General features: G+C 38.7%; 1 protein-coding gene across 3 annotated transcripts; it reads left to right on the forward strand.

Annotated features, from left to right (window-relative positions):
* Positions 1 to 48,430: 48,430 nt before the first annotated feature.
* On the forward strand, positions 48,431 to 51,905 carry LOC136220983 (uncharacterized). Of its 3 annotated transcripts, none has more exons than XR_010684781.1 (4): positions 48,431 to 48,689; positions 48,789 to 49,159; positions 49,358 to 50,409; positions 50,487 to 51,905. XR_010684781.1 is itself a non-coding variant. In XM_066008858.1 (4 exons), exons 3-4 carry the CDS (start codon positions 50,474 to 50,476, stop codon positions 51,018 to 51,020), a joined length of 357 nt encoding a protein of 118 aa, XP_065864930.1. In that variant the 5' UTR covers positions 48,431 to 48,689; positions 48,789 to 49,159; positions 49,358 to 50,473; the 3' UTR covers positions 51,021 to 51,905. The 3 variants fall into 3 exon arrangements, 2 of the variants coding, with proteins under 2 accessions (XP_065864930.1, XP_065864929.1); XM_066008858.1 differs by having other exon boundaries at positions 49,358 to 50,816; positions 51,007 to 51,905; XM_066008857.1 differs by having other exon boundaries at positions 49,358 to 51,905.
* The last annotated feature ends 9,043 nt before the right edge of the window (positions 51,906 to 60,948 follow it).

Genomic DNA, 60,948 nt, shown 5'->3' on the forward strand with positions numbered 1-60,948 from the left:
AAGCACTAACTCAGCGTGAAGAAGGATCGAGAAGCCTTCTATCAATTGCTTCAAGATGAAGCTGCTGAGTTGAACGACAAGAAGTACAAGTCAGCGGGAGAACAGAACCAACTTGTAGACAAAGTATTTCTACTTTGGGTAAAGCTCAGAAGACGCAGTAAGCTGTCTGGAGGACTTTACTATAAATGGCGAAACATTCTGTTCATCTGACGAAAAGCTGCTGAGCACTGCTGTAGACAGAAGATACAAGAATCTCATTGGCCAACGACACTGAGCACGTCCAGAGTGAAAGCGACAGGAAGCCGTTTGACTCCAACGGTTATTTCGAAATTCGAAATCACCGGTGCTTGAAGTGTCACTATAAATAGGCCTTTCAAATGCTTCATTCGATGCAGATCTTCAATCAAGTCGAAACGCTGACCAAATTCATACTTGAAGGTCTGTGAGAAAAGCAAAGCAAACCTTACACCAATTCCAATCTTTGTGTAAAAGTCTAGAGTGAATTCATTCATCTAAAGTGTCTTAGCAATTGTTGTTTAGGACAAACACTTATCATTTCTAGAAGAATAGAAAGGAGAAGCTGAGTACTCGGTTATAGTACTCAACGGTAGTTATAGGAGTGAGTAGAGGAATAGAGAAAGGTACTCTTGTATACTCAGCTTATGTTGTAAAGGGTTTCGTGCTCTACCTTTAAAGAGCTCAGTAGAGGATTCAAAAAGCTCGGAACGAGTTCTGGGGACTGGACGTAGGTGGAGAGGCCGAACCAGGATATGTCTGCTGAGTAACATATTTCTAACCTTTAAACTCCTTTATATATTGCTTGCTATTAAAACTGACTAAGTAACGAACTCACGCTGAGTTGAGTGCACTAAGAAGCTGAGTTCAGGAATAGACTTGAGTGCTATCTCCTGACTCAAGGAAATAAGCAGACTTAGTCACCAGTTGACTAAGCTTGTGTCTTAAATATACTTAGCGCCGCTGTGTAAACCTTTTCTCAAAGAAAAGAAGTCAGCCTTAATGGATAAAATTTTAAATAGTTCCTATCCCCCCCATTGGAACTAACCTTGTCACGTTATACGGGACCAACAAGTGGTATCAGAGCTTAAAAGCTCACTGAGCAAGATATAACTATCTTGAGCTGATCCCCACAATGGCTGAGAACAGCACTCGTTTCCTTCCAAGAAATCAGACAACTCAGATTCTTCCTAAGGGACTGTCCATTACTCGGCCTCCTCTGTTCTTCGGGTCTAACTATACCTTTTGGAAGAACAGAATGAAAAATTTCATTCAGGCAACAAATATGAGTGCATGGCTTTCTATAGTCCAAGGCCCATTTGTTCCTGTTGAAACTATTGACGGCCAAACGGTTGTTAAAGCTGAGACTAAGTGGACAGAAGATGATCTCAAGAAGCTACAAAATCATGCTTCACTGTGCGTTAGATGCTGCAGAGTACAACAAAATTTCAGGTTGTGAGTCAGCGCAGGAGATCTGGAAGAAACTGGAAGTCACCTACGAAGGAACCAACAAAGTTAAGGAGTCCAAGGTGAACCAACACATGAGGCTGTACGAGCTGTTTGAAATGAATGATGATGAAGGAATCTCTGAAATGAACTCAAGATTCACAAACATTATCAACGAGCTCAAAAGACTTGGCAAGATCTTTACTGAGGAAGAGCAAGTCAAGAAGATACTGAGGAGCCTTCCCAAAAGCTGGCAAGCCAAGAAAACTGCTGTTGAGGAAGCTCAAGACTTGACCACCTACAAGTATGATGAACTCATTGGATCTCTGCTAACCCATGAGATCTCAATGAAGAATTTTGAGGTGAAGGAGAAGTCTGAGGACAAGAAGCAAAAGTCTCTTGTCATGAAAGCTGACTCCACTGATGGGAGCTCAACAGACGATGAAGAGATGGCCATGTTCACTAGAAAAATGAAAAGGCTGTTCAGAAAGAATGATAAATATTCCAAGAAGCCTTATAAGAAGTTTGACAAGTACAAAGCTGAGTCTAGCGACAACAAGTACAAGAAGGACAGCTCAAAGCCCATCACATGCTTTGAATGTCATCAAACTGACCATATCAAATCAAGCTGTCCTACCTTGAGGAAGGAAAAGAAGAATAGCAAGAAGGCAATGGTGGCAACCTGGAGTGATAGTGACGAGTCATCATCATCAGGAGCCGATGCCACTGAGTCAGCAAAGATCTGCTTCATGGCCGATGAGCTTGCTGAGCCTTGTGTTTCTGAGCATGCTGACCCCTCCGTTGCATCTGACGATGAGGCACACTCAACTGAGGTAATATCACTACCCCTGCTCAGAAATGAAATGATAAATGCCCTGAGTGACCTCTACACACTTATCAAAAAGTGTAATAAGAAGGTTAGAGCACTCGGCATGCGATGTGACGAGATTGAAGAGGTCAAACTGAGTGACCTTCGATATCTTCTCCAAGACAACTCAACTTTGCATTACAACTTAGAATCTATGCACAAGTTTGTCTCTGAGGTCCAATCAGATTCTAAGAAACTGAGAAAGGATGTCACATCTATTCAGAATCAACTCAAGGTTTCGAATAAAAGAAATATTCCTCTGAACACTCAGTACCGAAGTACTAGTCAGCAGAGATGGAATTCTCAGCGGAATGTCCAGTGTGACTTCTGTGGGAAGAAGGGACACACCACAAAGGTGTGCTGGCATGCTCAGCACTGGGGTGCTGACCAGTCAGTGAGATATCCTAAACGGAAGGTCAGCTGTGACTTCTGTGGGAAAAATGGACACACTGTTCAAGTGTGTCGTCATAAGATTAAATATGATGCTTTACCTGCTGAGCCTAACAAACAAGGACCCAAAAAGACTTGGGTACCTAAAGATAACTAGTTATATTGCAGGTAAGCCTGAGGTGTGCTGAGAAGTAAAAAATGTGGTACATTGACAGCGCATGCTCGAGGCATATGACGGGTGATGAAACTCAGTTCATCACACTTGTGCGTAAACGAGGTGGAAGCGTAAGTTTCGGAGACAACAAAAAGGGTAAGATAGTAGGGTCAGGAACCGTTGGTGGTAATCCTACTATTGAGTCAGTCTCCCTAGTCAGTGGACTTAAATATAACTTACTCAGCGTAGCTCAGCTATGCGATAACGGGAGAAAAGTTATATTTGATAACACTGGATGTAAAATACTCGAGGGGAAAACAAACGAATTGATTTTAACTGCCCCTCGTATTGACAATGTTGTTGTCCTCAGATGTGACTCTAGCAAGTGCACTAGATACAAGTAATAAAGTGATAAGTCAAGTATCGTCTCCATAGGGATTGAGATCCAAAATTATATTAGAAAACGCTGCTGAACAGTGTGCGTGTGTAAAGATATCTTCTTAGGAGGAATGGTTGTTTGAGTTTGGTGTTAAGACAAAAGAGTGCTAAATTCTATGAAAGATATGACAAATAGTTGACAGTTTAAAAAGGGTAGAACAGGCTAAGCACTGCCGAACAGGTAGTGCAAGGTCGTATAACAATACAATGAATAAGTGATAATACCAATGAAGTCAAAGTATCATCTTTCAGGTCTACTTAAGTCAACTTTCGTGTGTTCTTAAGTTTCTAAGATTTACTAGAGCCAATAGCGTCCTAAAGGAACTTTCTTTCTTGCATTAAGATCAAAGCTGCATTTCTGTTAAGAAAACTTTTGACACAACCATCTAACATGTCTGCTTCGAGGTTGCGATATTAATAGAGATATCAGTGAAGATGCAAGCAGTGTCCTAACATTCATCTATCACATGCATAAATGCCGAAGCATAGAAATATAAACCCCCATCAACACATCATTGGTAAAATACTACACATTCATTGAAAAAGTTATAAGACTTACATCACCGGCCCGGACTGGCCGTGCCTGTTCAAAATGGTTTACTCACTCATATCAAGCAGTGAGTAAACATAAGTTCTTGCTACATTCAGAAACTCCATTGGAGCTCTTCTCTAATGCCTAGAAAGTGACTTTTCTATTCTAAACAATAAAATATCCGATGGTGAACATGTCCCATCTTTCCTTTGCTACATCTATTTAAAGAAGGAAAGACCGGGGCCAAAATAGGTATCCGAAAGTACCCTTTCAAAAGTATTACAGAAAATAAGTCAACTCCAACTAAAAACTAAATAAATCAGAAAATGATTATGGATCCTTTTTGACCCTTGAACACTCAAGGGTCGAAACTTCTTATCATCATGCTACTTTAGGTAACGCCTACTGAAACACCTTTCCACCTGCTGCCTCTGCCACGCCCACTTCTGTTCTGTCGCTGTCCGTCATCAGGTTATCCGGCATTTGACCGCTGGATCATAAAAGGCTCCATTCCTCTTGGCAGTTGCGAAACAAGCTGTTTCCAGCGTTGTTCAGCTTAATTTTTACTTATCTGCAAAAAAACATTAATCAGCCCTTTATTCTTGCGATATAACAGAAAACACCCCAATTCTTGTATGAATATTATGTTAAACTTAGTCAATTTCATGCCTAACAAATACCCCCAAATTGAATCTTTGCTTGTCCTCAAGCAACCAAATGTAAGAAAAAGAATTCAAGAGAAGAAGAGTTAGGAATGAAATAATACAGAGAAAGATGTGGAGAAAAGAAATTGTTTTGTTCAGCGGGGTGGTTGACAGATGCAAGCTATGATCTCATTGAAAAGTTAAAGCCTATTTTAAACTGTGTGCCTTTAATCGAGAAATTCCTTAAAGCTTAAAATTAGACTTCTACTTTCACAAGGAGCAACTAACTCGCCAGACATGCCTTACTAGGGACTAGAATATTTCACTCACTCTCGTATGGCATTTATTTACCACAGGGAAAAGAATGCAATTTCACTCCTTAGCTCAGTCACCACACCCTTAGGGTGTGAGTTTGCCTTTTGGTCCTGAATCTATGGGTCAAAATTCTTCCAAACATAGTCCAAAGGACTTGACAAAGGTTGAAATGTTAGGCTCAGGTTCTGGTTTGACAGTGAGAGGCTATTGAAGTGTATAAATTCTGTCTTTATGCAAATTATTTAACCTACTCAGCTTTCAACATCTTATCATTTCTTTCCTTACCCGACCCACACAGCCTGATTCTCATAACAACTACCCTTTCTATTCATATTAATCATTAAAGATCTTTCCAACCAAACACATAATTCTCAGGTTCCTTTCTATCTTATCTTTAGCATTATCTGCTCAATTGCCTTTGTTTTCCTGATTTGTGTGTCTTTAAAAACACATGATTTCAAATTAAGCAGTTGGTTTTGAAGCACAAGACAGAATTCAGGTTATTTAGGAATATCAGTGAAAGGAAGGGGTTTCTTTGTGTAGTTTTCAAAAAGAACAGGTTATGGCTCAAGTTGGTTATCCTAAAATGTGAGTGCAAAGCACATGTGGCTCTTTGTGTGGTGGAAAGGGAATCGAATTGCCTTTTTCCTCCTATGATTGTCAAAAAGAATCTCCATTTCAATAGGGTAAACCAAAGCAAATTCTCCCTAAAGATAGTGAGTGCTGGCCCACTCAGAAAAAATAATGCATAATTTAGATGCATTTGCAGGCTCGAGTTCTCACTATTTTTGGGGAAATGCAATTAGGCAAGGGTTACTAATTGTGAAAGAAGATTTAAAAATTTCAAAATTTTCGGAACTTCCAGACTCGGGGAGACAAAATTCAAACAACTAAAACTAGACAAATCCATCATAAAACGCACAGTCTGTACAGTGATTCCCGTGAACACAAATCAATCGAATAGAGAATGAATAAACAAGGAAATGAGAAAGCGAAGAAAAGATTTAATAAACAAGGAGACTAGACAGCACAAAAAGGTTACATAAGATATTTTCATCAAAGATTCTCAAGGGGATATTTGCTATACACCAAATCAATTAAATTAACAACTTGAATAAACATTTATCATGTTATGCCTGCATATATTGTGATGTGTAACTCCCCACCCCCAAATTAAAACGGAACATTGTCCTCAATGTTATCAGGATGGCAGCAAATGATAGACAATAATAGCAGAATAACATAGGCAGAGTGCATAATTTGAAAGAGTCAGGGTGTTAGATGTTACCAAATGCTAGGACAGCGACAAAGGTGACGAATCAGACGGGCTGGGAAAGAGAGGAGTTAACCTCTCTATCCGCAGTGGCAGGAATGCCCTCCCCTTTCGAGGAAGCATCATCATTAGCATTAGCATTAGCAGGTGTTTCAGGCATTTTTCTTACCGGACTCTTGACAGAAAAACCAGATGGACTCTCCTTGCCATGCTCCTCAATACAGATGGTTTTGAGCATGTCTATCAATCCATGTTGTGACTCATACTTTTGCTCAAGTGCAAATATCATTTCTCGATTGGCTTGGTTTTGAGCAAACAGGGAGTTGAACTTGTCAAGGATGTCCTCACTCGAAAGCTTTGCACATTTCTTATAGAAATCCAGATCCTTTGGCAGCCCGACCTGTTCAGAATCTGATGAGACCGACACAGTTGGTTCACTTTTCCTCTTCCAGCTTTCGACTTTCCTTGATGTGACAAAGTCCAACATCCAAACCCACTTTCCATTCACCATTTTACCAAACAACATTTTCTGCAGACTCCGGAGATCAATCTGGTCCGGGTGGTTCACAATAGTGAGCCGAGAGTGGTCCTCAGGCTTAAAAACTCCGATAGATTCAGCAATTCTGGTGACAATGCTCCCGCAGCAGATGAGCGATGAGTTCTTCTTACAAAAAGCACTGATGTACTCCCCAAACTAGTAACCTAAATTCATTCTTGGCCCAATCGCCATACTCCACAAAGATGTAAGGTCTACATGCGGCATAGTGGCTTGATTTTCTCGAGCAAAGATTGTGCCGGATACCAGCTTGTGCAAGTAACGAACAACATAGTCATCAATATTTGACGCCTTGGAAACGCTCCCGTCATAATGTTGCTGACCTGTAAGAGAATTCCAGAAGGCAGTAGGGCCAAAGACATCAGGGGTCTTAGTGAATGCTTCCTTGTAGCTCTCGGACTCTAGGTCATCATCATCCGCAGCGCCTAACATTTGGTTAAACAAGTTGAGCGAAGGCCTCTGAGTGTGACCCATAAGCCTGAAACTGAACTTCCCTTCTTCTTTAGGATCAGTGATCTCAGTATCATGCTTGAAAGTAGCCAGGAATTCTAGCGCCAGTTCTTTGTATGCCGGCTCCTTCATCTCAAAGAAGCAGCCAAAATGGCCTGCCTCCATGAGTGTGCGCACGCGTTCGTCAAGCCTTAGCCGCTTCAGGGTGTCCCAACAAACTGTTCGTATGGGCCTGAATTCAAGTTTAGCCAGATCCTCGTAGTACTTTTGCACCTCAGCATCTTTGAACTGAGAGAGCTTTTTCACTAGCTTTTCATCCAGAATGAAAGCGACCGTGCTTGGTTCCGTCATCTTTCCTGTTGCTTTCTCCTTCTTGGTCGAGCCCTCGACTTTTACGTGTTTTCCCGAACCTCTAGTTCTCATCTGGAAATCAAACTAAATAGGTGCCTCCGCAACCGTGTATGAGAGAAACAAAAATCTTAGTAAAGGTGAGAGATAATAGTGTGTAAAAACGAAGTAGGGTACCCAGCAGTCTGCGTCCTTTAAGTAGAAAAAAGGAGACAGATCTCTTGAGCTACCGCCCTAAAGACCGTCTCCTAATCTACCACCTGGACTAAGTGATAGGGGTCAAAAACCCCTATCTTTGGGTACGGTTTTAGGACGGGTTTTAGAGTTATTTGGTTAATAAGCGAGCAATTCTCGCATTTAAATGCTTTTGTGTGAGTTAGTTAGGAATTGGAAACGTTCTATTTACTTTTCGTCGTTTAGGCTCGTTTTGTGATCAATTTAGGCAAATACGGCCGAAATAGCATGCATATTAGAATTCCGTTATCTTTTGAAGCTAATTGGTCCGTCAAAAGTTGCACCAAATGAAGCGTTTGCTCAAAATAAGCGATTGACGGATCAATTTGGCTTTTGGACTAATGTTTTCCGGAGTTTTTATGCGTGTGCAGGTGTAAGTTCGGACGAAAAAGGGCATAGAACTCATCAAGCTTGAATCGAGCACGCTTTGGGCGAAAACGCTCGGCGAGCAGGGCCCCACGGGCCATTTCTGCTCGCCGAGCAGGCCGCCAGAGGCCTGCTCGGTGAGCAGGCCACCAGGCGCCTGCTCGACGAGCAGGGGACTGCTCGGCGCGAGCAGCCCTGCTCGCCGAGCAGCCTTCCCTGCTCGACGAGCAGCCCTGCGAGAATTGGTCAAAAAGACCAATTCCGCCCCCATGAAGCCACGTTCGGCCCCACGTCTTCCTACACCAACTAGGACACGAAAATAGGTAAAAACGAGGCCCGAGACGCGTCTATAAATAGGATTTTTCCATTGTAATTAGATATCTTTCGTTTTTGTAAATTATTTTAGCTTTCCCCTTATAATTCCTCTCCATCTTCTCCATCTTCCTCAACCTCCATTGAAGGTCCTTCAAAGCTTTTTCTCGAGGAATTATCAAGGTCCGTCCTTAAGATCAAGTCGCCGGCTGCAGAGTAAACATGTTCCCTGAAAGGGATTTTTGTATCTCCTTTTATCTTTCCATGTTTGTACTCTTTGATACAGTTGCCGAACTTGACTTATTGTATCTTGTGACAATTATCTTCGCCTTTAATAATAATTTAGCTCTTGTTTTGTTCTATGATTATTTGTCTAATCTCTGTCTTACGCTTTATTCAATTGGTTTAACTCATTCAAAAACCCCAAAATCTAGTAGGCACATATTGCGAGCTGAATCTGACCTAGTCAGAGCCTAGGAGATTGACGACCTCTTAGTTGATTAAGCGCCAATTTACTGAGCCTTAGACCTAGTTTCGGCCTTAGGGAATCACGCGCTAGGAACCTCAGGAGGGTAAGTAGGGTTAATCGCCTTGAATACAAGTGACTCAGATTAGGTTTTTATTCAATAGACTTGATAATCTATCTTTATTATTATCGTTCATACCATGTTCCTTCGAATAGTTTCATTAATGAAAGATCAATTAGGGGTAGAGTAACTTAGTTAGGCGTAGAATAACTTAGTTAGAATTAGATAACTTAGTTAGAATTAGATAACTTAGCTAGGATTAGTATAATTCAACCTAGGAGTAGATTAGTTTAAACAAACCAACTCAAAACCCCCTAAGCCTAGATAACATCCGAGATCGAGTAGCTCGGTACTTGCAGAAATAAATCCTGTGGACGATAACCTGGACTTAAACCAGAAATTTATTACTTGATAACGACGGGGTACACTTATCCCTTAGTGAGTTCTCATCTCGAGTTAGGTGAGGGCGCATCAAGTTTTTGGCGCCGTTGCCGGGGATTTATTTCTTCTGCAATATCGAACCAAAGGTTGATTTGTTAGTTTAGGCATTCATTGTGAATATCTTTGTTTATATCGTTTATACTTGTTGATATATGATTTCTTTATACTTTTCTATACTTGTTCATATCTGTATACTGTTACTTATCAACTTTTGTGCTAGAACTTCACTTTTTCTCAGCATTCTCTGATCAATGAATTGGCAAGAAAAAGTCGAGTGGCAAGCTCAAAAGTTTACTATCCCATCAAGACAATACATTCATACCCTGGAGAATGAGGCTCCCAATCCCTCCATGGCCGACTTAAATGAGAAAATGGATATCTTGATGGCAAATCTGAGCCTCAACACCAATGAAAGTGTAAGTTTTGTGGGTAATCACCAAAGGTATAATTCTAACCCCAATTCTTACAGCTTTTATGGTAGTGATTGGAGGAGACCTCAACACTCAAATCTGTCCTATGGGAACCCTAACATGTTGAGGCCTCCAAATAGGTTTGTTAATGAGCACAGGGAAACGAATTGGGAATGTTCCCTTACGAACAAGCAAGCCAAGTTCCTCCACAACCCTCTAGCCCACGAGATGAGGTGTTGTCCCTTTTGAAAGGAATATCAGCCCGACTTACAATCAACGAGGAGGTTTGCAAGGACTTGAGCAACCAACTGGCTTAAATAAACCAAGAGATGCAAAAGCAATCCCGAGATGCAAAAGTAATCCCGAGATGCTCTCCCATGCATAAAGGAAAACATAGAAATCCCACAAAGGGAATCAGCTCAAGCCATCTCTTTGAGGAATGACAAAAAGGTAGAACCAAGTCCACTATCACATGCATCACTCGAGGTAAGTGAAGAACTGGAAGCGGTAAGCAACCCCGGTTCAAAATCTGAAATTCTAAATCATGTGATAGAAATAAACGATCAAATCGAAGCTTGTGTATATCAACTACCTTTTCCTCAAAAGTTCGAAAAGTTTGGATTTACTCCTTGTTCAAAAGTTTTCATTCTCTTCGACCTACCAAGAGAATTCAAAAGGGAGCAAACCAAACTTTTTCATAATATGTTTAAATTCGGCCTCCCACTTTCATTAAACTTATTTGAGGCTCTTAATCCGTTTTGTAGGTACGGGTTATTTGTTAAGGAGTTCGAGTTCCTAACGCGAGTGGAAGCATACACCTAGGCGGGAATTCTATGTCGAGCTCACCGACTATAACGTAGCGCTTCTTGGGAGGCAACCCAAGTTTTAATAAAACTTTTCAGGTTTGTTTTATTTAGATTATACATTGATCTTTTAGTTTAGTCTTTTTAGTTTTCTTTTACGTTTTTTTTTAAAAGTGTTGTTTAAAAAAAATAATAATAATAAAAAAAATAATAAATAAATAAATAAATAAATAAATATTTTTTTAGTTGTTTAGTTTTCTTTTATTTTCTTTTATTTTATTTTATTTTTTTTAAGTTTTCAGGTTTAAAATAAAATTAAAAAAAAATATATTTTTTTTGGCCCAGGAGGCCCAGCTCGCCGAGCTGGGCACTGCCGCCCAGCTCGGCGAGCAGGGCCCTGCTCACCGCGAGCTGGGCGCTGGCACCCAACCCGCCGCTGGGCACTGCGCCCAGCACGCCGCTGGGCGCTGGCGCCCAGCACGCCGCTGGGCCGAGATAAGCAGCGGTTCGAGATTTTTTCCCGAACGAAGCTGAAATAAATAAATAAATAATAATAATAATAATAAAAAAATTTTTTTGCCACCGCAAATCGTCAAGCTTTTGGCGATTGCGTTAAAATCAGTAATTTGTCTTCTCCACCCTAACTTTTTGCACTTGTACTCTATGATTTGTGATGCAATATTGGAACTTATTGCATGTTTTAGTGTGAGGAGGAGGGGTAGACAAACTTACAAAAATTGTATAAATTTTAAATTTTTGTTGCGTCGTGTCTAGTTTAGTTTAGCATTTTTAGGTTTTGTTTATGTTTTTGCATGTTTAGGACCTAAAACCGTGAACCTCCTTCGAATCTAAACTTCGTTATTTGTCTTTGAGGGCTGAGAACCGAATCTAAAATTGCATGACAACTAGTTTAGGCGTAGGACACAACTCTTGTATCTGTAAAAGCATGAGCTACAGTTTGCATTTAGACCCTACTTTTGAAGAAATGCTAAAATCATTACTTAGGTAGATAACTTAAGAATTGAAGGCATGTGATATTAAACTTGAGTTTGGGGAAAACTAGTAAACACAAAATTGAAACCCAAAGAATTGTGAGCTGAATTAGAGCCTAAGAGCGAACATCAAAAAACTCTTTTTCTTGACATTTTTGTGTGAATGCTTTGACTTGTGGAAGATTACAGATTTTGCACCTAATACTGTGTTGAACCTACATGCAATGATTTGAGATGATAAACGATGAATCAGTCTCATTAGAATTAATCATTTTCTTTACCTTATTTTTTCTTTTTCATCCACTCTAGGAAGCCCCTTTGAGCCGACATTTTTGTAGTTTGTAGATTTTTCTTTCGTTCCAACCCGTTTTTGCAAACCACAACTTGGTTCGCTATTTAACCTTTGTTTTTGCAAAGCTCGAAATTGAGCCTTTGCTTTCTTCTAGCGCTTTACCTTTGTTTATGGCATTTCAGTAGCAAGCCAAAAGGCTAAGAAGTGAATGAGCATCACTATCCCAAAAAGAAAAAGAGAAAAACAGAAACAGAAAAAGAAAAGAGACGAACAAAAGGGGAAAAACTTCATCCCCCAGTTCCTAAAAATAATAATAAAAAAAACGTCTCAAGAAAACATCCCAAAAGAAAAACAAAAAAAATAAGGGATGAATAAAAAGCTCAGCCACTTCATATTTGCTAAAGCCATTTTAACTTTGTTTTTGTAGCGCTAGAACATTTAACCTTTGTTGTACCTTTAACCCTCTAACCACATTACAACCCCAATTAGAGGCTGTTTTTGATATCATCGGAGTCATGTAGCATAGTAGAGGAACTCGGATGAACGTGCAAAATCAGCGTAATCCTAAGCAAGAACATAAGCCGAGAGTAAACACTTTAGCCACCAAAATTGTGTGAATGCGTGAACTACCTATGGTGAGGTGTTTTACTTAGCGATCCCCTTAAACTCGTTTAATTGAACATGTGTCCATTTGCTTAAAACTATGACCCATGATAATTGAAATGCGGCTTTTGGATATCGTGTCTCTACTTTGTATTTCCGAATGCATGTAATTACAGATGCTCGAAGTTGTGTCAAGCACCTAGTCAAACCAGGAGGTTTTCTAGCTTGCTTGTGATGGCGGGTTTAGTTTTTTAGTTTACTTGGGGACAAGTAAAGTTTTAAGTGCGAGGAGGTTTGATAGGGGTCAAAAACCCCTATCTTTGGGTACGGTTTTAGGACGGGTTTTAGAGTTATTTGGTTAATAAGCGAGCAATTCTCGCATTTAAATGCTTTTGTGTGAGTTAGTTAGGAATTGGAAACGTTCTATTTACTTTTTGTCGTTTAGGCTCGTTTTGTGATCAATTTAGGCAAATACGACCGAAATAGCATGCATATTAGAATTTCGTTATCTTTTGAAGCTAATTGGTCCATCAAAAGTCGCACCAAACGAAGCGTTTGCTCAAAATAAGCGATTGACGGATCAATTTGGCTTTTGGACTAATGTTTTCCGGAGTTTTTATGCGTGTGCAGGTGTAAGTTTGGACGAAAAAGGGCATAGAACTCATCAAGCTTGAATCGAGCACGCTTCGGGCGAAAACGCTCGGCGAGCAGGGCCCCACGGGCCATTTCTGCTCGCCGAGCAGGCCCCTGGTGGCCTGCTCGCCGAGCTGGGCGCCAGGCGCCTGCTCGGCGAGCAGGGGGCTGCTCGGCGCGAGCAGCCATGCTCACCGAGCAGCCTTCCCTGCTCGGGGAGCAGCCCTGCGGGAATTGGTCAAAAAGACCAATTCCGCCCCCACGAAGCCACGTTCGGCCCCACTATTTCCTACACCAACTAGGACACGAAAATAGGTAAAAACGAGGCCCGAGACGCGTCTATAAATAGGATTTTTCCATTGTAATTAGATATCTTTCGTTTTTGTAAATTATTTTAGCTTTCACCTTGTAATTCCTCTCCATCTTCTCCATCTTCCTCAACCTCCATTGAAGGTCCTTCAAAGCTTTTTCTCGAGGAATTATCAAGGTCCGTCCTTAAGATCAAGTCGCCGGCTGCAGAGTAAACAGGTTCCCTGAAAGAGATTTTTGTATCTCCTTTTATCTTTCCATGTTTGTACTCTTTGATACAGTTGCCGAACTTGACTTATTGTATCTTGTGACAATTATCTTCGCCTTTAATAATAATTTAGCTCTTGTTTTGTTCTATGATTATTTGTCTAATCTCTGTCTTACGCTTTATTCAATTGGTTTAACTCATTCAAAAACCCCAAAATCTAGTAGGCACATATTGCGAGCTGAATCTGACCTAGTCAGAGCCTAGGAGATTGACGACCTCTTAGTTGATTAAGCGCCAATTTACTGAGCCTTAGACCTAGTTTCGGCCTTAGGGAATCACGCGCTAGGAACCTCAGGAGGGTAAGTAGGGTTAATCGCCTTGAATACAAGTGACTCAGATTAGGTTTTTATTCAATAGACTTGATAATCTATCTTTATTATTATCGTTCATACCATGTTCCTTCGAATAGTTTCATTAATGAAAGATCAATTAGGGGTAGAGTAACTTAGTTAGGCGTAGAATAACTTAGTTAGAATTAGATAACTTAGTTAGAATTAGATAACTTAGCTAGGATTAGTATAATTCAACCTAGGAGTAGATTAGTTTAAACAAACCAACTCAAAACCCCCTAAGCCTAGATAACATCCGAGATCGAGTAGCTCGGTACTTGCAGAAATAAATCCTGTGGACGATAACCTGGACTTAAACCAGAAATTTATTACTTGATAACGACGGGGTACACTTATCCCTTAGTGAGTTCTTATCTCGAGTTAGGTGAGGGTGCATCACTAAGTCATATTGATTGATGATTACTCCAGGCGAAAAGACGTAAGGGTACTATAAATCTTGCATTTACGGCACACTGCCTACTTTGTATTTTACCGAGGGGATGAATAGGCTGAAATTACCGCCTAATGACAGTGGATTTGATGTGTCCCTTATCCTTCTAAAAAAAATTTATTTTGAATTTATTCCCCCCAAAAACTCTTACGACTAGCTCCATATCCCTCCAAAGATTACACAAGCAAAACTTAAAACTTCACTCTTATTGACAAGGGTAGAAGTTTTATACCTTTCCTTGTGAGTATATCGCTTTGACTTGAATGCATGGTTAAAGAAAAAATGAGACAATGTAACTGTTATCAGGTAAATGACTTAACACATGATGAGGGATCATAAAATAAAAAGGAATTGTCGGAGGGGTACTTCCCTGCTGCAATTGGTGTTTGCAGCGAACACCCTATGTTTCTGATTAATGGTGTGGAGGGTCCTGGAAGTGAACAGTGTCAATCTTCCTCTTGTGGTCATTCTCAATGTACGGTTTGAGATGCTGCCCGTTCACTTTGAAAGGAGCATCACCATTTTTGAAAATCTCCACAGCTCCATGCTCGAACACCCTGTTTACTGTGAATGGTCCTGACCATCGTGACTTTAACTTTCCTAGAAAAAGTCTCAGCCTTGAATTGTACAAAAGGACATTTTGTCTTTCGTGAAAGACTTTTTCCTGGATCTTTTTGTCATGCCACTGTTTGGTCTTCTCTTTGTAGTTTACTGCATTCTCGTATGAGAACAGTCTGAACTCTTCCATTTCACAGAGTTGAAGTTTTCGTTGATCTCCAACAGCCTGTTGCTCAAAATTTAAAAATGTTAATGCCCAAAAAGCTCTGTGTTCCATTTCAACCGGCAGGTGACAAGATTTTCCGTATAACAATCTAAACGGAGACATTCCGATTGGTGTTTTATAGGCCGTCCTATATGCCCAAAGAGCATCGTCAAGCTTGTTTGCCCAGTCTCTCCTAGAACTGCCAACAGTTTTTTCTAAAATTCTTTTGATTTCACGATTGGAAATCTCCACCTGTCCACTTGTTTGTGGATGGTAAGGTGTGGCAATTCTGTGAGAGACTCCAAGCTTGCCCATCAACTTTTCAAATTTGGCATTGCAAAAGTGGGTTCCTTGATAACTAATGATCGCTCGTGGGACACCGAATCTGGCGAACAGCCTGATGACAAGTAGAGAAATTTTGATCCACTTCCAGGGGGAAGCTCCGATGCCAAAGTCAGTAAGGAAGAACAAAAGGGCAAACTGAATTGACAAAGGGTAAGGGAATGTGTGTACCTGGATAGCCTGAGACGTAGGCTATATATAGCTAGAAAGTTGTAACCTTCAGTAACTAGAAAGTCTCCATTAATGTTCCATTAATGGCGGTTACAAGTTATCCTTAAGCTGGCGGTTAGCTAATTGATAGCTCATTAATGGTCTTTATGGCTAGGTCGGCTCAGCCGTTATAATGGCGAATGAGTGTTCAAGGAGATTCGCCTCATAGGTTCGCCAACGGGTCTCCTTTGATGGGTCCTTGGAGATCCGGTGATCCGCCAGTCGGATCTCGTCAATACGCGGCGTTTCCTTAGGTGAATATCCCTCTTAGTCCTCGGGATAATATCTCAATGTTATCAGAAGCCCCCCTAAGTTCCCTTAAAGTCCTTTAGGGCTTTTGAGCTTCTACGCGCCGTCATGACTACCTGCATTAATAAGCACTTTGTTCGATGCCAATCGCAGAGTGACACGTGTAACAAGCGCCCTGTCCAAGGAAAGAGAAGACGCCTTCTTCTTCTTTCTCTTTCTTCCCTATTTCGTTTTCATTTGCCTTTTCATTGCTTCGAAGCTTTTCTTGGGAGTTTCAGAGTTCCTTCAAAGCTTTTTTACATGTAAGTTCATCTTTTCTCATTCTATTTTCTCTGAATGTTTAGGAGTTCTTCGTCCTCTTCTAGATCAACCTCTGAGCTTTTTAATTTGACCCCTCCTCCCGAAAATCTGGTTAGTTTTAGTTGGACTACATCGTCATCGAAAAGTTCATCTTCCTTCGAGGACACAGCTTGTTCCGATTTAGCTGAGTTACGTAACTCGGCGTGTAATCGCTACCAAACTCGTTCCACTAGGAGTCAAATTCTTTCTACTTCGGCCACCGGTGCCGCGCCGGCCGCAGATTTTAGGCATTTTTTAGGAACAATGGCCTCTTCCTCTTCCCAACCTAGGAAAAAGAATCCCCGAGCGGAGTCCACTTCGTCTCGCATGAGTGCCGCGGATCTGGCGGATCTAGCGATTCGCTTCCCTTAGATCAATAACTATGAGACTCAATTAGCGGCGGCTCATCAACGTCCCTCCTATCCGCCAAGTGGCTTTTTAACTGTGTATTGTAGTCACGTGGAGAGAGGGTTCCGACTTCCTCTTCCCAAGATGATGGCGGACATCCTTTCTTATTTTGATATCACCGCCAGCCAACTACACCCCAATGGCTGGTTGGATATTGCTTTAGATTGCTATCTAGCTTCAAACTTAGGGGTAGTAGACACTGGGCGGATCTTTAGAGCTTTTCACAAACCGTCAAAGCGAAAGTCAGAGTCGTTCCTTACTTTTGCAAAATTTGGATTTTATTCGCCATTCGGTGGCAAAATGTCCAATGTCCACTGTTGGGATGAGAAATTCTTCTACGTGAAGATAAACGAGGGCGAATCACTGGGTTTTCCAACATTCTGGAATCCCAAACCTCTGCATATGGCGAGTGATATGCGAATACTGACGGCGAGTGATGAGGTAGTGGCGGACCTCATGAAGAGTGTCAAGGCGGATGCCTGGACATATGCGGATGCTTTAGCCTTCATGATGAGCGATATTCCCCTGATTCACAAAGATGGGGACAAGTTCATTTACTCGAAGATTACCCAGTTTGATCAAGGTAACTTTGTTTTCTTCTTGAACCTTGATTACTTTATTGTTTTCTTTGGCAGGGGTTTATCTAAGGCCAATCACGCTCTTGCAGAGAAGCGTAGGAAGTTGTTGGAGGACGAGGCCCGCAAGAAAGCTCAGGTGGCGAATCCTCAAAAGGACACGGGGAAACGTCTGGCGGATGCAATGGTTGATCCGCCTCTGAAAAGGAGGAAGCCTGCAGCTTCTGGTGGTCCCAAGTTTATGGCGGACGCCATGCGATCCGCCATGCCTGCAGGAGAGATGGAACAAGTAGGTCGCCCCTATCCTTTGCCCGTTCATTATGTTTAGAATTTAAGTTTTGATCCTTACTTCTCCGTGCAGACGGCGAAGCCTGACCTAGGCAAATACTGGTCCGCTAAGTATGGGGCCGAGGGATCCTTAGAGAATGAGTCTGTTATCAATGACTTGGATGAGGCTCTGGGCCAGTTGGGCGAAGTGCAGAGAAATCAGAATCAGATTCCCGGATCGATTCATGCGCAAAAGGGGAAGACTGAGCTTCTTACGGTAGGTCCCCTTATTAGAAAGGAACTTTGTCAGAAAAAGCTATACCTTTGTTCTTTCATTCTTGACGAAAGGGTTTGCCTTTGACAGATGTACACTCGCATTCATGCTATAGAGGCGGAGCTCCTTCAAGGTGTGGCGGATAAGGCTACCATAGATAGGCTGGAGAAGGAAATAGCCGATGCCAGGGCGAATATAGCATCCTCCACGACTGCCATGGCCCTTAAGGATACCGAGATAAAGAAGCTGAAGGAGAAGATTGAGGCTGATGCCAAGGAGCTCGATAATGCCGTAGGAGAAGCTGAGTACATGAGAGAGAAAATTCGACACCCCTAGTTCGAGGACGAGATTTCTCTACGGATTCGTTTGATCAATTGATTTCATCTATTTCTTTTATCCTTGATCTTGTGTTGATTAATTAGAGGCAATCTACTTTGGTTGCTATTCAACGGTTGATACTAAATTAATCTTCCCGTGTTTTATTTCGTGTTTGGGAACTCGAAGAAGAAAAACAAACAAAATGGAGAAATTCGTTTTACTACTCCTACATCAGGTCAGTTCACGATTTCGCGGATTCCCGGAGATTGAACCGTCGGATCGTCGCGAGTTTTGGACAGGAGCTTCTAGACATATTCTTCCACGTTTCCACCGAAGGGATTGTCGTTCGAAGGTCTGGAAGGTCTATTTCGGATAGGGGCAGATTGGTAGACAGTTTCTATCTCTTTTGAAGTTGTGGGCACTTCGTTTGCAACGGTAGATAGAACTTCTAAAAGGTATTTCTTCTTATCCTTCTTTATATGAAATAACGGTTAACGGATCTTGTGGTTAAATGGAAATAGGTTAAAATTTTTATATTTCCGCTGCTATACCTTAGCCTAATTTCCAACAGAAGGTAGTTTAATTATTTTGGGGAGAGACAAAAATAGTAAAGATAATTATTTTGGGTATTTTCGCGAAACACCTAAGTGCTACTATTTTGGTTTTATCTCATTGTAAATCTAGAAAGTTTCTAGAGAACACCCTCTTGTACACCTCATAAATTCAATAAAATTGAGATTTATTGCTTCCGCTGAGTTGTCGCAATCCAGAAAATTTCCAACACCTAGTTCATTAATCCACTACCTTGTCATTTTCAATGCTCTATTATTGACAGATACATGTTTTCGCATATTTAGTTTGCTTGTCATTTTGTATTTTCAATTTGGATGTATTTTTTGTTTGCTTTTCATTTTGCATCTTCAATTTGGATGTATTTTTTTTTTTGCTTGTCATTTTACATCTTCAATTTGGATTGATTTAATTTAAAATGCTGAGATTTTGATATGTTTTATATTTTAAATTCCTCTATTTTATAGGATGTTGTGAAGTCTCAATTAATGAGGGACTATTTTTATAATTTGTAGTAATGAATGATTGTTTTTGTAAGTTGTAAAAAAAAATTGAAAAAGAAAAATGGTGTGAAAGTGACCACCAAATTTCAATGGTCTAAATTAGACCACCGAAATTTGGTGGTCAAAGTAAACATTGCCAACATTATTATTGCTGGCAATGTTCCCTCCTTGGACTTTAAAAGCCAAGGAGGAGATGGAGCATAAAAAAATCACAATTTTGCAAAAATGTGAGCCAAGATTTTCCATTGTAAGTTTGAGAGAGTTAAGTGATTTGAGGGTCGTCTGATTTTGGGGAATAAAAGAGAGAAAGGAGAGTTAATAGAGTGGAAGAAAAATGTAGTTTGAGCTGAGGCACAATTGTATCCTGTGAATTTTTGAGAGTTTATTTTAGATGGTAGTTTAATTATTTTGGGGAGAGACAAAAATAGTAAAGATAATTATTTCGAGTATTTTCGGGAAACAGCCGAGTGCTACTATTTTGGTTTTATCTCATTGTAACTCTAGAAAGTTTATAGAGAACACCATCTTGTACACCTTATCAATTCAATAAAATTGAGATTTATTGCTTCCGCTGAATTGTCGCAATCCAGAAAATGCCCAACACCTAGTTCATTAATCCACTACCTTGTCATTTTTAATGCTCTATTATTGACAGATACATGTTTTCGCATATTTAGTTTGCTTGTCATTTTGTATTTTCAATTTGGATGTATTTTTTGTTTGCTTTTCATTTTGCATCTTCAATTTTGGATGTATTTTTTGTTTGCTTATCATTTTGCATCTTCAATTTGGATTGATTTAATTTAAAATGCTGAGATTTTGATCTATTTTATATTTTAAATTCCTGTATTACTGGTGCAGCTCCATGTTGGAAGTATCTTTTTCTTTGATATAATTAAGCTTGTGTAAAAGCAGAATAATAAGAAATGTGATATGATATGTAGAAAGCAAGCAGGTCTTATTTAGATGCGGTGGAAGTGGTGGCAAGTCGCTGACAAGATGGACACATGGTTAGAGTTGTGGGTGGAAGTTGCATAATGTTTGTCACGACCCAACCCAGGCCATGATCGGCGCATAAATTAAATTAACTTTAATCTATGCTAGCCTTAATTCTGACTAATAGAAATTCCAAAATTTACTAACAGAATATCAAACTCGTCTCAATTACATCAATAAACTTCAACAGAATCAAAAGTGTCTAAACCTCAATAATCAAAATTCTCTAACAGATTAAATAAAGCTAAATCCTTAAGCAGTCTCCTTCAACAACAATCCAAGGGTTACCTCACGAACAGGGACCTTAATCTGAAAAAGAAGTATTCAACGTGGTATGAGATTTTCGTCTATACGAGCGAAAACCTCAGTGAGCAGTAGCTATAGCACACAGCAGAAAAGGAACAGGCAGACAGGCTGATACTTTTAAATCGTGACAAATATAAGTCAAAATATAGTGTTTCAAGATCAGTCAATATAAGATAATCAATTCAAAATGCTGACAATCACTTGTCAAACATAATACTAAAACCTTTCAAAACATCAAAATTAGAATAATCAGAAAATAAGGCAAAAGCTTTTAAAACACATGGTACAGTGTAACAGAGTGGTGATACTGCACACCACCAGGGCCAGATAAATGGTAAGCGCTACCAATAACAGATACAGATAATCGCCTTCACCGATCTTATACATGATTCTAATGTTGACACAACTGACGACTAAACTGACAACTGACATCAAGACTCGAAGACAAATGCAAAGTCCTAATGTTATGAAGATCGGTGAGAGGCCAGATAACAGATACAGATATACTGAGCACTTGTACCAGTTTGAAAACATATAGTATATATATATATATATATATATATATAAATCAGAAAATCATAACTGATTGAACAAATTATCAAATTTCTAAAATAAAAGTAATAACTGCGATGAATCGCATATCGGAAGGTACAGATCATATCAAATCAAATTTAAATAACTTCTTTGAAATTGATAATAAAACAAATCAACTATAAAGGCCTGTTCCCAGAATATACGCTCTAATACTAAGGATATTTAGTAAACATAAGGTTTAAGCTATACGTTTTTTTTGGAACGAAAATATACAGTCAAACGCAAATTTTTGATAAACAGTTTTTCAGTTCGGTATTTCAAATCAATAGAGTCGTGTACTATAATTACCACTCACCTGGAACTTAAACAGGAGCAAGGACCGAAAAGCTCGTCTCTCAATCAACCGAAGGAATATCAGAATTTCTTGTATATTGAAAAGGATGGAGTCCAATCACAAGTGCTTGGATGAAATAGGATCTTCAAGAAGGAAAGCGGATGAAATTGATACAGTAGAAATATAGGAAAGACAGGGGCGGCGGGTTTTCTCTTTTCTTTTTCTTATAAACTATATATATGGGTAGGTTTTAGGAGTGGTAGAGGTAGAATATAAATTTGAATTTTAAAAGAATAAAGATATTGTTCAAACTATCTTTTTTTTTTAAAATAACCTTTAACTCAAATAATATATATATTTATATTTATATATATGCAATATGTATTTTAATTGAGTGCCAAATAATACATAAATATAATTTAAGTTAGGGTCATTACACTTTTCCCCCCTAAAAGGAATTCGGTCCCCAAATTTAAATTATAAGAACACTAACCTGTAATGTCAAATAAATGAGGGTATCTAGTTCGCATCTCTGATTCGGTCTCCCAAGTGGCTTCACTACTTGAGTGGTTTTGCCAAAGAATTTTGACTAAAGGAACTTCTTTAGATCGCAGCTTGCGGACTTGGCTGTCTAAGATCTTTATTGGTTGCTCGTCATATGACAAATCATCTCTAACTTGTATAGTTTGAGGTTGCAAAACATGAGAAGTATCTGGAATATATTTCCTAAGCATCGATATGTGGAATACCGGATGAACTTTAGAGAAATCAGGTGGAAGAGCTAACCGATATGCAACTGCCCCAATCCTTTCAAGAATCTCAAACGGGCCTACATAACGCGGACTCAATTTTCCTTTCTTTCCAAAACGCATGATTCCTTTCATCGGAGAGACCTTCAGAAACACATGATCACCGATCTGAAATTCTACATTCTTGCACCTCGGGTCAACATAACTCTTTTGCCTACTCTGAGCTGTTAATATTCTATCACGAATAACACGAACTTTGTCTGAAGTCAACTGTATCAACTCAGGTCTAGTGAGTCTCCTTTCTCCAACCTCATCCCAACAAATCGGCGACCGACACTTACGACCATACAAAGCTTCATAAGGTGCCATCTCAATGCTAGTTTGATAGCTGTTGTTATAAGCAAATTCTACCAAAGGCAAATGATGATCCCAATTTTGGGCAAAATCAAAAATACAAGCTCGAAGCATATCCTCTAAAGTCTGAATAGTCCTCTCTGACTGTCCGTCCGTTTGAGGATGAAAAGCGGTGCTAAACTGAAGTTTTGTACCAAGTGCTTCTTGAAATTTCTTCCAGAACCGAGAAGTGAATTGAGGACCACGATCTGACACAATAGAGACTGGAACTCCATGAAGTCTAACAATCTCATCAATGTATAACTGAGCAAGCTTAGAGAAATCATAAGTTATCTTCAGATGAAGAAAATGAGCAGACTTAGTTAAACGATCGACTATCACCCAAATAGAATCATACCCTCCCCTAGTACGAGGCAATCCCACCACGAAGTCCATAGCAATGTTCTCCCACTTCCACTCAGGAATAGGTAATGGTTGGAGCAACCCAGACGGTCTCTGATGTTCTGCCTTTACTTGTTGACAAGTAAGGCATTTAGCAACAAAGTCTGCAACATCTCTCTTTATTCCACTCCACCAGTATAATTCCCTTAAATCTCTATACATCTTAGTGGAACCAGGATGAACTGTATAAGCTGAACAGTGTGCTTCCTCAAAAATTTCCCTTTTTAAATCATCAACATCAGGAACACACAGTCTAGTCCCATAACGAAGAACTCCATCGTCACCAATCACGAAGTCTTGAACCTTACCCTGAGAAACACCATCCCGAACTTTACACAAATGAGGATCTTCTTGTTGGGATGCCTTGATTCTATCTAATAGAATAGGTCTAACACGAAAATGAGCTACTAACGCTTCAGATGTTGCCTTAAATTCTACTCCTTGGTCAATCAATTCATGAATATCACCAATCAAAGGTCTCCTCACTACGGAAAGATGAGCTAAGCTACCTAGAGATTTCCTACTTAAAGCATCTGCTACAACGTTTGCTTTCCCTGGATGGTATTGAATTGTGCAGTCATAATCCTTGAGAAACTCCACCCATCTTCTCTGCCTCAAATTCAAATCACGCTGATCAAAGATGTATTTGAGACTTTTATGGTCAATGAAAATCTCACATGTCTCCCCATACAAGTAATGTCTCCATATCTTTAGGGCAAAGATCACTGCTGCCATTTCCAAATCATGAGTTGGATAATTCTTTTCGTGTTGCTTTAATTGGCGAGAGGCATACGCAATCACATGACCATGTTGCATTAATACACAACCCAGACCAACCCTTGAAGCATCACAAAATACTGTGTAGCCCCCCGATCCAGATGGAAGGGCTAACACTGGTGCTGAAGTCAAGCGAACTTTCAATTCTTCAAAACTCTTCTCACACGCTTCTGACCACTGAAACTTCACATTCTTCTGGGTTAACTTGGTTAAAGGAGAAGCTATTCGAGAAAAGTCTTGCACAAAACGTCGATAGTAACCCGCTAACCCAAGAAAACTTCGAATCTCCGACGCTGAACTAGGCCTTGGCCAATGAAGAACAGCATCAACCTTCTTCTGATCAACACTCACCCCATCTTTGGATACTACGTGCCCTAAGAATGCGACACTATCCAACCAGAATTCACATTTTGAGAACTTGGCATACAACTGGTTCTCTCTTAGGTTCTGAAGAACAAGCCTCAGATGTTGCTCATGTTCTTCTTTACTTTTAGAATACACCAGAATGTCATCTATGAACACTATCACAAAACGATCAAGGAAGGGCTTAAACACCCTATTCATTAGATCCATAAAAGCTGCAGGAGCATTAGTGAGACCAAAAGGCATCACTAGAAATTCATAATGACCATACCTAGTCCTGAAAGCTGTCTTAGGTATGTCAACATTTTTAACCCTCAACTGATGATAACCGGACCTCAGATCGATCTTAGAAAAGTACTTTGCACCCTGGACCTGATCAAATAGATCATCAATTCGAGGAAGGGGGTATTTGTTACGTATTGTGACCTTGTTCAATTGTCGATAATCAATGCACAATCTCATTGATCCATCCTTCTTCTTCACAAACAACACAGGAGCACCCCAAGGAGAGACACTAGGGCGGATGAACCCTTTGTCAAGTAAGTCTTGCAGTTGTTCCTTCAACTCCTTTAGTTCAGCAGGAGCCATTCGGTAAGGAGGCATAGATATGGGTCTTGTTTCGGGTGCCAAGTCAACACAGAAATCGATTACTCTTTCAGGTGGCAAACCTGCCAAATCTTCAGGAAAAACATCAGCAAACTCATTCACCACATCAACATTCTCCAACTCGACACCCTTTGCTTGAGTATCCTTAACATAAGCTAGAAACCCTGTTAAGCCCAAAATATACCTAAAATATCATTAATATTTACATCATTTTTATTACGAATTTGTGTTATTTATATCTGTTTAGATTACTTTTACTCTCAAATATCTTTCTTTCTTGCAAGGTACCTAAATATTTGGTAAAATCCAAATAGGAACGAAAAAGGATCTAAAACAGAAGAAAAACCCTACAAAAGGAGTCAAAGACGATGTAAATCAAAAGCGCCAAGTCAAGGACACGAACGAGAGCAAAGAAGTGAAAAACACAGCATGCCGCGACAGCGAATCCACCACCCGCGGCCGCGACACGCGTGGTTCAACTACTTCCTCCCTTCGTCCAAAGCTCAACTTAATGCTCCCCCATTCACGGCCGAGGATTCCCATTCTCGGTAAGTGCAGAAATTCTGCCAAGTTCAATGAACACATGTTAAAATCCAAGAAACGCGTTCGCTCAAGTGGATAAAGACGTCCTATCACAACGGACACGACTCTTCACAAAGGACACATCACTTCAGTCACAACCCTTCAACATCTATAAATAAAGAGTTGATATGGAGAAAAAAGGATGTTATGAAATGTTATGTTATGTAGCATGTTATGTTATGTTATGTAATATTGATAGAGAGAGATTAGTGCAGAGTTTATGTAGAAACTCTGACTCAAAAAAGAGTCAGAGTTTAGATTTTATTTCTGTTCAAAGCAATATGATGTACACACATTGTTTACTCAATAATAACAAGTTTAGTAGCGTTTAGACATTGTTCCAGTTTAGTTTTGCATTTTAGTAGTGGCCGACCGAATCCCTATTCCAAAGATTCAGCGAGAAGAATTAGTAAAAGGATCCGCCCCTGAGCCTGACAACCTCTAAGGAAACCCAAGGAAGGGACTGATCATCCGTTCACTTGCACGCCCTCGAAGGGTCCATGCGATTTCACTCTGTAAACTTGTATCAATTTATATTTCATCTAATAAAGTCCGTTCTATTCGATAAATCGTTATGCAGCACTTATGGTAACCAATCCACTAAAGTGATTGCTGGTGTTTTCATTAAAACGTAGTTAAATTCAAAATCATTACAAGGAAACTTTGTTGAACACTTAGGCAAATTATCATCTCGAAAGAGTTTTAATTTGATTAAGGGCAACTATCCCGAAAGGGTTTTGCCACGTTCAAAGCCAATTAATTAGAGGTTCCGTCATTTATTTCATCATTATAATTAATACAAAGTTTAAAGTTGTTTTCTTTGCTCAATGCAAACGAATACATTTATTTGTTTTTCTAAAAGTTCTAAACGTTCCTGTCTTGCAAATTAACTTTTAAATCATAAATAATTTCTAACATCTAAATACTCTAATCTAATTCTATTTCTAAACCAAATCCAATTTCAAATAACGTTTATCTATTTAATAAACCTTAAGTCGTATTTAAACTAAATTAATATAAGTTTTCGTTAAAAAGCGGTCTCTGTGGGATCGATATTTTTATTACTACAAGCGAAACCGTGCACTTGCGGAAATCGCTCAACAAACCCTTCACAGTTCTTATACAACAATCTTCTTGCAGAAATAAGACTATGAGGAGCCATGCTACGATCTCCTTGAAATTGAAATTCTATCTCCCCAGGAATTTTGAAAGTTACTAACTTGCTATAACAGTTTAAAGAGGCATGATATGAGGCTAACCAATCCATTCCCAAAAGCACATCAAAATCTAACATTTCAAGTAATACAAGATCAGCTAAGAGTTCCCTTTCCCCTACTTTTACTAAGCAATTCTTAAAAGTTAGATTTATGTCAAGGACATCTCCTATAGGTGTTGCCACAGATAAAGGACAATCTAACATAGTGGGTGGTATGCCAAATTTCATAGAAAAACAAGGAGAAACAAAGGAATGTGTAGCACCAGGATCAATCAAAACTCTAGCATCAAATGAACATATAGAAATGGTACCTGTCACCACTGCATTAGATGCCTGAGCATCCTGCTGTGTCAGAGCAAAGGCTCTAGACTGACCTCGACCTGTTGTTGCATGATTAGGAGCTGAATTGGGACCTCGACCACCCTGACCTCGACCTCCTGAACTCTGGCCTCTACCACCATACTGAGAAGATGGCTGAGTACCGATAAAAGGAGCAGAAACTGTATCCTGACTCACAGCTAGTGTTGTGTTACTGCTTGGGCAATCCTTTCTTCTATGTCCCACCTGACCATAACCAAAACAAGCCCCAGTTGCTCGATGACATGGAGAGTTGCCATGGAATTTACCGCAAAGCTGACAAGTAGGGAATGATGATCTAGAGGAACTTTGACTATTCTGAGTACCAGTAGACTGAGCTCTCTGACCATGTCTCTGATTATTCTTGGAGTATTGCCCTCCTTGGCCAGTTAAGGAATGGGACCCATGAGATACTGAATAGTTACTTCCCCTACTATGCTGACCACTCTGGTTGTCATATCGAGCACGTTTGTTCTGTTCACGAGCCCTACGCTGATCATCAAACATCTCCATCTGTCTAGATCGATCCACCACCTCCTCAAAGCTAGCCAATCGTAAAGGAGCAATTCGGTCTAACAGTCTGTCCTGAAGTCCCCTTTCAAACCTCCTAGCCTTCCTCTCCTCAGTTGGGATAAGATGCTCACCAAAACGAGCAAGTCGAGTGAATTTCATTTCATATTCACTCACAGTCATACCACCCTGCTTCAGCACTTCAAACTCTAAAGCTTTAGCCTCCTTAACACTAGGAGGAAGGAACCTCTCTAAGAAAGAATCACGGAACTGTGGCCAAAGGAAAGTGTTATCAAGTCTGTTCCCTCTCTTAGAAAGATACCAACTACGTGCCACTCCTTGTAACTGATTCCCTGCTAACAATACCATCCTAGCACTGGTGCATCCCAAGACCTCATAACATCTGTCCATAGCATCTAGAAAATCCATAGGATCTGTTACAGAATCCTCACCTGAAAACTTTGGAGGTTGTAACCTCAAGAAGTCACTGAGATCCTGTAATTGAGCTCTATCATTAGGTATAGCAGATCCTGTAGTTCTTGGTTGTCTGTTTTCACCTACCACATTTGTTAGCCTTTCAACTGCTTGAAAGACCCCTTGCAATCCAGCAGCCAAATCAGTGTTAGATATTTGAGCAGGCTGAGAGGCTGAAGCTGTACGAGTGGGCTGAGATGACCCTCCAGCTGGTTGCAATATTGGTTCAGATGCTGGAGCTGGTCCTCCAATAGGGTGTGAAGCTCCCCCATCAAGTTGGGATGAATTCTCAATGGTCACCCTACTCCTAGTACTAACATTAACCGTATTCTTGCCTCTTTTTCTTCCTTTAGGAGGCATGATTACCTATCCATGCAGCAGAATTAGACACTTTAGCAATGAGGTACTGAAAATGAGTAAATAGGAAGACCCGGATAGATATGCAAGATAAGGGATACGAACAGAACATGTGAATCCTATACAGTAAGTCTATAAGAACCTGAACCTGGGCTCTGATACCACCTTTGTCACAACCCAACCCAGGCCATGACCGGCGCATAAATTAAATTAACTTTAATCTATGCTAGCCTTAATTCTGACTAATAGAAATTCCAAAATTTACTAACAAAATATCAAACTCGTCTCAATTACATCAATAAACTTCAACAGAATCAAAAGTGTCTAAACCTCAATAATCAAAATTCTCTAACAGATTAAATAAAGCTAAATCCTTAAGCAGTCTCCTTCAACAACAATCCAAGGGTTACCTCACGAACAGGGACCTTAATCTGAAAAAGAAGTATTCAACGTGGTATGAGATTTTCGTCTATACGAGCGAAAACCTCAGTGAGCAGTAGCTATAGCACACAGCAGAAAATGAATAGGCAGACAGGCTGATACTTTTAAATCATGACAAATATAATTCAAAATATAGTGTTTCAAGATCAGTCAATATAAGATAATCAATTCAAAATGCTGACAATCACTTGTCAAACATAATACTAAAACCTTTCAAAACATCAAAATTAGAATAATCAGAAAATAAGGCAAAAGCTTTTAAAACACATGGTACAGTGTAACAGAGTGGTGATACTGCACACCACCAGGGCCAGATAAATGGTAAGCGCTACCAATAACAGATACAGATAATCGCCTTCACCGATCTTATACATGATTCTAATGTTGACACAACTGACGACTAAACTGACAACTGACATCAAGACTCGAAGACAAATGCAAAGTCCTAATGTTATGAAGATCGGTGAGAGGCCAGATAACAGATACAGATATACTGAGCACTTGTACCAGTTTGAAAACATATAGTATATATATATATATATATATATATATATATATATATATATATATATAAATCAGAAAATCATAACTGATTGAACAAATTATCAAATTTCTAAAATAAAAGTAATAACTGCGATGAATCGCATATCGGAAGGTACAGATCATATCAAATCAAATTTAAATAACTTCTTTGAAACTGATAATAAAACAAATCAACTATAAAGGCCTGTTCCCAGAATATACGCTCTAATACTAAGGATATTTAGTAAACATAAGGTTTAAGCTATACGTTTTTTTTGGAACGAAAATATACAGTCAAACGCAAATTTTTGATAAACAGTTTTTCAGTTCGGTATTTCAAATCAATAGAGTCGTGTACTATAATTACCACTCACCTGGAACTTAAACAGGAGCAAGGACCGAAAAGCTCGTCTCTCAATCAACCGAAGGAATATCAGAATTTCTTGTATATTGAAAAGGATGGAGTCCAATCACAAGTGCTTGGATGAAATAGGATCTTCAAGAAGGAAAGCGGATGAAATTGATACAGTAGAAATATAGGAAAGACAGGGGCGGCGGGTTTTCTCTTTTCTTTTTCTTATAAACTATATATATGGGTAGGTTTTAGGAGTGGTAGAGGTAGAATATAAATTTGAATTTTAAAAGAATAAAGATACTGTTCAAACTATCTTTTTTTTTAAAATAACCTTTAACTCAAATAATATATATATTTATATTTATATATATGCAATATGTATTTTAATTGAGTGCCAAATAATACATAAATATAATTTAAGTTAGGGTCATTACAATGTTGAATGGATTTGAGGTCTTTAAAGCTCTCAATTCTTTGAAGTTGCATAATTTTGTTGGAACATTACTGAATCTTGAACACAAGTCTAAAGACCATTTGAAAGCTCGACTTGACTTGGTGGAAATGAATATTAGACAGGATCTTCAACCTCAAGTAAATGAGAATGGGAGAAGCATATTGCCTCCCGTTTGCTTTACTATGACCTCAAATGAGAAAGACACTTTTTGTCAAGTTCTTAAGGATGTGAAGTTGCCTGATGGTTATGTATCAAATATTTCAAGGTGTGTTAATCTAAAAGAGCGAAAAATAAGTGGGTTAAAAAGTCATGATTGTCATGTTCTTTTACAAGATCTCCTTCCAGTAGCTTTGCATGCATCTAGTCCATCTAAACAAGTGATGACTATTGTAATAGTATTGCAACATTTTTCAAAGCGATTTGCTTGAAGGTGATTGATGTCAAAAAGCTTGATAAAATTAAAGAGGGTATTGTGGTAACATTATGCAATATGGAAAAAATATTTCTGCCATCATTTTTCACTATAATGCCTCATTTGATGGTTTACTTAATTGAAGAGGTGAAATTAGGTGGTCTAATCCAATACAGATGGATGTTTCCATTAGAGAGGTATGTTATGCATTTTCTTTTTTATTTACATACTTCAGTCTTGGTCTTCCTTTTTTACATACATCATTTTTTTTTGTGTGAAGGGGTTTTGTTGATATAAAATCTGCTGTTCGAAATAAGGCACATCCAGAAGGGTCTATTGCTGAATGGTATATAGCGGAAGAGTGTTTGACATTTTGTTTAAGATACTTAGAGGGAGTGGAGACTAGATTTAATCGCCCCTTACAGAATCCCGATCCACCATTGAGTGAAAAAGTTAGGTATCTATTTTCAAGCGAGGGTCAGACCATTGGAAAAGAAGAAGATGTCATCTTAGATGAATTGTCTTTAATTCAAGCGCATCGTTATGTGTTACATCATTGTGATGAGATTACACCATTTCGCAAGTAAGGCAATCACTTTTTATGTCTTTTTAAAATATAAATAATATGATTAGAAATAAGCAATAACATGGTTGTTTATTATATAGTGAATTTATTGATTTGGAAAAAAGAAAACGTCGACGACATTCTCAACTTGATGATAGACAGATAGAGGAGATACTTAATGAAAAATTTCATGAATGGTTTCAAAATAGGGTAAGTTATGTATAAATTCCTTTCGGTTAGTTGCTTCATAAATTGTTTGGAGCTAATTATATTGAAGTTGCTAAAATATAGGTTTTGAGCATAAATGACAATGGAACCATGTCAGAAGATGTTAAGGCACTTGGTAGGGGTCCAAATAGAGTTGCTAAAAGATTCTCTGGTTTCATCAAAAAAGGAATTAGATTCCATACATCATCCCGTGAAGAACAAAGAGTAACTCAAAATAGTGGTGTGGTCAATATATTGGAAGTAGGAGGCGTCTTTTATTATGGTAGAATAAACGAAATTATTGAATTGAATTATTATGGTAGTTTCAAATTAGTTTTATTCAAATGTGATTGGTTTGATGTTCATCATAATGTAGGTATGAAACTAGATGAATTTGGTTTTACTCTTGTTAATTTCTCTCGTTTAATTCATACTGGTCAAAACTTAAAAGATGACCCGTATGTGTTTTCCTCACAAGTTGAGCAAGTATATTATGTATCAGATGCCAAATACCCTAATTGGCATGTAGTTAGGAGGGTTACTCCAAGAGATGTGTTTGATATCGGGAGTGAGGAAGAGATGAATGATGTGAACTAATGTACTTAAAGAAAATCAATGATTATTTAGAAGTTTATTATTTGTTTGAGACATATTATTTGTTATTTCTTCATATATATTTGAGACATATTTATTATTTCATCATTTTATTTATATCTTCCAACAATCTATATACTAATGATTCTGTTTAGCATAAAAGATGTCTAGCATGTCAAAAAATTTAAGCGGTTTAAGAATTAGTCAAATAGAGCCACAAGAAGGAAATATTGGTCCTTTCATGCATGCTCAAGCACAAGCAAATGAGGAAATCTACGCTGAAAATATTGGTACTTTCGAAATATAGTCTTTAGCTTGTTGAAACTTATGAAAAATATAGTTTAATGTTTGTATGGTTTTATAGATCCAAATGGAAAACAACATAAAAAGCGGGGAAGAACTACCATGGCATCTGTGTGGAACTTAAATGATAATGAAAGGGTTGTTGTTGAGGTGGATAAGTGGGGGGTCCTTTGTGCTAGAGAGGGGGTCGTATTAGCATCATTTTTAGGGACCATTGCAACAAATGGAACACTTGCACCTCTGAATATTCCTAAATTGAATGATAAAGAGTTTGAGCCATTTCATAGAAGAATGTTAGCTGTTGTTCAGGTAATTTTAAGATTGCTTCATAAATATATATTTTTTGAGCAAACAAATGAATTATTTTTCTGATTTTTTTATTCATTGAGTTGGAGCGATTTATGTTTCCTCTCGAAATAAATAAATGAGTTCTGCAGTCCATTAACAAGAAGTGGAGGAACTATAAATGTGACCTAAAAGCACAGTACTATGATCAAACGAAAAGAAGGGAAGAGATAGAGGCAAATGCACTAAAAAATGTTATCTTGAGCCAATGGTTTACACTAGTTAAATCATAGTTTAGTGAGAGAAATCAGGTGACCTGCTATTATTTATATATATATATATATATACTTTTTGTTATTTGCTATTTGCTTTCATTTTTGTTTAATACATATTTCTTGTCTAGAAAATGAGCCAAATCAACGCTGTCAATGCTAAGAAGAAAAAAATGCTCATACATGTGGAAGGAAGAATTACGGAAGACTTCGAAAGGAGATGGTAACAATTTTTTGGTTTGCTTGATATTTTCTTTGGTTCATATTTATTATAAATGAAGTAAAACAAAGATAAGTTGATGTCATAAAATTTGATTTTGTAGGAGATAGAAATGGGTCATTCTCCGGATAGACTTTCATTTTATGATGCCACACATAAAAGAAAGGATGGGACTTATGTAGATGAAGCCGCTGAAAAGTTTATGGTAATTTCAATTATTTTAGTTTGCTTATAATAATACATGAACCACTATAAATATATTTAAAAAATGGGTTAATACACATATTTGCCCTTGTGTTTTCTCGAAAAAACAGATTTGCCCTTAAATCAAATAAACCCACTGAATTTTTCATAAACCTGCAATTATACCCTAATCTGACGGAGCTGCTAAACGGCGATGACATCAAACCTTCTTATCTCCAGAAAAACTTCAGAAAAGAACAACCAATCACAAACAGAAAAAAATATGCACATTCAATTTCGATTAAAAGCAAGTTAGAAGAACAGATTGGTCAAAATTCATTTTCATAAAAGCTCAATCAACCTAATAAAATGACGTCTAAACCTCCTAATTAATCCCAAAAGCAATAGCAATAGACAACAATAAGAAACTAAATGAATTTTGATTGTCGTCATCCATTTTTTTTGGAGACAAGAAGGTTTGATGTCATCGCCGTTTAGCAGCTCCGTCAGATTAGGGTATAATTGCAGGTTTATGGAAAATTCAGGGATAGTTTTGTGGGTTTATTTGATTTAAGGGTAAATCTGTTTTTCCGCGAAAACACAGGGGCAAATATGTGTATTAACCCTTAAAAAAATTCATCTTTTCAATGTGTAGGAAAAAGCATTTGCTCTCCAAAATGAAAGAAGTGATGCTTCCAATGCTAATATGAAAGATATCAATGAACAAATATTTAAAGAAATCTCCGGAGAACATCATACTGGTTGGGTAAGAGGGTTAGGATTGGGACCAACTCCAAGTAACTATTTCGGAGGCACATCTTATAATATTGCTAAGAGATTGAAATGTTCTACTTCCAGACAAGAAAATAGTGAGGTTCAATCACTTAAAGAGCAGGTTCAAATGATGGAAAATAAATATAAAGATTTATCTCAAAATGTGATTGCCATGGCTAGATTCATAGCTCAGAAATTTCCAGGACAACCATAAAGGTATAATTTATCTCAAAACTTTCTATCCTTTTGTTGTTATAAATGTAGAATTTATTTCATTTGAGTATGATTTATTTCTTTTTATTAAAGTTTGAATGCAGAAATTGGAACTCCTAGAGGTAAATCTAAAAAGACATACTTAGCCTCTGTTACTAAAACTAAGGTATAAACGTTGAACAAAATCTTGAGTTTATATCTTTGTATATATGAAATTTTTGTTCCAAGGGAGTGAAAATGGGAAATTGGGATTGTAATTCAGGTTTCAGTAGAGAAAGATGGATCAACAACTAAAAGGAGAAACATAGAAGAATCAAATGAAAATTCAAAGGCATCAAAAGAACCTCAAAAGGAGTATATTCATGTGAGAGCTAGAAGAGTTCAAGCTACTGATATACATGGTTAGATTAATGCCAATGAACAAGGGATTAATGCTCAGGTATTATTCTCTAAGAAACTAAATAGTGTGTTCTTGGAACAAATTTCATAATAGTGGTTCTTTTTGTGATTAGTTGGATGCAACTACCCATTCTTCAAACCTCAAAAAATCTAAACCCAACAACCTCAAGGTATTCTTCAAACTAAGTAATTCATTCTTTATTACATTTGAAAAAGCCTAATTGGTTAAGCGATTATCCTATTATTAGCAGTAGAGATTATGCGAATATATAGTAGATATTGCTGGTCTCCAAGAATGCTATCAGGCCTAAAGTTTACCAGTTGCTGATTTTAGTTCTTGAAAGGTGAACTTTAGTAACTAACATGGAGGTTTTTTAACCGTTGGTGCTGGATTAGGATTATCAAAAGTTAATTGTGCTTCATTGGGAGGGTATAACTCTCTATTGCTAGCATTTAGGTATCTTGTTTCAGTAGCTGCAAAAATAAAAAAATTACAAAACTTTCCTTAGTTTTAAGCCTTGAAAAACACCATTCACTACATATTTCAAGGTATAAACAGGTGAAACACGAAAAAAAAAATTGGGCAGATTGGGAATTTGAGTGAAAATGAAAATGACAGATTCAACTTGTGGGTTTTGGAATTGAAAGAAGCTGATTTCTTAAAATAAAAATACATGCATCATAAACAAGACTAGTACGAGGGATAGTTCTTAGTTTCCTAGTCCCCGTTTATAATGTTTTTCATTCTTGTTCAACTTTTAACTCCTCAGGCTTTTATAAGTCCTTTCCTTCTAGATGATACAACAAAAAGTTTGGATGAGAGCCCTATGAATGAACATCTTGGTATGTATCAAGTAATGAACTTAATTTCTTTGAAATCATTTACATTCATGCAATGTTATTTATACACTTTATGTTGCAGAAGATGATCAAAATGATCACATGCTTGAGTTTGGAAGAAATGATTTCAAGAATTATCATTATCTGAAAGAGATTGATCCTCTTACATCCAAGAAAGTCCATCCACATGACAATGGAAAAGTAGGATTTCTACTTAATATCATTCTACTTCATTTGCATTTTTGTTTTGATATTATGTGTATTTGGTGCTGAATTTAAGAAAAAATAGTTATTTTGTTAGTCTGATATGGATAAAAGTATGTATATTTGGTAGAATAATTAATTTTTAGGTGTCTGGTTTGTGGGTCAGAATTAGTATAATGATGATAACATGGAAGCATATGATCAATGATTTCTACTTGATTTGCATTTTTGTTTTGATTATTATTCTACTTAACAGCATGAGTTTTTAGTTAAAGTTATTGTGAATAATAGTTAAAATTCACCATGTTCAGTTGATGTTTGTATGAAGGCGGACCCATATATACATTTTGAGGTTTTATTTTCTCTATTGACACAGGCATTTAGGAGTTCATCTCCCAGAATGCAGTTACTAAGAAAAAAAGTTGAATCCATGGAAGCATTTCTCATGTAAGACTTTCTAAGCGCATTCACGTTTTTGATAAGTCTTCCATTTTTCGGTTTCAATTTTAGATGTATATTTATTCTTAGCCTTTTGATAAGAGTGGTGTAGTTTTCTTATGAGTGTGTTAAGCTTGATAGACTAATTAGGGTGGAAGTTTTTGTAATCAGTTAACAACGTTGTTGGTTGATGTGTTATTCGGTTATTATATGAATTTTCTTAAATTGTAAATTTCATGTTTTGCAGGCCACTCCAACAACAACAGAGGGAGTAAATTTCCAAGTGTTAAATGATTCCTCTCCACCAACTTCTCTTCATGTTTTGCAAGACTTTTTTCAAGTCATGTGCCTTATTTTTTTTTGTATAAACTTAGTATATTGGCACAAAGACATTTTATAAGTTTTAGATTTGTAATAAACAAATTTTGACTTCATTTGGTCATATATCAAAAGAATATTCTTAATCTTTGCATTACAAATTTAGTTGATTTTATTAGATTATTAAAGAAGCTTTTGGAATTATTTATTTTTAATATGTATTCAAATATTATATATAAAATAAAAAATTATTTATATACCCTAGAGGTGGTTTAAATATAGCAGCACTTTTATTCAAAAACCGTCGAAAAATGTTGTGAAATCCATCACAAAACTTTCTCAAATCCGTCGCAAAACTGTCTTAAATCCATCGCAAAACTGTGTCAAATCCGTCGTGAAACTGTTTAAAATCCGTTGCAAAAACATCGGTAGTTAGCCGTTGCAATAGGAACTTGCCCCGACGCCTTACAAAAATCGTCGTTAGAGTAGCAACGTCTGTTGTAATGACGGTTCTGGAACGGTTTTGAAAACCGTCGCTAAAAACTCTAGCGACAGAAAAAACCGTCGCTATAGCAACTTATTTGCATCGGTAAAAGCTCTTTTTTTTTTTGTAGTGATTGGACTTTTCAAATCCTTAAATCAAATTGTATATTTGATTTTGCATTTTTGAAAAATAAATGATATTTATGATTAGTGATTTTAAAAGAATTTATACCATGGCCAAATCTTGATATTAATTTTTATATTTGAAAATTCTTACAACGAATGGGCTTATCTATAAATTCTATTTATTTTTCAAGATTTTATAACATCTTTTCATACATTACCTCAATCACAACTAAATTCTTGAAATCTTAAACATTAATTTCCACTTCTGGAAAAAAATATCCTACAGATTTAAATCAATGTTTAACATTTATATTAAGTATCATGTTTTCAAGATTTTTTATGCATTTAATATTCAAAACAATAAATGCTATTTATTATCTCTATCCAAATGGGTTAAGGTGCAAAAATACCCCTAGCGTTTTGGGTCAGGAGCAATTTTACTCCTAACGTCTAAAATGGTGCAATTGTTTATCCCTAATGTTGGAAGCCAATAGCAATTTTACCCCTAATGTTGATAAATTTGGTCAATTTGAGAAATAATTCATCAAACTGTCTTCTCGGTAATGAATCTTGTCATCTACACTTCACACATGCATTATTTTATCAGTAACAAATTACAAACATATGTTGGGATTAGAAAAAAATAAGAAAAAATATTAAATATATACTGTCTTTTGTACGAATTAGACAAAAAAAATCACCGAATTTATAAATATTAATCTCCAATTTTATTATTAAATTACAAAAAACATTATATCATTTTTTAGAACAAATTGGTATGCAATTGGTGCAAAATAAAGAAAAAAATGACTGTATTTTATAACAGTGTCTGAAATTGATCAAATTTATCAACGTTGGGGTAAAATTGCTCTTGGCTACAAACATTATGGATAAAATTGCACCATTTTAGACGTTAGAGGTAAAATTGATCCTGACCCAAAAAGTTAGAAGTATTTTTACACCTTAATCCTATCTAAATTAGATTTTTCAAACCCTTACATTAAATTCGATATTTCATTTGCATGTTCGAAAAATAAATGTTATGTATGATTAAAGATTTCAAATAGATTTTATAACATCTTTTCATTCGTTTTCAAATATTGACATTAATTTCTACATTTGAAAGTCTTTACAATGAATGAGCTATAAATGTTATTTATTATCCATGATTTCAAAAAAAAAAAATCATGCTCACTCCATTCCTTTATATAAGGATCCGTTTGGCTACTTGCTGTTTGTTGTTCCCGTTTGTTGGTTCCTGCTCCTGTTTGATGTTTGTCTTTGAAAAATGCTGCTTTTTCAAAAAGTAGGAATTTCCTACTTTTGTAAAAAGCTACTTTTTAACTGTAAAAGTCAAACATGATGTGTCTAACCAAACACCTCAAACTATGTCCTTTAAAGTAAAAAGACAAACAAAAAGTAAAAAGTAGGTAAACAAACACCTTTCAAGTCATTCTAAAGCATTTCACACAAATTAAGAAATACAATTAATATATAGTCAAATTAATGAAATTACATTGGTTAACTACAAAATTTCTCTCTCATGTTATGGTGGTGAATAAGCATTGGAATGTTCAAAAACACATTGACCAAGACAAAAGATTTAATACTTGACAAAAAAACTACACTAAAAATTATTGGAAAACTAGAATGATTTATATTTAGGGAAAAAACTAATTTGCTAGAATTCCTTATATAAGGGAATAGAGGAGTAAATTACATATGTGGTGTATAATTTTTATCTAGTTTCACACTTTGGTGTACAACCTAAAATTTGTCACACTCTTTGAATCCTCTCTTCCTCTAACTCATCTCTCTAAAGTATGAAAATATGAAACATATAACTTGCTTGAATTCTGTGTTAGCATAAAAAAAAGGGCTATGAAAATATGAAACATATAACTTGCTTGAATTCTGTGTTAGCATAAAAAAAAAAGGGCGGCCCGGTCGCATTATGCGTCCCCGCTGAGCGAGGGTCCTGGGAGGGGTCCCGGGAGGGGTCCCACCACAAGGGTGTACTGGGGGCAAGCCTTCCCCTGCCAATTTATTTGGCAAGAGGCCGCTTCTAAGACTCGAACCCGTGACCTCTTGATCACACGACAACAACGTTTACCGTTGCGCCAAAGCTCGCCCTCTGTGTGTTAGCATCCATGTTACAAATAAACAAAGAGCTGATGTTGACCGTGTACTATCCCAAGTTCATAACTTCAATTCTATCCACATGAAGTATGCAGTAACCGAAGTTTCCAAGTTATAAAATGTAACCTTAGACATAAAAATATAGAAATTACTCGCACGTCCCCTTCTTAGATATTCTCATCACATAATTACGTATAGGGGTGGGCACGGTTCGGTTAACCAGTCCATTAGATCTAAAAATTATCCGAACCGTTATCAATGGTGTTTTAACCATTCAAACCGAAACAGGTCCATACTGATCGGTTAACCATAAGACTAGTTAACCATTAATTTCGGTTAAGTTTTTCGGTTAACGGTTTTTAACCACTTCTCACTGGTTAACCAAAAATCAACGGTTAACCATAATTTACCCAAATCTAAATTGTTAAACAATAATAAAATACACATAATTTCAAATATCCAATCGAAATGAATTCATATAAAAATTTAGAATTCAAACATAAGTACCGAACTAAAAAACAATTCATCAAGTTTACATTTAAAACATTAGAAATCTCAAAATATCAAAATACTTGTTACTACATTATTACAACAAAGCCTTTGATGCAGTGTGTTCCTGAGTTGTAGCCTTGGATGTAGTTTTCTCAAGACTTTCCACAATTAACGGAGTACTTGGGGTAACATCGTTAGTTTTAATTTTATCATTGTTTCCCGTACTAGACATCTGAAAATAGGAGAAAAAAATACATAGCAATCTATTAGCATGTACTGTGATATTGATTGTGATAACTTAAATATCATTAATCAACAACATTAGCAAACATTACATTAATCAACCATTAAAGAAATAAATCTAAACAATTGCAATAAATATCTATAAGGCAAATGTAAGTTAATGATAGATCAACCAAAACATTACCAGAAGAAAAAAGCCCAAAATCAAAAATTCAAGAAGGACAAAAACTCAAACACAAAAGGACAAAAATTCAAACACAAAAGGACAAAAACTTAAATATTCTAACCCAAAGGTAATCGGGGGAAGTTATATAAAGAATAGCAGCAAAAATAGTTCAAACCAACGGTAATATTATTACACATATAAAGAACAACAACACCCCACACCATGATTTTCTTTGATACATAGCCATGTGCTACGATGCGATGCGAGATCGGAAGCTGTTGCGCTCGGCGGTGCGAGATCGGGAGCTGCTGCGTTCGGTGGTGTAAAATCGGAAGCTGCTGCGTTCGGCGGTGCTGCTACAGAGAAAGGATGAAGCAAGTGCGTGCGACGGTGCTCGAAGAGAACAAAAGAGGGTTTTTCTAATTTTTAGATTTTAGGTCAGTTTTGGTTCGACAACACAACAGAAAACAAAAATAAAAATTAGAATAGGTATAGAATGATAACTTTAATACTTTAAGTGTATTTAGCATTAGTATTTTAGTATTTAGTATTAGTATTTTATGTATGTATTTTATACTTATTTACAAAGTAAATAAATAAATATATTTTTAAAAATATATATTAAACGGTTCGGTTAACCGTTAACTGCGGTTTCTATACACTCCAAACCGAAACCGAACCAATAACCGAACCAGACTATTTTTCCAACCCTAAATGAAAACCAACAGTTCAATTAACCGCCTTTTCTAGTTCGGTTTGCCGGTTTTCGCTTCGACTACCGGTTTTGTCCGGTTTTTTGCCCACCCTTAATTACGCATAGGGAAAGTATAATTTAGAATGCAATATAAATGCAAAACTGTGAGATATTACCATCATAATTAATGCAAGTTAAGGCACCACAAATAAAGCAAAATTAAACAGCTCATTACCTTTACCATTGCTATCTAATTTTGAGATAACAATCCACACTTCCCAACACCAAGTATCCAGGACCTGCACATAATTAGGTAAGACCAGAGACTTCATTACAATGGAACCTTCTATGAATATTCAATATGAATATTGAATGAGGTAAAATCTTGATTTCTCATTAAAGAAATACATAGGTACTAATTACATATTTAATCTATTGCTAGATGTGCTCAACAAGTAAAAAGGACTACAAGGACAAAGACAAGTGTTCCAATCCTAGCCGTTGATCAATAGGCCTTGTGATGGATGGCTGTGATTGATTCGGGCTAGGCACACATGAGGTGTGGTGTATTCTATTAACATGGACTGCTTCTAGAATACTCTTTAGGGAAAAGGTCAGAAATACCCTTGGATTACAAAAGGGTTACGTAAAGACTTAAAGTCTTCTTTAATTTATTGTACTTGCCAGAATTCATTATGATTCCTTTCTTTTGGACTCTTTAGTTTCTTCTTCTTGCTTTCTTCTTCTCTTTCGTTCATCATCTTCTCCATTTGCAAAATCTGTAGGTTTTGCTCTGTATTAGCCTCCCTCAAACTGGGCTTGCAAAAGCTGGACTTGCTCTGTAAGGATTTCGCAAGCCAAGTTTGGAAATGAGGAAGCGTAGATGAGGAGAGTGTTGAGGTTTCGTAAACAGATCGGCGAGTTGCAGAGCCGAGGAAATAGGCATCAAACGGATGAGGCCGGATTGGACGCGTTCGCGGATCACATGACAGTCAATGTCGATGTGTTTGGTCCGTTCATGGAAGACGGGGTTCTGAGCAATGTGCATGGCGGAGGTGTTGTCACAGAAGAGGAGAGAAGAAGCCATCAGAGTGAGTTTCAGATCTCGGAGGAGATTGGTGATCCAGTGGAGTTCACAGGATGCGGAGGCCATAGCTCGGTATTCAGCCTCGGAGGAAGAACGGGAGACGGTGCTTTGTTTCTTAGAACGCCAGGACACGACGGCGGAGCCAAGGAAGACGAGGTAGCCGGTAATGGACTTGCGGGTGATGGGGCAAGTAGCCCAGTCGGAGTCTGAGAAAGCCTGGATAGTGAGATCTGTGCATGCAGGGAAGAAAAGATCCAAGCCGATTGTCCCTTTAAGGTAACGCAAGACCCTGTGAACTTTATGCATGTCATCCGTAGTGGGTTGGGTAAGGGATTGGGAGAGATGATTGACTATGTAGGAAATATCAGGGCGGGTATGGGTGAGGTAGAGTAGTTTTCCGATTATCTGCCTGTAGAGAGTGATATTGTGGATAGGGGTCGGGGGCAGGGTGGAGTTTTGGTGAGGTAAGGCTGGGGAAGAAGCAGGTTTGCAGTCTAGAAAGTGTGTGTCTTGAAGTAGTTCTAAGACGTACTTTCTTTGTGACATGTGCAGGCCTTCTTTGGTTCTGGAGAACTCAAAACCCAAGAAAAAATGCAGAGCACCAAGATCTTTGATACTAAAGGAGCTGTCGAGGTGCTGTTTAGCAAGGGAGATGGTCAAAAAATCGTCTCCGGTAAGGATGACATCATCCACATAGATGAGCAGAACGGTGGTGTGAGAGTCGCGGATGAGAACAAAGAGGGAAGGGTATGCCGTAGATGGGAGAAAACCCATTTGTTGAACTGTACTGGTGAGCTTGGCGTTCCATTGACGGCCAGCCTGTCGAAGTCCATAGAGGGATTTGCGGAGCTTGCAAACAAGCGGAGGGGTGGACTTGGGGAGCCCTAGAGGCAGAGACATGTAGACGTCTTCATGAAGTTCACCGTGCAGGTAAGCATTATTGATGTCGAGTTGATGGATATGCCAATTCTTTGCAATAGCTAAGGTTAACAAGATTCTGATAGTGGTGAACTTTGCAACAGGTGCAAAGGTGGCGGTGAAGTCGACCCCTTCTTGCTGTGCATATCCCTTTGCAACGAGGCGAGCTTTGAAGCGAGCAATGCTACCGTCAGCCTTATGCTTGAGCTTGTACACCCATCGGCACCCAATAGGTCGTTTGCCTGTAGGTAAGGGAACTAAGTCCCATGTGTGGTTTGCTTCGAGGGCTAATAGCTCGGTATTCATAGCTTGTGTCCAGTTGGGGTCTGACTGGGCTTCTTTATATGATGCAGGTTCTCTGTGACAGGCTACGTTGATGAGGAAGGCTTGTTTTGTGGGTGAGAAATTAGAGTAGGAAAGGTGTTTAGACAGGGCGTGAGGCGAGTTGGTGAGGCAGGGCAAGGTGGATCCTGCGTCTAAGGATAAATGGTAGTCTTGGAGGTAAGTGGGAATCCTTTTGGTTCTGATGGGTCTGCCTGGTGTTGATGTTGTTGTGGGTATTGGGTCATCATTATCACTATCAGTGCCAGCATGTGTTGCATCCACATTTTGCATGTCATGTTGTATGTCTGGTATGCTATCTTGTGTTGCATTTGTCTGTGTGTTGAGTTGAGGGTCTTCATCGTCGTCAATAAGTGATGAATGCAAAATGTCTAGATTATCTTCGCTGCAGAATGATGTCCCTGCCGTGTTATCATTGTCTGAAAAGGGAAAATGCTGTTCAAAGAAAGTAACATTCCTGGAAAAGAAAACCACGTTAGTAGTTAAGTTCAGAAGTTTGTATCCTTTGATGCCATGTGAATACCCTAAGAAAACGCATTTCACAGCCCTGTCTGTGAACTTTGTTTTATGTCTGTCAAGGGTGGTGGCATAAGCTAAGCACCCGAATACCTTGAGGTTGTCTAGGATGCTGGTTTCACCGTATAAGCGCTCATAGGGCGTTTGTTTTTATACTGGTGTTGAGGGAAGCCTGTTGATTAAGTACACGGCATGGCTGACTGCTTCAGGCCAGTAGAGTCTAGGCATTGAGCTTTGAAACATGATAGCACGAGTGGTGTTCATGATATCTAAGTGCTTGCGTTCAACTCTACCATTCTGCTGTGGTGTCTCCGGGCATGAGGTCTGGTGTATGATCCCATTGGTTGCATAGAATTGTCTCATAAGAAATTCAGGGCCGTTGTCTGATCATATAATCTTAACTTGCTTGTTGAATTGTCTGTTGACGTAGCTGCAGAAGTTCTGTAATGTGATGCTTGTGTTAGCCTTGGTATCCATTAATGAAATCCAAGTATACCTGCTATAGTCGTCAAGGATAGTTAGGAAATAGTGTTTATTTGAGTAGGATTCCCTAACCGGTCCCCAAATGTCAACATGAATGAGATCAAAAATGTCGTGAGCCATGCTATTACTTAGTGGAAAAGGTGCCTTTTTCTGTTTAGCTTGTTGACAAATGTCACAAGGTGCATTTTTGATTGAATGGAAATCATTACAGGATAGATGTAGGCCCTTTAAACGCTCATAAGAGGGGTGCCCAAAACGCAAATGCCATACATTGGCTTTAACAGAAAAAACAAAATGTTCATCAACTATACTAGGGATAGGATGTTCTAAGTAATAAAGGCCCTCATGCTCCTTAGCCCAGCCAATCCTCTTCCATTTTTGAATATCCTGTATCACACATGTGGACCCAGTTATAAGCATACACATTCGACTGGTAGCAAGTAATTTACTAGTGGATATCAAGTTGTAGTCGAAATTAGGGATGCACAATGCGTGATGTAAAATAAGCTCAGGACTCAAAATTATGGTGCCCACGTATTCAGCCTTAACTCTGTCTCCATTAGGTAGGTTCACCCAACAGTTGTCTATCTTGGAGTATGTCATATAGAACTTAACATTGCATACTATGTGGTCTATGGCTCCGGTGTCTATTATCCAGTAAGGTCGTGTAAGCTTACTAGGTAAAGTGTTGAGAGTCATACCAGAGTGCTCTGCCTTGGCAAAGGTATTGACACTGCTGTTGGTGGCTGTGGACTTGCCCGAGCTGTTCTGTGGTAATAATGCCATCAATGTCTGATACTGGTCCTTGGTCAAGGAGAAGGACTCTAAACTGGTTTGTCTGTTATCTTCTTCGCCCGAGTCACCATGCTCTCTGTTTTGGTTGGTTGTTGAGTTTGCTTTAGGCTGTATGATTCTGGAATTACTTCCTTTGCTTCGGTTGCCATAACTTGGGGGGTATCCATGTTTTTTGAAACAAATATCTTCAGTGTGACCTGTATTGCCGCAGAAAGTACACAGTGATGAATTTTTGTTGTTATTTTTGCGATTCCCATACTTTGCATTGTTGCGATTATTGTTTTGTCTGCCTTGTGCGTTTGTGAATCCTGCGAATGGATTACTCTCACTTCCTTCTTCATGTTTGACAGGCGCAAGGCCTATCTGTCGTTCGTGCTGAATGGACAAAGCATAGACTTTGTTGAGCGAAGGTAGTGGCTCCATGAGGAGGATTTGAGAACAGACAGCGGAGTATGACTCGTTCAATCCTTGCAGGAAGGTGATCACCTGGTCCGCATCTTGTTGGTCACGCAAGATTTTGGACGCACCGCAGCTGCAAATGGCACGACAGGTACATTGAGGCATAGGCCGCAAGTTGAGCAGCTCATCATAGAGTATTTTCGGATTTGTGTAGTAGTCAGTAACATTGCCGTTTCCTTGTTTCAGGCTGTGGATCTCACGTCAGAGTTCCAAGATTCGCAATGAATCCGCTTGAGCGAAGCGTTCCTTCAAGTCTGCCCAGATCTGGTCCGCTTTATCCAGCCACATGATGCTACGAGCTATGGAGGGAGAGATGGCATGGTGTATCCAAGATATAACCATGTTGTTGCATCTCTCCCACTGGTTGTACATGGTGTCGTCTAAAGCAGGTGCTTTGATGGTTCCATCGACGAAGGCAAACTTGTTCTTTGACATGAGAGCTACCTTGACGGCTCGTGACCATTGGTGGTAGTTAGGGCCAATGAGAGCTTGCGAGACAAGGGAGAGGGCAGGAGTCTCATTAGGGGGCAAATGATAAGGGCTACTAGAAGTGATGATGGGGGCAGCCATTAAAGCTTACTTGAAGCAGAAGTTCAGAGTTGCTCTGATACCATATGAATATTCAATATGAATATTGAATGAGGTAAAATCTCAATAACTTTGATTTCTCATTAAAGGAATACATAGGTACTAATTACATATTTAATCTATTGCTATGTGTGCTCAACAAGTAAAAAGGACTACAAGGACAAAGACAAGTGTTCCAATCCTAGCCGTTGATCAATAGGCCTTGTGATGGATGGCTGTGATTGATTCGGGCTAGGCACACATGAGGTGTGGTGTATTCTATTAACATGGACTGCTTCTAGAATACTCTTTAGGGAAAAGGTCAGAAATACCCTTGGATTACAAAAGGGTTACGTAAAGACTTAAAGTCTTCTTTAATTTATTGTACTTGCCAGAATTCATTATGATTCCTTTCTTTTGGACTCTTCAGTTTCTTCTTCTTGCTTTCTTCTTCTCTTTCGTTCATCATCTTCTCCATTTGCAAAATCTGTAGATTTTGCTATGTATTACCTTCTACATATACAAAACCGTAGTTCTAAGAATGACGTCTTCAAGGACAGATTATGTTATGATCTTTCAATTACTTACTTTCAGTTAAAGGGAGAGAGGATTTAGAGAGAGAAAGAAAAAGAGTGTGTGTGTGTGTGAGAGAGAGAGCTGTTAGACATCTAACAGAGAAATATGAGAGAGATGAGTTTGAGGGAGAGATGATTTAGAGAGAGAAGGGAAAAGAGTGAGAGAGAGGTGTTCCAAGGAAGGGGATGATGATATTTTAGTAATTTCATAATAGAGTGTCAATTTTTTACTTTTAAAGTGGTCAAATTGCTGACATGGCAACATTGACTTGCGTTGACCGGTCACAAAAACCGGCTGTACACTTTAGTCGGAGGTCACCTGAAGGTTGTACACTTTAGGGTAACAAATTTTAGGTTGTACACCAAAGTGTGAAAATATGTAAAGGTTGTACACCATGTATGTAGTTTACCCGGGAATAGAGGGAGTAACATCTTTTCATTAATTGACTCAAACTCAAACAAATTCTCCAAATCTTGACATTAAAATCTAGATCCGGAAAAGTTCTCCCACAGATTTGAAATCAATGCTTAACTTGCAACCATCTCTTATTGTTAAAAATTTCAAAAAGATTTTATAACATCTTTTCATTCATTACCAAATCTTAACATTAATTTCTACATCTAAAAAAGATCTCCTACATATTTGAAATCAATGATTTGATTTTTTTTTCTTTTTTTTGCAATAAATGTACTCATTCATAAATGCTATTCCCTCCATTCCATGATATTATTTTAGGTTATTTCACACAAATTAAAAAATACAATTAATATAGAGTCAAATTATATTAGTTAACTAAAAAAAATTCTCTCTCATGTAATGGTTGGGGAATAAGTATTAGAGTGTTAAAAAACACATGGACCAAGATAAAAATTTAATGTTTGGACAAAAAAAACTAACTAAAAAGTTCTTGGAAAACTGGAATGATGTATATCTAGGAAAAAAAATAACTTGACAGAATGACTTATAAAAAAGAATGGATGGAGTATTTACTCAAAATCTTGACATTAATTTCCACATCTGGAAAAGATCTCCTACAGATTTGAAATCAATCTTTAACCTCTATATTATTTATCATGTTGTTTGGCTCTTTCGTGGGAAATTGCGGGCGTGCCAGATAATTATAGTATTATCAAACTGTTGAGTGAAATTGAGTGCGCTTGCTAACTTCTAATTATCAAAACGATTGTAAGGAATAAAGAGACCGTAAAATTCCTAAGATTCGATTATCAAAACGATACCGACCTTACAGAAAATGGTTGAACAACAAATAAAATAAAAATGTACTGGAAGCTGGAATGAACTTTGCACTTGAAAATTAAATCTAAGGAAACAATCGAGAATTGTAAAAATGCTGAAGTCTAGAGATAATTTGCTAGAGTTTTGGGTAGTTGTTGTTGAGTTGATTGATCCCTTTTTCCATCGTGATTTCTTCCTTTAATAGACATTGGAGGTAACTTCCACTAATCCACGTTCTCCACCACATTGAGTAACCGCTCCACTTTGAGTTCCACGATGAAATTGATTTTCACGCTTTCTATTTTTCCTGCTTTTCAATTGGCTCAAAAATACACGTTAAACTATTAATTGGCTATTAGTTCCCCTAAGTTTACTTCAAGTTTCCCCAGATATCCACTTTAGAAAAATATACCTAGACGTAGTCAATTAATATATTAAAAATAATTAAAAGCCAAAAAATTAAATTATGGTGCAAACAATTGCCCCCCACAAGTATGAATTTGAGAGACGAAAATTTATGTTTGGACCCCTCGATAAATATCTTTCAGACTTCGAAAAGTTAAAAAAGAAATGTAACAATAAAAATACAAATAAAAATCAAAAGAGAAAAAATTAAACTAACTATAAAAGAAATCGAAAATAGCAAAAAAAAAAGAAAAAGAACAGATATGGAGTTTACCTAGGATTAGAATACTCTGAAATAACAAACTAAAATAAAATATGTAACTACCTAGGAATTGAATAAACTAACACAAAACTAATTTAACTCAAGATAAGACAAAGCAAAATAAAATAATAATAAAAATTAGATAAACGAGATTACTATTCAGAGATTAAAAATAAGTCCAATACAAAACCAAATTCTATTGGAAAACAGATTGTTATACGATAAGGTTAGAATTCTATAATATATATATACAACAATACTTTCAGAGTTTTTGTTTTTACCTGCCGCGAACGATTTCGTTCTCCATTGTGATGAGCTTTGCCTTTTTCTGTCTTGATTGTGGTTTCTTGACTTTTTGCGGCGATTTTCCTCCTGCGATAACTCATGATTAAGTCTATGTTCTGTTATCTTTTGGCACAGAATCTGCTTCTTCTCTTTCCTGTTTGATACAAAATATTGGTTCCTGAACGTGATCGCTCGCAATTGGATTCTCTTTGATCAAAGACTGGCTGACTTTGCAACCACACAGTAAACTAAATAAATCATTATTAGATTGCTGCTTTCTTTTCATTCTGCTCAACTGTCTGATTTTTTTTTTTACACCGATTCTTTTCTACCAATTTACAGATTCTTCCCCCTCGGTAGCAGCAGACTGTTGATTTTTGTTAGAGTCGTCCTGGGCTGCTGTGTATTTTACATATACAGTCCCTATTATGACGGGAAAGCTTGATAGTATCCAAAATTAGAGAACGGATCAATCATTGATCGTGTTCCTTTAATCACAGTGCTACCAAGTTGTACGTGCATCACCAACTCTTGTTGATAAAGATTCCATCATTCGGCTTGCTTGTACGTGGGATTAGAGCCCTCTGATCACAGTTCCATAACCAGTCCCTGTTCTGACGAAGGGTTTGCTGGTGCCAAGGAGTAAAGGCTAGATCAATCAACTGAAGTGCGACCCCTTTACACCAAAATCGGCTCCAAGATGTCTTCCAAAGGTAAGCTTGTCATCAAACTTGTGATTAAAAAAAATTGGACTTGGAATGTGTTTGATGGTTGATATTTGATGAATGGAAAACAATCTTGAAAGAACAATTTTGCGTTGGTATGATTTTTTTTTTTTGGAATTTACAATTTAAGGGGAAATGCTGCCGAAATTTTATTAAAAATATTAATTTTTACCTTAAATTTGGCAGAAACCCCTTTTGTCAAAAAATCAACCACTCCAACTGTCAAGAAGTCACAGCCAAAGCCTCCTAGACAAAGTGCTGCTGAACTGGAAAAAGCACACCAACCTGACGACATCAAGATAAGTTTTAATGATGATGAACTGTATGCTCTTTTGCCGGCTGGTCGTGACAAGCCTCCTCAAGTGCCTTTTCCATTAGCTCACGAGGGGGAACTTTTGATGAAACCCAATCTTCTCACTGGCAAACATGTTAAAAGCAAAAGTTGGCCCCGTCTGGCTAGTGAAAAAGCCACAAAGCATGGTCCACCTGGTTGAATCGATTGAAGCCAACGTATGAGAGAAAATGGTGCAATCTTGGAATCAATGAGTTGATTAAAATGTCCCAGATAGAGCTTCCAGCAAACAAGAATCTATTGTATGCAGCTTTGGGTTTCTGGTCACGTAACTGCAATGCTTTTCTATTTCCGACTGTACCGATGACTGTTACCTTAAGGGATGTGCTTGCGCTGACAGGTCTGCCAGTGGTTGGTCCTAAGATACCTTCCTTAGTTCGATATGAGCTTCCAGAATATTTCAAAACTCACAAATCTGTGGATTTGGTGGCGATGATCGAATATATGGCTAATCATCCTCCAAGGAACAAGCGGGTTGATCATGTTCTCTTTTTGTGGACTCTTGTTTGCCGATATATTTTTTGCACTGCATCTGGGAAAGTAACTGCGGAATACAAGGAGATTGCATATGAGCTTGCAAATGGAAAAAAGTTGGCTTTAGGATCCATGTTGTTGGGTGCCACTTATCATCACATTGCCCACGTGGTCCCTAAAGAACCATTGTGTGCTCGCCAATTTGGACTTGCTCAGATCATTCCAGCTTCTCTTTTGTTCCCTTTGGGCGAACGTTACAAAGTATCCGAACCTCGTGTACGTTAGCTTCTCAATGATGGTTTTCATTTCAAATTGACAAAAGTGGGCAAGATCTCTTCGATTGTTACTGCTGAGTTTGACAAGTGGTGGTCTTTGCACCTTCCTTACCTTCCACAACAAGTAGAAGCATCAGGTAAATTTCTTGATCTACTTCTTTCTACTTCCTCTCATCTTTGATTGAACCAGACTGTTCACATATGCTTCATGCAGGGAAGGTGGTTGATGAGGAAAAAGTCAATGGAGACGAAGATAACGATGTCGTTGAAGCCGACGTTGCTCCTGATGAATCTGAATCTCCTGACCTCGACGACTTCCCTGAAGCAGATTTTGCTTTCCTTGCTCAAGTTAGCTTTGAAGATTTAGATTTAGATTCAGATGAGAGACTCTTGGAAGATGATTCTCCTCCTTTAAAAAGGCAAAGAATGGACAAGTCCCCTGATATTCCGGCTGACACCGTTGACCTAGGTGATGAAGGCACTCAAGTAGAGCATGATGGTGTACTCTCTGTAGCACAAGTTGATTGTACTTCGCCATCAGTAGGTGAGATTCTTGCTTCAGCCGTGGTCAATATCCCTCAACCTCCATCTTCTTCTGATCTAGCCATCATAGACCATGTAGGGGAACTTCCATCAGAGAATGACACTCCCATTATTTCTAGATCTGAGGTAAATGAAACCAACTTCCAACTTTAGGATTTTTTTTTCTAATAGATTTCTTTACTTTTGATCAGGCACTTCTAGATAGAATTGCTGGAGTGAAAGCTTTTCCCTTTGAGGATCCTTCTTCTAACATCGACTTCTCCTTTCTTGAGGATGACACTCATAGTGATGCACCTGATAAAGACCATACTTCTGCCTCTAAGAATATGATACGATCGATACTTGATCTTGATATATCCTCAATTTGTACTCAACATTTGACGATGCTCTTTTCAACTATTGATAATCTTATTCACTGCTCCTCTTCTGCTGAGTTTAAGAAATGCCTGACTAGCTTCAAGACTCAAGTTCACTCATGGCATTCTGATTACTCTGCTGTGAAACCTCAGTTAGCCCTTTTAAGTGACAAGTTAGATTCATGTGCCTCCGATCACCTCCTTTACCAGAAGTTGTGTGAAAGTAACTCTATTGCTGACCAAGAAGTTGAGTCTTCCATTGAATTGGTCGACCAAAGGTATAAAAAGATGGAAGAAGTCAAGAAACTGTTGAAGACAGTTGAAGATGAACTGATGAGCTTGATAGTCCAAGGTGAAAACTTGCGCCACCTCTAGAAAGATAGGTGGGAGAAAAAGAGACTCATGGCAAACTCTTTGAGATCAAACTATAACCAAGCTAAAGCATGGGTTGCCGAATGTCAAAAACTTCGATCTGCTTCTCGGGCTTGTTGGGAAGATCTGAAGACCATAGATTTAGAGGATGTTTGATTTGATTCCCTTCTAGATAGATTTCTTTGTTAAACATATTTGATAGACATTGCTTGATGAATAAATTGCGGCCTTGAGGCCTGCTATTATTTTATTGCAAACAGAATAGCGGCTATAAGCCAGCTTTATAATTTTCAAAGTGAAATTGCTTTGCGTTACATCAAATACATATTGCCTATATCCTATGGCTGATGCTCCCTCAGTTCCCAAAGAGTGGGATAAAATTTCTTGAGGTAATTTCCATTGATGAACCTCTTATGTGGCTCCCCTTGCAAACTGGCTAACCAATAAGAGTTTCCTTTTAGAACTTGGAAGACTTTGAATGGTCCTTCCCAATTTGGAGACCATTTTCCATATGCTCTATCTTTAGTCCCAACTGGTAAGATGAGTTTCCAAACCATGTCTCCTTCTTCAAAGGTCTTTTTCTTCACTCTCTTATTGTATGCTTTGGTTACTTTCTTTTTTTGGGCGATCATTCGATCAAGTGCTTGCATTCTAGCTTCATCAGATCCTTCAAGTTCCATCATCATAGCTTCTGTGTATTCTGCTGGAGTGAGTTCATTTTGTCTGGCTACTCTCAGGGACGGCACTACTACCTCCATAGGAAGCACGACATCATGTCCATATGTTAATGAGAAAGGACTGACGCCTGTGGCACTCCTTTTTGATGTTCTGTATGCCCATAAAGTTTCTGAAAGTAAGACGTGCCATTCCCTAGGGTTATCTTCAATCATCTTTTCAAGGATGTTGATAAGAACTTTGTTGGAGGCCTCAGCTTGACCATTAGCTTGTGGATAATGAGGAGTAGAGTGCAACAACTTGATTCCATAATCTTCCATGAAGTCCTTCATGTCATCTCCGGTGAATATGGTTCCTTGGTCTGTGGTAATTGACTGAGGGATCCCATACCTATGAATGATGTTCTCCTTGATGAACTTCACAATATCTTGTTGGTCCCTTATAACGTTACAAGTATAGTTCCAAGGGGGGGGGGGTTAGGAACTATTTAAAAATTTTAAGCTAGGGCATACTTCTTTTTCGTGAGAAAAAGGTTTGGACAGCGGCGCTGAGTGAATAGCAAGATACTGGCTTAGTCAACTAGTGACTAGGTCAGTTTCTTTACTTGAGTCAGGAGATAGCACTTAGAGTCTATTCCTGAGCTCAGATATTCAATGCGCACAACTCAGCTTGACCTCTTTACTTGGTCAGTTTTTTTGTTTAAGCAAGCAATAAATATATAAAGGAGTTAAAGGTTAGAAATATGTTACTCAGCAGATTTATCCAGGTTCGGCCTCCAAGCCTACGTCCTGTCCCCGAAACACGTTCCGAGATTTCGAATTCTTTACTGAGCTCTTTAACGGTAGAGCATCAAACCTTTTACAATCTTAGCAACTGAGTATAACAAGAGTACCTTCCTCTATACCTCTACTCAATCCTAATCTCTCGCTGAGTACTATAACCGAGTACTCAGCCTCTCCTTTCTAATCTCTAGAAATGATAAGTGTTTGTCCTAAACAAAGATTGCTAAGACACCTTAGATGATTAAATAATCACTCTAGACTTTTACACAAAAGATATGAAATTTAGTGTAAGATTGCTTTGCTTTTTCTTACAGAACTTTTCGTAGAAATTTGGTCAGCGTAATGGCTTGATCAAGTTATGTGTTGAATGAAGCAACTGAATGGCTCTATTTATAGAGACGTCTGAGGTGTCGGTCATTTCGAATTTCGAAATAACCGTTGGAGGGAAACAGCTTCCTGTCGTTGTCATCCTGTCTTGCTCAGAGCTCTCGGCCAATCAGATTTGAGTATCTTCTGTCCTCGGTCAGCTTTTGGTCAGCTCGGCAGAATGTCTCTCCATTTATGGTAAGGTCAACTGGACAGCATACTGTGTCTTCTGAACTTTACCCAAAGTGGAAACACTTTGTCTGGAAGTTGTTCTTAGCCAGCTGCTGTCTTGTACTCTTTGTCGAATCAACTCAGCAGCTTCGTCCCGAAGTTGTTCCACGAAGGTCTTCTAGATCCTTCTTCCGCTGAGTTGCGTTTTGAACATAACGACAGCGTTTTGACATACGCGGGCCGAGTTGCCTTAAACTGTTTGACTTGGGCTTTGACTTCCGTATTGGGCTTTGGGCCTTTTAATCTTTGTGTCTTATAAACAATTTAACTCAACATTGAACAAACACATTAGTAGAATAAATCAAAACATTTAAACTTAGTGTGTTTAGAATATGTTTTTAATTATACTTAAACAATTTTGTCAAATCAAAATTATGTGGAAAGGTGTTTCAACAAACTCCCCCATTTTGATGTTGGCAAAACTATTCAGCGAAGAACTCAGTATTGAGCTCCCCCATGATAGTTGACCTAATATAACTTAGCAAACTCCCCCATCAGGGTTGAGCTACTGACTTAGTTTTACTCTAAACATTTGAAGATTTAATCGAGTAAGTCTAAGGTCAGTTTACAGATATAGGTCAGCTCATGGAACATATTCTATTTTACTCAGTGTTTAAGCGGAAGTTATAGCATTCAGAGGGCGCTGAGTAATTTGTTGTTCAATGAGTTTTATAAGACAATGTTATATAAACATACAAGTCAATGTCAAACATGTTATCAGCATTGGGTACAATCAACAAGTTTTATAAGCATTAAACATAGTTGATGTAATTGAAGATACATAATAACTTAATACTCAGCATCGTATATAATAACTCATAACTCAGGTTTGGAGAAAAAGATGCAAGTATTGATATTACTAGAAGTAGTCAGCGTATACAACAAAAGAAGATCATAAACATAGAGACTACAAACTTAGCATAACTGAGCTAGTCTAATTTCTATTTCTTTTTCTTTTGCTTGGACTGACTATGCTCATGCTGTGTTCTAGCTTGTTCTTTCTCCCCCGTTTTGTCAGCATCGGGAGGAGGAATCCTAAAGGCGTCGGTTAAGACGGCTCTGGTCAGTTCCGTGGACAGCGCCTTAAGTCTATCGGCGCTTTCATTGACACCGTCAAAAATAGCAACTCCATCATCTGATACCTCGGCGGTTATATTGAGTTCAGCAGCGCTGATCATGCTTACTATGAAAGCTTGAGATTTACCTATCCAGGTAAGTGCATCGGTCAGACCAGCAACGACTTGATGAAAAGTCTTCAGTAAGGATGTGTCGTAGTATTGACGCTGAATATTGCTGTGACGTACATGGTTGAAAGTTTGTCTGGTGATAGACAGTATTTCATTTTGCTTCATGGCATCAGTGTCCATCTCTTGTTTGTTCAAGTTCAACAGTCGAACAGCCTCACCAATTTGCTCCACTGAGCATTGAGAATAGGAGACCATTTGCTCGCTGGTCTTGATTTGCTCGGTGTGAAGCTGAGCAAAGAGCATTTTAACTTCATCAGAGGTGGCATATCGCGTGTTCGCAGCTGACAGGGTCTACACTTGACCTTGAAGAGAATTGAGATGTTGAACAATTGTCAGCTGGAGCTCAGCCAGCTTTGTGATGGAATCCTGCTTAGGTTGCTGTGCTTGAAAGGAGACTATGACACTCAGAAAATCCTTGAATCCCTTAACTTCATTGAGAAGCTGAGTTACGTGGGAGAGCTGAGTTGTCTCAACAGTAGAAGACCCAGCAGCAGGTGGAGTGGTTTGATGAAGGTCTTTAATCAATGTTTGCACCGAGTCAATGATTCTTTTACCAGACTCGGTGGCATGTAAGTAGCTGAGAGAGCCTTCATGAACTTGCCTAGCTTCCTCAGTATGACCGGTTGGAAGAGGAGTCAAGGGTATAACATGGTCAGTGACTGGAAGTGTGTTTCCAATCTGCACTTGAGTCTCAGGTAAAGCTGATTGATCGGCAGAAGTGTTGATTGGAGAAGAAGTAATCCGAATGCTATCTGTGCTGACTGGAGCAGGAATGTCCTGAGTCAGCACAATGCTTGTTGTAACAGCATTGACGGGAATTGGCTCCACTTGGCTTGTAGAGTTAGCAGAAGCATTCAAGTTGGCGTGTTCCTTTGGTGAAGAAACAGAGGCTTGCTTTTCAAGGGAAGCCGATGGAGTAGAAGATGGTTGTTTTCTGAAAAATTTCAGCTTGAGTTTAGAAGGGTCTTGGGTCGGCTTCTGGATAACAAAGTCAGGGACAGTTGGTTTCTGAACAGGAGGGTCAATGAAAGACTTCTGACTTGCCTTGATTAATCTTCTTCTTGGAGGAGGAGTGTCAGCTTGTATAGATTCTCCTGAGTGAGAGGGAGAAGTTTCCTCGTGATCAGTATTAAGCTGGTCAGCTTGTTCTTGATCATTTCCAGCAGCCAACTCAGTATTGGTTGGCTCAGCTCCAATCTCACTAGCTGTCTCCTCAGTGTCCTCAGTGTCATCCTGACCGCTTGCTTCTTCTTGTTCTTCATCTTCTTCACTATCGCCATCTAACTCTTCCTCAACTTGTGCAATGAACTGATCGTCCAGATGCACATCATCTTCTTGATGCTCAGCTACAGTTCCTAGACACTATGTGTAGTGAGAATCACCAGGAACAACGACGTCAGTAGGAATAGCATCAATAGGAGCCAGTGTAGAAGACTTCTGCTTCTTTTGAGGTTGCTCATCAGCATTTGTTCTTTCCTCAATTTCAGGCTCATCTTGCCTGCTCCTTTTCTCAGCTGACTTAGGCCTCTCCTGACCTGGTTAAGAAGCTGACTTCGGCTTCTTAGCCTGAGGCTCAGCCTTCTTTGAAGGAGTCCCAGCAGCTTTCCTCTTGCGGGCAGCTGGAGCCTTTGTCCTTTGGCTTTGCTTTAGAGCTGTTTCCTCAGCTTGTTGTTCAGCAGTAGTTTTTTCTTTCTTTAGTGGCTGATTGAACTTCAAAGCCCTCAGTGAAGCCGCGGTTATCTCAGATCCTCTAGCCTTAGTTTCCTCAGATAGATCAATTTGATGATCTAAGAGGATTCTGGTGATGAGTGATCCCAGCCTGAGAGTTCCAGTACTCCTTTGGAAGCCAGCAATCAAGAATACTGGAATGTTGATCGGCTTGTATGTTAGCATATGCCATATGAAGCATTGCTCAAAATTCGTTGCTGAGGTAGTGCAGTTGATCTTGGGATAAATGAAGAAGGTCAGTAGATAGTGAGCCATCTTTTGGTGCTGACCCATTGAGGTGCTTGAGACTTCTCCAAAGTGGCCAGCGGGCTTACAGAAGGTGGTATCGTACCCAGTACCTTCATGATCTCCAGATCGCCTCAGTTTTGTTCCCCCATTCTTTAACTTCAGCAAGTTAGCGAGATAAGTAGGGTTTATGAAAATGGTCTTTTCCTTTACCACAGTTACCAGATAGTCCTGGTTATCGTCAGCAACTCGGAGATTGTGGTAGAACTCCCTTACTAGGTCAGGATAGGTGTGATCTCTAATGGAGAACAGCTCGGTCCAGCCATTTTTCAATATCCATTCGCAGAAGGGTTGCTCGGATGTCACGAAGGCCTTAGAAACCCATCGTGAGAAGTCTACTTTCCATTCGCTAATGTCTTCAAATACTTTGGTATAGGTTCTGGCCTTGGTCGGCTTACCCTTAGTTGAGGTAGCTTGGCCAGCTTTGCCTTTGCTCGGCGTAGTGACCTTGGTGGTTTCAGGCACAGTAGTTTGCCTGGAGGGTTCATCGGAGCTGGTCTTAGGGTGACCGGCACCGGAGATGTTGACGGAAACTCTAGTCATTGTTTTAGAAAAAGATTGGGAGGCTTTGAGAGTCTTAGAGAGAGAATGCTTTGCCAGAAAATTCGGTAAGTGTAAAGAAAATAAAAAATGGGGATTTACCCATTATTTATAGCGGTGAAGAGTGGATCTTATCGAATCCATGTGTCAGTTTTGCCTTGGGATTGTCAACCGACAAAGATCCTGGCTTTTATGACACATTCGGCGCATACGTTATCCTAGGTGGCTATTCGCGTGCTTTTGCATTTAATGCAGCGGATCTAACACTCAGCGTTTAGAATACTAAGCGTTTTATATTCTGAGTGGTCAGTAGTATATGAAAGGATGATTTCTCAGTTTGAGATTACTACTCGGTGTGCATATTTACTCAGTATTGATATGTATTTTGCGTTAAGTACTCAGCATAACAATCACTCAGCATGCATTTGCATAAATCATTCAGCATAGTAATTCACTCAGCATAAATTTACATTTTAGAACAGGAATTTACTGAAGAGGATTAAACATACCAATGGCTTCTCTCAGTATGCTGAACCGTTCACGAGCCAGTGGCTTTGTGAAGATATCCGCAAGCTGCTCATCCGTTGGGACATAGGTCAGCTTTATCTCACCCTTGAGTACATGGTCTCTAATGAAGTGATGTCTTATACTGACATGCTTCATCCTGCTGTGTTGAATTGGGTTCTTTGATAGATCAATTGCACTTTTGTTGTCGCATTTGACCTCAATTGTCTTTGTTTGAACACCATAGTCTTCCAGCTGTTGCTTAATCCATAGGACTTGAGCAACACAGTGACCAGCAGCAATGTACTCAGCTTCAGTGGTAGACAAGGCTACTGATGCCTACTTCTTGCTGAACCAGGATACAAGACAGCTTCCTAAGAAATGACATCCTACAGAGGTGCTTTTCCGTTCTAGCTTGTCTCGACCATAGTCAGCGTCAGTGTATCCAATGAGTGTAAAGCCATGAGTGTTGGGATACGATAAACCTGCGTTCACTGAGCTTTGCAAATATCTAAGAATTCTTTTTACAGCTATGTAATGAGATTCCTTAGGGTTAGATTGATATCTAGCACAGTAGCATACTGAGAACTGAATGTCCGGTCTACTTGCTGTTAAGTAAAGTAGAGAGCCTATCATACCTCGATACAATTTGCTGTCTACCGACTTACCATTCTCGTCAGCGCAGAGGACAGTATCAGTGCCCATAGGAGTGGATATTGGCTTGCAATTTTCAAGATCATATTTCTTCAATATCTCCTTGGCATATTTAGCTTGACTGATGAAGATGCCATTTTTCCCTTGTTTGATTTGAAGTCCAAGGAAGAAGTTGAGTTCTCCCATCATCGAAATTTCAAACTCAGTCTGCATTTGCTTGCTAAATTCCTTGCACATTGACTCATTAGTAGCACCAAAAATAATATCATCAACGTATATTTGAGCCAGCAGGGTATCTTTACCCTTTCTCTTAATGAATAAGGTTGTATCAGCTTTGCCCCTGACATAGTTTCTAGTCAGCAGGAAACTGGTCAGCCTCTCATACCAAGCACGTGGTGCTTGCTTGAGGCCGTACAGAGCCTTTTTGAGTTTATAAACGTGGTTTGGGAATTTAGGATCCTCAAACCCTGGAGGTTGATTAACATAAACTTCCTCGTTTATAACTCCATTAAGGAATGCACTCTTAACATCCATTTGAAACAGTTTAAAGTTCATATAAGATGCATATGCACATAAAATTCTAATAGCCTCTAGCCTTGCCACTGGGGCAAAGGTCTCACCGTAGTCAATACCTTCTTGCTGACTGTAGCCTTGAGCTATAAGCCTTGCTTTGTTCCTGACTACATTTCCTTGCTTATTCAGCTTGTTGCGGAAGACCCATCTTGTTCCAATGGTCTTCTGACTCCTTGGATGTGGCACTAGCTCCCATACATCGTTTCTTCTGAATTGGTCAAGTTCCTCTTGCATTGCGCTCATCCAGAATTCATCTTCCTCAGCATCAGCGAAGTTCTTGGGTTCCTGAACTGAGACGAAGGCTACATTGCTGAGGTACCTTCTGAGTTGGTTTCTTGTCATCAGGGTATTCTCAGCGGCATCAAGGATTGCACTCTCTGAGTGCCCTCTTGGAATCCTTATCTCCTTGGGTAGATTGATGTCTTGTGCTGTCTGTGTTTCAACAATCTCTGCAGGTGAAGATTGGTCAGTGAAAACAATATTTGGTTCACTTTTACCTTTGGTCAGCACTTGAGGGAATGACTCAGCGACTGTATCTTGATCAGCGGGTGCTGAGTGTGGATCATCCTCGGACAGCGGCAGATATCTTCCTGCAGGGTTAGTTTCGTCGAACTCAACATGTACTAACTCTTCTAAAACTTGAGTTCGTTTATTGAAAACTCTGTATGCTTTGCTGTTTGTTGAGTAGCCTAAAAAGATAGCTTCATCAACTTTTGAGTCAAACTTAGCTAGGCTATCCTTAGTGTTTAAAATAAAGCATTTACAGCCAAAGGCACGAAAGTATCCAATGTTGGGCTTTCGTCCTTTCCAAAGCTCATAGGGGGTTTTCTTTAGTATAGGTCTAACAAGAGCCCTATTAAGAATGTAGCACGCTGTGTTAACAGCTTCTCCCCAAAAGTACTTTGGAAGCCTATGCTCACTCAGCATTGTCCTGGCTATTTCAACCAGTGTTCTGTTCTTCCTTTCAACAACCCCATTTTATTGAGGCGTTCTAGGAGCAGAAAAGTTATGGTCAATGCCGCTGGCTTCACAGAATTCAACAAACTATTGGTTTTTGAATTCTCCACCATTATCACTTCGGATGTGAGCCAGTTTTAGGTCTTTATCATTTTCAAGTTTTCTAACCAAATTTGAAAATGTCTCAAAGGTCTCATCCTTGCTACTCAGCAAGATGACCCAAGTGTACCGAGAGAAGTCATCTACAATGACCAAGGAAAATCTTCTTCCACCCAGACTCAGCGGTTGGACTGGACCGAAGAGATCCAAGTGTAGTAATTCTAACGAACGCTTAGTTGAGACAATGTTTTTGCTATGAAAAGATTGTTTGGTTTGTTTTCCAGCTTGGCAAGCGTGGCATAATTGATCTTTTTCAAATCTAAGTTCAGGCAGTCCCTCAACCAATTTCTTTCTTGCTAATTTGGCCAGGAGGTCCATGCTTACATGACCAAGTCTCCTGTGCCATAGCCAGGAATTTTCTTCCTTTGAAACTAAGCATACAGTTTTTGAAAACTTTTTCTCTAAGTCTAGCATAAAGACATTATCAATCCGAGGGGCAGTTAAAATTAACTCATTTGTTTTTCCCTCGTATATTTTACATCCAGTAGCATCAAATATAACTTTTCTTCCATTGTCACATAGCTGAGCTACGCTGAGTAAGTTATATTTGAGTCCGCTGACTAGGGAGACTGACTCAATAGTAGGATTACCTCCGATGGTTCCTGGCCCTACTATCTTACCCTTTTTGTTGTCTCCAAAACTTACGCTTCCTCCTCGTTTACGCTCAAACGTGATGAACTGAGTTTCATCACCAGTCATGTGCC

This window comes from Euphorbia lathyris, chromosome 2 (assembly GCF_963576675.1).
Source record: "Euphorbia lathyris chromosome 2, ddEupLath1.1, whole genome shotgun sequence".
Taxonomy (NCBI): domain Eukaryota; kingdom Viridiplantae; phylum Streptophyta; class Magnoliopsida; order Malpighiales; family Euphorbiaceae; genus Euphorbia; species Euphorbia lathyris.

Excerpts from the sequence above, each read along its gene's own strand:
- LOC136220983 (XM_066008857.1), top strand. The coding sequence starts at position 50,474 with ATGCTTCATGCAGGGAAGGTGGTTGATGAGGAAAAAGTCAATGGAGAC.